At 38.9% G+C, this 65,054-nt stretch overlaps 6 protein-coding genes across 6 annotated transcripts; 3 read left to right on the top strand and 3 right to left on the bottom strand.

Moving 5' to 3' along the window:
* Positions 1–1,454: 1,454 nt before the first annotated feature.
* Positions 1,455–2,402, bottom strand: LOC110581597 (olfactory receptor 1L6). Its single transcript, XM_021691517.1, has one exon. The coding sequence runs from the start codon at positions 2,385–2,387 to the stop codon at positions 1,455–1,457; it is 933 nt and encodes a 310-aa protein (XP_021547192.1). The 5' UTR covers positions 2,388–2,402.
* A 931-nt stretch (positions 2,403–3,333) lies between these two features.
* On the top strand, positions 3,334–3,667 carry LOC110581666 (mitochondrial import inner membrane translocase subunit Tim9-like). The gene is made up of 2 exons (XM_021691581.1): positions 3,334–3,533; positions 3,618–3,667. Exons 1-2 carry the CDS (start codon positions 3,398–3,400, stop codon positions 3,665–3,667), a joined length of 186 nt encoding a protein of 61 aa, XP_021547256.1. The 5' UTR covers positions 3,334–3,397.
* A 16,785-nt stretch (positions 3,668–20,452) lies between these two features.
* Positions 20,453–21,420, bottom strand: LOC110581668 (olfactory receptor 1L3-like). The gene is given in 2 exon segments (XM_021691582.1): positions 20,453–20,898; positions 20,901–21,420. Coding segments are annotated over 2 exon segments (966 nt in total).
* Positions 21,421–41,672: 20,252 nt separating this feature from the next.
* LOC110581669 (olfactory receptor 1B1) lies at positions 41,673–42,626 on the top strand. Its single transcript, XM_021691583.1, has one exon. It carries the CDS (start codon positions 41,673–41,675, stop codon positions 42,624–42,626), a length of 954 nt encoding a protein of 317 aa, XP_021547258.1.
* An 8,002-nt stretch (positions 42,627–50,628) lies between these two features.
* LOC110581670 (olfactory receptor 50-like) lies at positions 50,629–51,577 on the top strand. The gene is given in 3 exon segments (XM_021691584.1): positions 50,629–50,866; positions 50,869–51,081; positions 51,084–51,577. Coding segments are annotated over 3 exon segments (945 nt in total).
* Positions 51,578–55,033: 3,456 nt separating this feature from the next.
* Positions 55,034–56,053, bottom strand: LOC110581671 (olfactory receptor 1Q1-like). The gene is given in 1 exon segment (XM_021691586.1): positions 55,034–56,053. A coding segment is annotated over 1 exon segment (1,020 nt).
* Between the last annotated feature and the right edge of the window lie 9,001 nt (positions 56,054–65,054).

The raw sequence follows: 65,054 nt of genomic DNA, 5'->3' as shown, positions 1-65,054 counted from the left end.
CTGAAGGGTGGCAGGCTATCTTGTGGAAAGTGCTGTCTGTTCTGACAGAGACAGCACTCGAGCTGTGACTGAGAAGGTTAGGACTAACCTGGGGGACAGATATGTAACACTTTCACCACAACGTATATCTCATGGTCCCTCTTTTTTCTTTTTTAAAAAATTTTGTTTATTAATTTAAGAGATAGAGAGCACAAGCAGGTGGAGGGGCAGAGGGAGGGGGAGAAGAAGACTCCCCACTGAGCAGGGAGCCCAATGTGGGGCTTGATACCTGGACTTGGAGATCATGACCTGAGCTAAAGGCAGACACTTAACCAACTGAGCCACCCAGGTGCCCCTCATTGTCTGTTGTTATCTAGAATTCCCTTTAGTGTGAACTTTAGGGAGGTTACTTGTTGACATAAGTTGTGGCCACAAGTGCTGTGAGTCACATCTAGACCATTGTATTAAATGCCAGTGCAAAATCTTCAAGAGGTTTCATCAGCTTCTGAGAGAGTGATGATTAGTGTTTACAATGGTGTCTGCTCCATCAGCTTTAGTCCCTGAGTGTTTCAAGTGAGTAGCACTCTATGCTTTTCAATGGTGAACATGCAGTGTCAATATGAAATAAATCTTCGGTTTCAAGGTCCAATGATTTTGACATTGTTTCCTCAGCACAACCTAGCTTATCCTGACTGACATGCATTGCTTTTTTCCAGGATATAAAGGGCATTTCAATGAGGGTCATGGCCATGTGGACAAAGGTAGAAGCAAGGGGGAAGGGAATAGAAGTCAAGTGCTGAGAATTCACTGTGATGACACCTTGGTGTTGGGGCGGGTACTACATCTGATTTGTAGATTCTTCCATCTTTCCAGCCTTATTGTCTCTGGTCTCAAACTGAACAAGCCTCATAGGACTCTCCATTGTCCCTCAAACACATTCCAGTGTTTCTTGCTTCTTCCTCTTTGTGTGGGTCCCACTATTTGGAATGTTCTGCCCATTTCCTGCTGTACTGAACTTTCGTCTGTCAAAATCAATCCATCCTTTAGGATAACCTTAGGTCATTATTCCAAGAAGTCTTTCCCAATTCCCTACTGAAGTCATGTAACTTCTTACACTCAAAACCAAGAAAGGACTTTGTACTTTCTTGAGTATTACCCAAAGTCAAACCCATGGAGGAGGTATTTGGAGATAGCTTTATTCCACTTCAGGATAGCTTTATTTATATAGGTGGCAGAAACAGTTTTCCTGAAATGTGGATTCCTAGCAGCACTTGGCCTGGGATTGTACATGTAATTGGTCAAGGTCACTGATAGAAACTAAGTGTTCTAGCTTCTAGGTCAGGGCTCTTATTGCTCTCCATCACTACCTTCTTCAACCTGTTTGGGCACCATGTAAAAAATGGGTAGGAGGGAAGGGTAATGTGATCACCTCTTAGGTCATCTCCCAATTAAGGTATTCCATCTGTATGTTCTTTCTATGAGTGAATTCTGTCCCTTAATTTTCTCAAACCCCTCTTCATATCTTTGTTCCTCAGGCTATAGATGAAGGGGTTCAGCATGGGTGTCACTACTGTGTACATGACTGTGGCTACCCGGTCCTTCACCACTGAGTACATGGACAGGGGCCTAAAATAGACATAGATGACACTCCCATAGAACAAGGCCACTACAGTGAGGTGGGAGCCACAGGTAGAGAAGGCCTTCCACTTGCCAGCTGTAGAGGGAATTCTGAGCACAGTGATGATGATTCGCAGGTAGGAGAAGAGGATGCACAGGAAGGGGGTCGCGATGACAGCCAGGGTCTCGGTCATGACCACTATCTGGCTGGAGGATGTGTCAGAGCAGGATAGTTTTAGCACAGGCTGGGTATCACAAAAGAAGTGCTTAATGACATGGGAGGCGCAGAAGGATAGGCGGGACATGAGTAGCACCCGGAGTAGGGAGTGCAGGTGGGAGATGGTGCAAGAACCCAGCAGCATGAGGAGGCAACGCCGTGGGTTCATGACCATATCATAGTGGAAAGGGTTGCAGATGGCTACCAGCCGGTCTATGGCCATAGAGGCCAGCAGGTAACTGTCAGTATTTGCAAAGGCCATGAAGAAGTACATCTGGACCAGGCATCCCACGAAGGAGATAGCCTTGGTCTCTGATGGTAAATTTGCCAGCATCTTGGGCACAATGACTGTTGTGAAGCAGATATCCATGAAGGACAGGTTGCTGAGGAAAAAGTACATAGGGGTATGGAGTCGGGAGTCAGAGTGGATGGCCAGGATGATGAGTATATTGCCCGTGACAGTGACCATGTACATGATGAGGAAGATGGCAAAGAGTGGTTTTTGTAGCTGAGGGTTGGAAGAGATGCCCAGGAGGATAAAGCCTGAGTTGCTGCTGTAGTTCTTTGCCTCCATGTCTGTGCCTTTGTGGGCAGGGTGTGGAGAAGCAGTTGGAGAGATGTGAAGGGCAATTTCATCAAGTCAGCTTCTTCCCTAATCTCCAGGTTATAAAAAAGCCCATTGATATTTCTTCTGATTTTAAAGAATATTTACTTCAAGACATTCTAGAAAAAGAGGGAGTAAAATCTGGTAAGAGAAAAATAAGAAAATTCCAAGATGCTTTCTACATGAAAAACTAGTATTTTCTCATGTGTCCTTAGGTAATTCTTTTTTTTTGGAAATTCTGTTAGTGTAATTTGAGTTTTCTCAATTCTCTTTCCAAATATTCTTTTTAGGTCATTCCTTGAGCAACTCCTTAGATTTTTTTTTTCTTCTTTGTCCAGGGGATGGCTTTATATACATGAGCTATTTTGACTAAAAAACTATGAAGCTCTCATTCTAAACATTTATATTTACCAGAATAGAAAACTTTGAATGTAAACATCCCATTCCACCAGTTAAGGAAAAGACAAGGCAAGGATGGCTTCTTTTACCACTATTAAACTATAGTGCTCAGATGGTAGTGTAAGCCAGTGAAAAAACAAAATTAATGAAATAGGCATAACATTTACCTTGTCATTATTTTTAATTGGCCTGTTTGGCTATCTAAAAAAAATCCAAGGTACTCATCTGAGAACTTTTAAACCTATAAAGATTTATCACAGTGGCCAGATAATAAGATACCATGCAAATATAAATATTATCCTGTAGTAGAAAAATGTAATGGAGTAAAAGGTTTCAATTGGCAATGGCAAGAAGGTCTAACCATCCGGTGACTGCAGCGCCTGCCCTGATCCAGACCCTCTGTCCCTACATCTACTGGTAGTACAGCCCCCCAGCCTCGCACTGGTGTAGGATGTGAGAGTCTATGCTCCAGTAAGAAATCAGGCCTCAGTGGAGACATTCAAGCAAAGGTTGGAGAACTAATTTTCCAGAACAACAAGGAAAGTTATGCATCAGGAAAGGTATAAACATACCAAAAGCATATGGCAGCACAAATACCAGAATCTGATCAGACCAAACAGTTCAAGGAATTTCTTGGAACCTACAGTCAACTTACAGAAACCTGCTACTTGAACTCTGTTAAAGACTTCACAACAAGAGAAGTAAAACCCGAGGAGACCACCTGTTCAGAACATCGCTGACAGAAATATTTAAAAATGACACAAAGTATATCCATGAGATTTCAGGAATATCAAACTTAGCTGAAGGAGGCCCTGGCAACCAAAGCAGGACCCCTTGGCCAATCAGGATAGAGAAATCCTGATGGATGGACTTTTGATGAAAGAATGCCAGCAGCTGTTGTGATGAAAAACAGGATTCATCTGCTAGATTCTTCCTCCTTCCCTCTCTGCCCCTCCCCACTTGTGCATTCTCTCTCTCTCTCAAATAAATAAAAATCTTAAAAAAACAAACAAATCATTGTTTCTTCCAAAAAAAAAAAGTCTAAAATCTACTTAGCAATAAATCTGATAGAAAAAAGTAAAAAGAGATGAGAATGATCTCTCTGAAGAAAGTGTAACAGAACACAAAAGGATGTCTGAATAAATGGAGATACTGTACTTCTATAAAGGGAAGATTCAATTTAAAAGTGCCAATTCTGAGATTGCACATTTAAGTGATATTATACAGTAGCTGTCTTTCTCTTGTCTGTTTAGCGTGATGCCCACAAGTTCCGTCCAAGTTGCAATTGGCAGGATTTCCTTCTTTTTATTGCTGAATCTAAAAAAGACAGTCATAGAAACAGAGAGTACAGTTGTGGTTGCCAGAGGCTAGGATGGGAGAAATGGGGACATGTCGAACAGAAGGTACACATTTCCATTTGTAAGGTCAGTAAGTTCTGGAAATCTAATGTAAAGTGTGGTGACAAAAGTTAGTAATATTGTTTTATATACTTGATATTTGCTAAGACAGTAGATATTTATTATTTATTTTAATTGAGATATAATTGATATATGACATTGTGTAAACTTAAGCTGTAAAATGTGTTCATTTGATGCATTTAAGTTACAGTATGATTACCAGCATAGCATTAGCTGTCACCTCTATCACACCATGTAATTGTCATTTCTTTTTTGTGATGGGAACAATTAAAATCTACCACTCTTAGAAACTGAGAGGTTTATATATAATTCATTATTGTTGTCTGTAATCATTATGCTGCATGTTAAATCTCCAGGATTTATTCATTTACTGGTTGCGAATTTGTACCTTTAAGCATCTCTCCGATTCCCCCACTCTCCCAGCCCCTCCTGACCAACATTCAGTTTGAGACAGTAGTTCTTAAATGTTCTTGTAAAAGAACCAGACATGGTAATTATGTGAGGTGAAGGAGATATTAACTAACCATACTGTGGGAATCATTGCACAACATGTATCAAATCATCATGTTGTAGACCTTTAACTAACACAGTGTTATATACGTCAATTATATCTCAATAAAGCTGTAAGAAAATTCTTCTGGAACTAATAAGATTTAATGCACCTATGATAATACCCCAAGAGCATTTCTTTACTCAAGGGCATTTTTTAAAAAGATTTTATTTATTTATTTGAGAGAGAGAGGCAGAGAGAGCGACAGAGATAGCAAGAGCACAAGCGGGGAGGAAAGGGAGAAACAGGCTACCTGCTGAGGAGGGAGCCCGACACTGGGCTCGATCCCAGGACTCTGGGATCATGACCCGAGCCAAAGGTAGACGCTTAACCGACTGAGCCACCCAGATGCCCTCCCAAGGACATTTTTAATAGGACTTGAGAAGGTCATTCTAAAATTCATCTAGAGGAATAAATAGCCTGGGAAAGACAATTTTGAAAAAAAAAATTAGAATGACAGTTTTTCTTTTCTTTAGAGAGCAAGAGAGAGTGGGGGAGGGGCAGAGGGAGAGGGAGAAAGAGAATCTTAAGCAGGCTCCATGCCCAGCACTAAGCCTGATGTAGGGCTCAATCTCATGACCCTGAGATCATGACATGAGCCAAAATCAAGAGTTGGATGCTCAATTGACTGAGCCACCCAGACGCCCCAACAGAGTTTTTCTAACCAAAAATCAAAGTATGTAATAATGAAAAAAAAATACGATAATCGTACACAGAGAGAAAAACCAATTAATGAACCAACATAAAGAATGCTATATGCCTATATTTATACATGTATATGGATCTTAATCAAAAGACATGCAAAACCTTTGTAAAAAATAAGGCTAGATTTTTTTCTAACCCACATAAAAACAAAATCCATATGAACAAACTAGAAGTAAAAAATCCAAATCATAAAGTATTAGCCAAAAATAAAGGGCATATTTATATGGTCTCGAGATGTGGATGCCATTCCAATTGAGAAAAAAATGTAGAGGCAAGAATGACAAAACACTGTACTCAAAAATGTGAAAATGACACCAAAAGAGATCATAAGTAAAACTAAAATATTAACTATGGACTCAAAGAAAATATCTACAATACATTTACCAAAGAAAACATACCAACCTAGTTGGTAATCAAAAAAATGTAAATTAGACTGAAACACAATTTTTACTCATCGGATTGTCAATAAATTTTTTTGGCAATATTCAAAAGGAAAAAGACCCTCATATACACTGGTAATGAGAGGATAATCAGTATAGGCTTTTTGGCAGTCTCTGTCAGAATAAAAAATCTGCATCTCTTTGTCCAGTAATTCCACTCATAAAAATCCATCCTTTAAAAATATTCATTTATGTGTAGCACAAAGATACATACACACATATTTGTAGCATTACTCGTAGTACCAGATTAAAAGAAAAGAACAAACAAAACCAACATAGGAAACAACCTAAATATCCACAAATTATTAAAACAATTAATAGTGCATTCTCATTACTCAATAGCACCCATCCTCTAACGAAATAAGATGGCTGACGATAGTCAACGTTTATTAGTACTCAGTATATTCCACCCTGAGGTAAGTGCTTTTCATGTATTTTATGATTTTATTTTCCCCAAATCCTAGGTAGGCACCATTATTATCCTTCTTTTCTTTTCATTTTTTATTAGTTTCAGAGGTAGAATTTAGTGATTCATCAGTTGCATATTAACACCGAGCACTCATTACATCAAGTGTCCTCCTTACTGGCCGTCACCCAGTTACCCCATACCCCATCTATCTCCCCTCCAGCAACCCTCAGTTCGTTTCCTAGAGTTCAGCATCTCTTATGGTTTGCCTTCCTCTCAATTTTAATCTTATTTTCTTTTTCCTTCCCTTCCCCTATGTTCAGCTGTTTTGTTTCTTAAATTCCACATACGAGTGAAATCATATCGTATTTGTCTTTCTCTCACTGACTTATTTTGCTTAGCATAATACCCTTATTTTCAATAAAAAAATATTTAGCAAAGTAATTTACCAGATCCCACAGTTAGTAAGTGGTAGAGTTGGGATTTTAATTCAAGCAGTCCGATGGCAGAGCAGAAGGTACTGATTGCTAAGCTATATTTTCAAGGTGATACTACTCTCCATGACATTTTGTTAAGTGATAAAAGCAAGTTGCAGAGCAATGCGTATAGAATAATTCCATTTTCTGCAAAGAAGTATATCTCCTTTATATTTGTGTTTGTTGTGGTGTGTGTGTGTTTATGTGTATGTAGTTGCCTTCTGAAGTGAGATTATAGGGATGGAGTGAGGAATTCCTTCCATATTTAACTTTGTATGTAGATACGTCCTCTTAGGGATCCCACAGGGCTCTTTCCTGGCGTGGTTCTTCTCTTTTCAGTTCTCCAAAATCTCTCCTTCATGCCTAGTGTTCACTCCTATATCAGATTAGAATTTTACCCAGCCATTTCCAGCTGTTAAATTCTAGATTCCAAGGCAAGTTGACATTGGAGATATGCCCCCTGGAATTCCTTTTTTGTAAATTATTGTCTTCTGTCCATTTCATTCCTATTTTGTAAATAGTTGTCTTTGGTATCCATATGATGGACCAGAAGTGCTTAGAGTGGGACTTTTGTGGAAACCCAGTCTCTTGTGTCCCTCTGCTGAGCTGGTAGTGCATCACCCAGATGTCTCCTGTGGGAGACACCTACTTCATTGCAGCCCTTCCCGGGGATATCCTCAGTCAGGATGGTAGTGTAATACAATACAATACAATAACAATGACACAGTGCTTATGTGTACCAGACACTGCTCTAGGAATTCTACGTACATTAAGTCCGTTAGTTCTTCACAATACCCCATTTTACAGATAGTGAAAGCGAGGCACAAGGAACTGAAGTGACTTGCCTAAGTCCACACAGCTAGAAGGTAGAGTCCAGCTTGAGAATATGTGCTCTTATCCCCTGCATTACGCTAGCTTTCTCGTTCCTTTGTCTCCTGTCTTTGAGATAGAGGAGAGAAGATAGGATAAGGAAAAGGGAGGAAGATCATATGAAGAGGTTGATCCAACCCAGTCTCTGTTCCCAAAGAGCCCTCAGCCTGCCTACCTGTGGGCCTGACAGAGGAGATTCCGGATCCTGACCAGGCTAGGGGGCCTGCCAGGGAGTTAAGATCAGGCTCTGAATCTGTGAGGGAGCAGGCCAGGGCAAGTGCAGATCTACTTTCAGAAAAGTGCTGTTTCTTCTTTTTACCTACAGTGGGTGTTGGTGATGGAAAGGGAGACCCAGGGACCTCTCCTCTGAATGCCAGAGCCCTGGGGGCATTGGCCCTGTGGTCTTCCCAGGAGAGAAGAACATTACTGATGTCCTCACTGAGCTCTGTGCTCTGAGCCTTGGGGAAACTGGGCTCTAGAGGTGTAGCCTCATATCCCCAGGAAGGGAATTAGGGCCATGCAGCAATAGGGGTGGAGGTTTTCATGCACATGTATGTGATGTATGTACATGAACATGTGAGTTCATGCATTCATGCATGCTCTCTGTTTATGCATGTGCTCCTTATGCATGTCTGTGTGTCGGCTTATGTGTGCCTACCTGGAAGGAGAGGTGATGGCGTCTGACATCTCTGAAGTTCTGTGTCTGCAGGCATGACTGTATCTAGGTGCAGGTGTAGCGTTCCGGGGAAAGGATTAAGATATGGGTTCTGGAGCCAGTTGGAATAGATTCAGATGCTGGCTCTGCCTCCTACAGGCTGTGTAGCTTTTGCAATACTTAACTTTTTTGAACCTCAGTGTGTGTGTGTGTGTGTGTGTGTGTGTGTGTGTGTGTGTGTGTGGTTTTTGTTTGCCTTTCTTAAACATTTTATTGCTTCAGTTTCTTAAAGCAGACATCCCAGTTTCACTAATTACTAAATGGGGGAACTTCGGCAAGTTGTTTAGCTTCACTAAACCACATTGTCCTCATCTATAAATGCTTAGCAATCACAACTTTATTTTCTTTATCTTTTCCCTTTAATAGTCTTGATTTTTTTTTTAGAGCAGTTATAAGTTCACAGCAAAATTGGTCACATGGTCCAGAGAGTTCCCACATAGCCACAGCCCCCACACATGCACGAACCCCCCCGATTATCAACATCCCCACTAGAATGCTACACTTGTCATAATTGATGAACCCCACTGACACATCATCATCACTCAAATCCATAGTTTACATTAGGGTTCACTCTTGGTGTTGTACGTTTTGACAAATGTCTATTGACAACATTATAGTATCATAGAGAATAATTTCACTGGCCCTACAGTCCTTGGTGTTCCACCTGTTCATCCCTCCCTCCCACCTATGCCCTGGTGTCCACTGATCTTTTACTGTCTCCATAGTTTTTCCTTTTCCAGAATGCCATGTATTGGAATCCTATAGCATGTAGCTTTTTTAGATTGGCTTCTTTCATTTAGTAATATGCATTTAAGTTTTCTCCATGTGTTTTCCAGTCTTAATAGCTCTTTTTTTTTTGTACTGAATAATATTTAATTGTCTGGATATATCACTGTTTATTTATCCACTCACTTACTGAAGGAAGGACAGTAGCAACATCATACTTGGTGCTTCCAAGTTTGGCAGTTGTGAATAAAGGTACTACCAGCATCCATAGATAGGGTTTTGTGTGGATATAAGTGTTCAACTCCTTTAGGTTAATTCCAAGGAGTGTGTTTGCTGGATCATATAGTAAGAATATGTTTAGTTCTGTAAGAAACTGCCAGACTGTCTGTACATTTTGAACTTCCACCAGTAATGAATGAGAATTCTTGTTGCTGTACATTTTTGTCAGCATTTGGTATTGTCAGTGTTTGAATTTTGGCCATTCTAATGGATGTGTTGTGGTATCATACTGTGGTTTTATTTTGCATTTCCCTGATGACATGTTTCCTTTGCTTATTTTCTATCTGTATCTTCTTTGGTGAGGTGACTTTAAAGTCCTTGTCTTATTTTATTAGGGTTATTTATTTTCTTATTGCCAAGTTTTTGAAAAAGAATCTTTTGATACATATCTCAGCCTCAGGGAGCACAGAGCAGGGTGGCCAAGGGTGGAGAGAAGGGTAAATGGACAAATGGAAGCTTTCCATCACAACCCCATCTGGCAACCAGAATGATCTATATAAATTAGGACCAACTTTGTAATTATTTGGTTACTTCTCTGATCTACATCCTTCAAAGGGTCCCCTTGGTGACAGCCCGTGTTTTTTAAGTGGTTTGTCATGATATGTAATTATACAGAATTAACATGGAGTAATGTCAATTTTACTCATTTTTTAAGAGGGAGAAGAACAGCATTGTTCTATATTTATGGCATGGAATGAGAGCTCTGCTTGAGTCTTAGCGATAGAACATATATAACCTGAATGTTTACAAGTTCTTCTTCATCCTTCAGGAGAGTTGCTTCTCCCTTGAAAACTCAGCTTTCACAGGGTGATACATGGAAGTGTTCAATTAGTCTATTGTACACCTGAAGCTAATATAACACTGTATTTAACTAACTGGAATCAAGATAAAAACTTAAAAAAAAGGAAAAGTCAGCTGTCCTGGGCCATGCCCCCATGCTCAAGACAGAATATCCTTGCTTGTCTTCCTGTGAGCTTATCTCTGCTACTGCTGTTTGCTCTGATTTGTTTCACCGCAAAGTTTGATTAGATCCTCTCTCATTATTTCTCAAAACACACAATGCTCAAGGCTGTGTCTACCAAGACTTGAAGCTAACACAGAGCGGTAACAGTGGAGAAAACTATAAAATTAGGTGGCTGATCTTACTGTCCCTAGATGCCATTGGCTGTGTACTCTTTTTTAAGGGGCTCCCCTTCTGATCTTTTCTTTCCTTATCCTGGCAGCATAATCTTATGGCAAATTTATCTCTCCCAGAGGAAAGTCCCCCTTTCTATGTTCTCATTTTCCCAAGTTCAAGTCCCTAACAACATACTTCTGGACACACCCGAGGACTGTAGGGCTGCCAGACTTAGCAACTCTATGAGGAACTAATATCAGTAATCTTCCCAGAGATGATACCATCCAATGAAGACAGTCATTTACCCTTGTAACAAAATGCATGCCATCCCAATCTGAAACTCTGCAATGATAATATCCTGGCTTAGGGCCTCCTCCAGAACAGTGAAAAGGTATTTTGTTTACAATTTTGTGATACAAAAAAATCTCACTAGGAATGATCTCTCCCCAAAGAAAACTGCCAGCAAAACCCCATAAGGAGTAGGTAGTAGAGGGTGACCAGTTGGTCACATTATCCATATTCCTGGATGGTAAGATAATGTAGTAAAAATGTCAGTTTCCCCAAATTAATACATATATTCAGTGGACTCACAAAATTCTAAAAGGGTTCTTTATAGAATATGTCAAGTCTGCTCTAAAACTTGTTAATGAAAGAAAATGTGTAAAAGTAACAATATAATTTTGAAAACAAAGCAAAATAATGATGATGGGTTTGTCTTCCCAGTTAGAAAAACATACAACAAAGCTTTGCTAGTTACAACAGCATAGTATTGGTGTAAGAATGTAAAATCCAGCTGATGGAGCAGAGTAGAATCCAGAAATAGACCTAACTAAAAAGGCACTTAGCCTTTTTGGATGTGGGAGGAAAGAAAATTGTGGGACAAATGTGTATTCAATTAAAAGATAAATTTAATAAATTTAGATCTTGACATTATACCATATGTGAAAATAAATTCCAAACAAAGAGGCAACCCACAGAATGGGAGAAGATATTTGCAAATGACACTACAGATAAAGGGCTGGTATCCAAGATCTATAAAGAACTTCTCAAACTCAACACCCAAAAAACAAATAATCAAGTCAAAAAATGGGCAGAAGACATGAACAGACACTTCTCCAAAGAAGACATACAAATGGCTAACAGACACATGAAAAAAATGTTCATCATCATTAGCCATCAGGGAAATTCAAATCAAAACGTGGAGGACATTAGGAGAAGGAAGGGAAAAATGGGCGGGGGGAATTGGAAGGAGAGATGAACCATGAGAGACTATGGACCTGAGAAACAAACAGGGTTTTGGAGGGGAGGGGGGAGGGGGGATTGGTTAGCCCGGTGATGGGTATTAAGGAGGGCACGTACTGCATGGAGCACTGGGTGTTATACGAAAACAATGGATCGTGGATCACCACCTCAAAAACCAATGACGTATTGTATAGTGATTAACATAACATATAAAATAAAATTTAAAAAAAAAGAAAAGAAATTCCAGATGTATTTGAAGATTTAAGAGTAAAAATCCCTAAAACTATAACATGGAAATACAGGAGAATATTTTTATAATTTTGTGGATGGAATAACCCTTCTCGGCAAAATATAAACCCTGAAGTTGTAAAGGAAAAGATGGGCAGATTTGACTATATAAAAGTGAAAACGTGTGTGTGACCAGTGATGTCATGAATGAAGTTAAAAGAGAGTCAAAGGATTTGGAGAAAATACTGATGATGTATATATATATATATATATATGTATGTATTCATATAATATAAAGGATTAGTGTTCATATAGTAGAAAGGATTCCAAAAAATTAATAAGAAAATGACACATATTCTAATTGTGATAGGAACAGTGATGTTTACCAAATATTCCATACAAAAACTAACATTTCCCACCCCTTGCAGTTTGTTATGAACACATGACAACTTCTGTCCAAAGAAATAGGAGTTTAAGTGATGTGTGTTATTTCTGGATTAAGGCAATGGAAAACCACGTGAAATTCTCCAATCTGTCTTTCCCTGCCAAGGAGGCCATAGGTTTTTGATAAGCTGTGGTGGACCTCTATCAGTGTGGTTTTCTCTGAATCACTATCCATCGAACAGCCCTGGTGACCTGTAATGGATGTATCGTGTGAGCAAGAAATAAAATTTTGCTGTGTGAAACTTTTGGGATTTGGGGATTAATTTACTGTTGCAATGTAGAAATCCATTCTGGCTAATACTTCAATAGAAAAATGAGAAAAGGATATAAACAAGCAATTCACAGTGGAAGAAATAGGAAGGACCAATAAACATATAAAAGACATAAAGTATTATTTATTTTGACCAGTAGACGTATCACCATAGAAGATGGTGATACTACATGGTATTGAATGTGTGAGGAGAAAGGTGCTTCATGTACTACAGATTGGCACAGAAATGCACTTTCTGTGCATTTGGCACAGCCATTTTGGAGAACAACTTGACAGTATCTCTCAAATTCCACTTTTATGTATATAAGGCATTTGAACAATGGATGTGTACACATTTGAACAATGTATGTATACAAGGTATTCATAGAAGTATTGTTTATAATAGATACAAGAGAAAATAGAAACAGTTTAAATGCTCAGGAATGAAGACATGGTTAAATTATGGTAGCTTCATATTATAAATTATTATTATTATTAAAATAATATGAACAAGTTAAAAACAATAGTATATTGTAGATAGTAGTGACTTGGAACCATCCTTAAGACATATTTTTAGATGAAGAGTCAAGTTCAAAGGTAATATATTTATGTAGTGTGATTTCAATCCTCTTAATTTTTTTTTCTATTTAAAGAGCCTTTATTTTTTTTTCTGCTTCAAGTAATTTATTTTAGGAAAATTGATACACCGAGATTTTGCAATCTTTTCCAAACACAATTCAAGGAAGAATTGCAATACATTTAAATAGAAATTAGAATAAACATGTCTTCCACTATAAAACACAAATTTCCTTAAAGAATTTTAGCAACCGAAACCAACATGGTTAATATTTTCCTATTTTACTTCATCCTTAATGTCCATAGTTCTTCATCTTTCTTTTTTTTTTTGAAGACTTTTATAGACCAATCTTTTAGATTCTCTACACATAATTATATTCGAATGAAATTGTCGGGGTTGTGGATTGGTCTATAAAAGTCTTAAAGAGCCTTTAAAAATTTTTTTAAATAAGTTTTAATTTAAATTCGAGTTATACACAACTAATGAATCTAATAATAATAAAAAGACTTAAAATAAAAAAATAAATTCAAGTTAGTTAATGTTAGTGTAATATTAGTTTCGAGTGTACAATACAGTGATTCAATAGTTCCAAACAACACCCGGTGCTCATCACAACAAATGCTTTTAATCTTTATATTTGCATGTGTAAAGATATCTTTCTCTATGTAACAGGTTTGTGGTGAAATTCAGGAGGGATTTTCAGTTTGTACATTATAACTTCTGTTTAATTTTCATAACTAGACTGTATTCATGTGTTATCTATATCCTCAGAAAGTAAAAAAAAAGGAAAGAAATGTGGAAGGTGAGAAAAATGGAATTAAAAAATATTTTTTAAAGATTTTATTTACTTATTTGACAGAGAGAGACACAGCGAGAGAGGGAACACAAGCAGGGGGAGTGGGAGAGGGAGAAGCAGGTTTCCCGCCTAACAGGGAGCCCGATGCAGGGCTCAATACCAGGACCCTGGGATCATGACCTGAGCCGAAGGCAGACACCTAACGACTGAGCCACCCAGGCGCCCTGAATTAAAATATTTTTTAACACAGTGCCTTCTTTGTGTCCTCTCTTAGCATCAAATATTGACACATAAAAATCTTAAATAAATACTTCATGATACATAAAAACATACCTAGGAGAGAGGGGAAGAAGGCTATTAATTTGCTAAACCTTAAAATCACAACAATGGCACTATCAAATTTCACAAGCCAACTGGGGTCCCCCAAAGAGATCAGTGGTTCACAACCTTGGCTGTTCATTGGAATTACCTGGGAGCTTTAAAACTACTGATACCTGGGTTACATCTTAGAGACTTTGATTTAATTGGTCTGGGGTGTGGTCCTGGGCATCCGGATCTTTTTGTAAGGTCCCCAGGTGATGCTACATGTGCAGAGGAGGCTGAGAACCACTGCTTTAGAGAAAATAGACACTATTGCAAAGGTCTTTAATTAGGAGACCAAAAGGAATGGGGGAGTTGATTTCTATGCCTCAAGGATAATGTTCTTCAAAGCATATAAGGGAAAAGGTTCTGGCTAGAACTGGTTTAAACATTATTTTCCTCTAAAATTGGTTACTCAGTAGCTCCCTCCAATGCTGCCCTTGCATGAATGGGCTCAGGTGGGAGGAGGCAAAGCCTTAGAGTTATGGCATCCTCAATTACCTTTCTAGAATCAGAGCAGAATATGGCCCCTTGATGGGAGCCCAGGGGGGAAAGCAGGAGAACTCACTAATGACATTGTGCCAGAAAAGTTTCTGAACAACTATCATGGTAGAAGCTGCCTCAGAGGGATGAGATCCAATCTCAGCTGTCTTAATGAGGCTCTGGGGAGATCTTGCTGGTGAACCTCTAGGATCCTTTACTTCGATGCTAATTAACCACTGAGGGTAGCTCCTTTTACATCCCAATTAAATCGAGTTCTGGGGTAAAGGTTTGTCTTCTTTTGAATGGTTACTTGGGAATTAAGCCTGGAGCCTCTCAGCACATCAAATCATTCTCAATGTAACCATGGCCACAACTGATCACAACACTGTCCCTAGTCAAAGAAACAGACTACCCAGGCACACCCATTTCATTGTGTAGTCAGAGAAGCATGCTGTACATTGAGAATAAAAGTGTTGATGTCCTGGTCAGAACATTAGTCATCGGGTTCAGAACTCTTCTGGAATAGGAGCCAAGAAAGGATTCTGGGGAAAGTTGTGGCTGTTCTTGAGGATATCCTCACACAAGTTAAGGTGGGGTCACAGATAGCACCCATTTCTACCCATGGTGTTTGGGTAGGCACTTGGGATGCAGAGTTAGTCAATTCTGAGTTTGAATTCTGTTTACCACTTAGTTGCTGGTGACTTTGGGCAAGTCACTTCACCTCTTTGAATTTCAGTTTCCTCTTCTTTAAAATGAGGTCATTAATTCCCATCAGTCAGAATTATAGGTGATTGATTTATGCTAGTTATCTTCACATTACCATGGTGACTTGGTGTACATTGGCTGGCATTTTTAAATTTATTAAAAATGTATGATAAAAGGTCAATGTTAGCTCACAAGATGATGGAAATTATGAAGGCATTATGGCCAGGGAACTCAAGAAAATTTGGGTCCCACTCTAAGACTCAGCTGCCTCTTTCTGTGAGGTTATTAATGAAAATGCTGCCCAAGGAAAAATGGCCAAATGGAAGTAGGAGACTTGAGGGGTAGTTGGTGGTAGTAGAGCTTGTGCTAGTTGCTTTCCAAAAGCCCTGATGGGTGGGGGTTAGCCTACCAGTGCTAGAACATTCTTTAGAATGTAGGGATTAGAGCCTTCATCCTTGGCTTTGGACCTTAGTTGCTATTCTGGCACAACAGATTAACTTCCCAGTGGAAATCCTGTTTCTAGGTGCACTTTGGCCAGCCTAGTATGGAGGAATTCCCATGGGCACTTCAGCCTCACAGTCCCCAGCCTCATCTCATCTCATGACTTCTTCCTTTCAAACTCATCAAGAATGTATTGGGGAAAACTTGGGGCCCCTGAAACACCTATAGTTTTTCTTTTGAGCAAAATGATCTTGTCTGAAATCTCCTGTAGAGAGAGGAACCCTAAGCAGATACTCATACATAACACTTATATTCCCTTTGTATGACATAAAGATGTCAGTACAGTAGTTAAACTGTTTGAAGAATGATTTGCTATTTCTTTATCTTTTTCAGTCTTGGTTGTACTTGGCTCCTTCTTTTTTTGTGGACCTAGCCGTGCATCTAAGGTCCTTATCTTTCTTTGTTTTTCTTATAAAGTGGTGGACTAATTATTTTTTCTTTTTTGAGAGTTTTTATTGAAATTCCAGTTAGTTAACATACAGTGTAATATTAGTTTGAGGTATACAATATAGTGATTCAACACTTGCATACAACACCTGGTCCTCATCACAAGTGCACTCTTTAATCCCTATCACTTGTTGAACCCATGACCCCACCCACCTCTCCTCTGGTAACTATCAGTTCTCTATAGTTGAGAGTTGGCTTCTAGTTATTAATGTTAGAAATAAATGGAAAACTAATGATGTAATGTATGGTGATTAATATAAAATAAAATAAATAAAATTAAAAAATAAGAAAAAAAGAAATAAATGGAAAAACAATTTAGTAAAATTCAAACCAGGTCAAGTAAAATCATACTATGGAGAACCTGGCTATTCAGCTTTGACCTCACCTGTGTTAGAAGGCAGGATAAGGAGCTGTCACAGGTTCTTCTCTTTCAGAGCTTAACAGGAAGGTAAGACCGTCTCAGATTTCCCACATAACTCATGAGACCAATGGCAGGGACATCTTCAAAGGTCCCGTGGTCATAGTAATTCTTTACCTAGTTGAGACTTCAGTTTAATCAGTGTTCCCTTGTCTTTTTGTTGTAATGTTGACTTTTTCACCCCCGTCTCTCGCTAGTTGAGATCTGGGTCTTAATTTCTAGGTGAGCTAGAGGTTATGGTAAGTTCCCAGTTTTATATTAGATATATAAAAGATATAAGAGATATATGAGATAATCGATGAATCAGAGACCTTCAGGTTTTGAAAACAGATTTCATTGCCAAAATGGAAGATTTATGGCAAGCAGATATTGTGAATTAAAAATTGGGGGGTATGGTGACATAACATAATAATAAAAAAAGTACCTATCCCTACACACTAAAAAAAAAAAAAATTGGGGGATAAAGCATTGCTTACTTTTCACTTTTTTTTTTAAAGAATTTATTTTTTTGAGAGAGAGAGAGTGCAAGCAGCGGGATGGGCAGAGGGAAAAGAAGAGAATCGTAAGCAGACCCCAAATTGAGCAAGGAGCCTGATATGGGGCTAAATCCCACAATCCTGAGATCATGACCTGAGCTGAAACCAAGAGTTGGATGCTTAACCAACTGAGCTGCCCAGACGCCCCAGTACTTTTCAGTTCTCTGCAGCAGAATTATCAAGTATATTGTATTAGTTTTCTGGGGCTGCCATAATAAAGTGCCATTGATTGGGTGACTTAAGCAATGGAAATTTATTTTCTCACAATTCTGGAAGCTGGAAGTCAGGGCAAGGTATTGGTAGGGTTGGTTTCTTCTGAGGACCTTCTTTTTGGCTTTGCAGTATCTTCACAAGATCTTACATCTGTGTATGTTTGTGTTTTAATCTTCTCTTCCTATAAGGACACCAGTCATCTTGGAATGGGGACCACCTGAAAGACATTTTAACTTAATTACCTCTTTAAAGACCCTATCCCCAAATAAGTCACATTCTGAGTTGAGGGGGTTAGGATGTCAACTTATGAAATCATGGGGAAACACAATTCCATCCAAAACCCCAACGTATTAAACACCAGATTCTTAGCTCTTTTTTTTTTTTTTAAAGATTTTTATTTATTTATTTGTCAGAGAGAGAGAGAGCGAGCACAAGCAGGGGATCATTACCTGAGCCGAAGGCAGACGCTTAACGACTGAGCCACCCAGGCGTCCCCAGATTCTTAGCTCTTAAGAATCATCACTTGGAATCCACATATATCCCAGGGAAGAGATGAAGGAGAAATCAAAGCAATGGGACACATTTAGATAACAGTAGAGAGTCTCTTGCAGGGTCCTTTAAGTCTGTGAATCTGACAGTGGATTGGACATGGGCCCTGTGCAATATGAGGACTATACTGGTGCTCCTTTTGCTCTTGAAATTAAAAAAAGCAATAGAAAATGGTGGCATTGTATTTGTAGACATCAGAGGACTGGATATTGCCCTAAGTATTTTCCTGGAGGTTACTTAAATGTTTTTTAAGGACCTAGAGTGGCTCATTCAAATAGATGAGTGATGGTCATTAAGGAGGGCACGTGATGTAATGAGCACTGGGTTTTATATACAACTGGTGAATCACTGAATTCTACCTCTGAAACTAATAATACACTATATGTTAATTAATTGAATGTAAATTTAAAAAAACCAAATAGATGAGTGAGAGAAGCCAGGTTGGTGGAGAGACTAGACCAACATCAAAGGGCTGTGGCAAGAACCCTTCATGTTGGCCAAGGCTGATATCACCATTGGATCATCATTACAGAGCATAAGAAGATATGTGGGCCAGTCATCAATCTCATAAGCATGGCCTAGTCATCACCCATGGTGACAAATGAATGGGAAAAGGTCAGATGTCAGCAACTGAATCAGCATAGTACCAAAGTACAGACTAATCTAAACAAAACAAAACAAAAAACAAACAAGAAAAATCCTGTTGGGTCTTTGAAGACATCAGGGGAAGTTGTGTAAGTCCTGAGAGTTTAGAAATGGGACTTGGAAGGAGCAATGATATCCATGAAAGGTGGGAAATGAATGGAGCTCAATTATAAATAAAAATAAACAACTAATGAATTGTTGAACACTATATCAAAAACCACACGTATTTTTATTTGTTTATTATGTTCAGTTAGCCAACATATAGTACATTGTTATTTTTTTTTTAAAAGAACCTCTTTTTTATGAGGCTTTGTAAACCAAAAGCTTCTTACTAATATTTACATCCACTGATTTTTCTTTTCTTTTTTTTTTATTATGTTCAATTAGCCAACATATAATACATACATCCATTGATTTTTGACTCTGTCTTCAGTGGCCATAGGAAGCATTTCTGATTACATAGAACAAATTTTCCTTCATTCTGAAAAAACTAACAAATAGAAAACACATGGAAATACAGGCATCTTTAGAGAGAGGAGCACATAGGCAAGGAGTTTCAGGAAGCGTTGTTTGATGAATGCAACCTGAGCTTATGAAAGGCAGGAAGAGTAGAGAACAGAACACTACAGAGGCATAGAGCTGGCTTACTAATAGTCAGTTATGTGATTGATGTTAGGTTTTGTGAATCTAATGACTCCAGAGCCCAGGATATCCAGCTGTTGGGAGAATGAATAAAAGAGACCCGAGTTATATCATGGCATGATCAGAAAACATTCTGATCTGCAGTTGGGAAGCTCCTAGTCCAATAAGGAGGTAACACACACACACACATTCACCCAACCACTTGCAAAAAAATCTTCTATTTCAGATAGAACAGAGTAGTTACAAATGCAAAACATTTTTTTGTTAAAGATTTTGTTTATGTGACAGAGAGATAGGGAGAGCAGGAACACAAGCAGGGGGAGTGGGAGAGAGACGAGCAGGCTCCTTGCTGAGCATGGAGCCCAGTGTAGGGCTTGATCCCAGGACCCTGGGATCATGACCTGAGCTGAAGGCAAATGCTTAATGACTGAGCCACCCAGGCGCCCCAATGCAAGACATTTTTGCACATATATAGATTTCTACATAAATGTACAAAAATTGTATGGTGACTAACATAACATAATAAAATTTAAAAAAATAAATGTACAAAGATTCTTTTGTAATTCAAGTGACCAAACTTGGATGAATTTATAAATGAAGGAAATATGGGAGGTTCCCTATAAATATGGAAGGGATAAAGGGAATGTGATTTTCTGGAATAGAGAGATATTGAGGTGATCTACATTGTAGCATAGGTACCAAGACATGGAAGGTACTGTCAACCATGGTATGACAGAGACCACAGGTTGGAAAACTACAGGGTGCAGCTACAATTGAGCAAAGAGTATATTTTTCCAAAAAAGTTTTTCTCACATGCTGACGTGTGTGTGTGCATGTGTGTGCACCTGTGAGTTTGTGCAGGTGTGTGTACATGAGCACCCACACCCACACTTTCATATCAGGATCCACGGATTTTGTTGGCTTGTGTAGTAGAAAGCATATCCATTTGAGCCTTAATCCTGCTTATCAGTTTCTCTAAGCCCTGTTTCATGTCTTTGTTTCTCAAACTGTAGATAAATGGATTCAACATAGATGTCAGTACAGTGTAGATGATTGTTGCTACTCGGTCTTTGACAGTATAGGTGGACAAAGGGTGGAAATAGACATAGCCAATACTCCCATAAAACAGAGTCACCACTGTGAGATGGGAGCTGCAGGTGGAGAAGGCTTTGCATTTTCCAGCCACTGAGGGAATATTGAAGACAGCAATGAGGATTCTCAGGTAAGAGATGACAGTGCAGATACATGGGGCCATCACAGAAGCCATCCCTTCTGTCATGGCCATGATTTCGTTGACAGAAGAGGAAGAACAGGCCAGTTTTAGAACAGGGTTGACATCACAGAAAAATGTTGGATAACGTTTGATGCACAGAAGGTGAGCCGATTCACCAGGAGGGCATGTAGAAGGGAGTGGAGGCAGGAGAAAGCTATGGAGAAGGCCACTAGCAGCATACAGTGTCTGTGGTTCATCACAGTGACATAATGGAAGGGGTTACAAATGGCTACATAGTGGTCAATGGCCATAGCTGCCAGGAGATAACTGTCTATGTTTGCGAAGACCAGGAAGAAATACATCTATGCCAGACATTCAGCATAGGAGATGGTTTTCGCCTCTGATAAGTTCACTAACATCTTGGGGACTATGACTGTTGTGTAGCAGATACCAGCAAAGGACAAGATGCTCAGGAAGAAACACATGGGGTTTTGGAGTTTAGGATCAGAGCGGATAGCCAAGATGATGAGCAGATTCCCCACCAAGGTGACCAGGTACATGATAAGAAAGAGGGCAAAGAGTGGCTTCTGGTCCTCAGGGTGAGAGGACGGTCCTACGAGGATGAATTCAGAGAGTCTTGTCAGGTTGGACATTCCCATGGACTTGTATGCACCTACAGATAAAAGGTCCTGTCAGTTAATGTTCTTATGTCATCTAGGACATGCATCTTTCCATCTGGTTCTTACAATGAGAACGAGCAGTTGTAAAAGGGCATTTACTCTAATGATTTTCTTCCTGAATATGAACAAATCAGAGCCAAAGGTGTATTTTCACTTGTTCTTTTAGAATCTTTGTGATAGAAATCTATAGAAAACAGATTGAAGGTGGGGGGCACCTGGATGACACAGTTGGTTGAGTCTGACTCTTAGTTTTGGCTCAGGTCATGATCTTGGGGTCATGACATCCAGCTCCACATTGGGCTCCATGCTAAGCCTAGAGTCGCTAAAGACTCTCTCTTCTCCCTCTGCCTCTCTGCACAGTGTGCTCTGTCTCTCTCTCTCTCAAATAAATAAATAAATCTTAAAAAAAAGAAAACAGATTGAAGGTGAGAGGGAGAAGGAGGAGGAGGCCTATAGAAGGCTTGATTCCCTTTTCCTCCTTGGTCTGTGGCTGATAATCACAGGAACCACAGATGCAGTCTATGAATCAGGTTCAGGTTAGCTTCTCATAAAGATTATCCTTGGCAAATGCACATCTATATAATCATGAAATAGCTATTTCACCTAGTTTGTGGTTGATGAAGAACCATCCTTTTAAAAATAAGATGAAAATAGGGAGGGAGGCAAACCATAAGAGATGCTGAACTCTAGGAAGCAAACAGAGTTGCTGGAGAGGAGGTGGGTGGGGGAAGGGATAATTGGGAGATGGGTATTAAGGAGGGCACTTGATGTAATGAACACTGGGTGTTGTATGCACCTGATGAATCACTAAATTCTACCCTTGAATCTAATAATACAGTGTATGTTAACTAAATTGAATTTAAATAAAGAATTTTAAAAAGAACCATTATTTTAAATCAAGATGCTTCTTTCCACATCATTTGCAGTGGAAGTACGGAAGACATACAAAACCGTTGAATTGAATGTAAATAGTTCTAGGGCAAAGAAAGATGGAGAAGGTAAAGTGAGAGAGAGGGAGTGAATTTTTTTGTTCTTTGGCTGATATTTCACATCCTGAGGTCAGGGGAATGTGACTCACAAGTAGACTGGGTAAAGAAGGATTCAACTGTAGAATGAATATATATATATTGATATATATATAGAATTGATATATATATATAGAATATATATATAGAATGAATATATATATATATAAATCTCAACATTTAGCTCAAAGATAAGTTAGCTCTCTTAGTGTCCAGTGATGACTAATTATCTGTCTGAGATCAGATATTCACACCTTCTGATCAGGCATTCTCAAAGTTCACTTCTTACCTGGGAAGGACATCAAAGTCTTGCCTCATCTATTCAGCTCCCTGGAATGATTAGTGAAAAAGAAGACAAACTGTGCCAAGAGACCACATACATAAAATGTGTCTGATTGTAGAAAATCTAATGCTTCTTAAATCTGAATGCTCCTTTGCATGGATTCTTACCATCCTTCCCAAGGTATAGATACTTACAGCCCTTGCTTCCCTCATGGGAGTATCCGCTGATGCTGTGTCACTAAATCTCTGGTGTTTGGTGGGGGAGAGAATAAGAAGAAGAACACATATTAACTTTGTGCAGGATTGTCTCCAAGGATCCAGAGGAATTACATAGGTTCTCCCTCCCCAAGTGGCCCCACATCCCTGTCTTCAACAGTCTGTGCATAGAGTAACATGTGCTTAGCCTGGTGAAGGCGTCATGATAGATAATAATTTTCTGTCCCTGGCTCTTGCAACCTCTCTGAGGGCTTACCTTGGTATGTCCCATGTAGCACTGAGGATGGAGTACCAGGCAGGGACATCTGGGCCTAGTTTCTTTCTTGAACTATGAAGCTTTGATTTGGACTTCCCCTTAGTGCCTTCATTTGTCTTAAGGACAACTATCTCAGAGCACCTCAACATCATGAATATCTTCTGCTCTCCCCTCCTCAAGTTTATTTTGATTTGTTATCAAAATATTGACATACAATAATATATTAATTTCAGTGCTAATACAGTGAACTGTTAATACAATGGACATAGTTTTTGAACATTTATATGCATTCCAAAGTGATCACCAGGATAAATCTAGCTACCATCTGTCACCATACAAAGTTGTTACAATATTGTTAACTATATTCCCTATTCTGTAACTTTCATCCCCTTTAATTATGTATTCTATAACTGGAAGTTTGAGCCTTTTAATCTTTTTCTCCTATTTCAACCAGTCCCCCTCCCTGCCCACCCTAATCGCCCCTGGGAACTATCTGATTGTTCTCTGTATCTATGATCCTGTTTGTGTTTTGTTTTGTTTGTTTTGTTTTTTAGATTCCATGTGTAAGTGAAATGATACAGTATTTGTGCCTCTGTGTCTGACTTATTTCACTTAGCACGGTCCTCTAGGTTTATCCATGTTGTTGCAAATGGCAAGATTTCAGTCTTTTTACTGGGTGAATAATATTTCATTATATATATCTTCTTTATTCATCTATTGATGGAGAGTTAGGTTGCTTCCATATCTTGGCTATTGTAAATAATGCTGCAAAGGTGCTTGTATCTTTTTCAAATTAGTGTTTTTATTGTCTTCTAATAAATACTCAGATGTAGAATTGCTGGATCTTATGGTAATTTTATTTTTAATTTTGGGGGGGAATCTCTATGCTGTGTTTCATAGTGGTTTTACCTTTTTGCATTTCCCCCAACAGTGCATGAGCATTTTCTCTTCTGCGTTCTTACAGGACTAGTTATAGCTTGTCTTTTTGATAATAGCCATTCTTACAGGTGTATTATTATGGGGGTTATTTTGTACATAACTAGGTTTTTTTTTTTCTCTTTCTGCTTCATCATTGACAGTTTGAGTATAATCAGTTTTGGTGCTGGTCTCTTTGGGTTCATCTTATCTGTGATTCTTTGTGCTCCCTGGACTTGTATGTCTTCACCAGGTTAGGAATGTTTTTAGCCATTATTTCTTCAAGGGGTTTTCTGTCCCTTTCTTTCTTTTTTCTCCTTCTGGGACCCCTATAATATGACTGTCAGTATGCTTGATGTTGTCTCAGAGGTCCCTTAAACTATTATTTTTAATATTGTTTTTCTTTTTGTTGTTCCAGCTGTGATTTCCACTGCTCTGTCTTCCAGATTGCTGATCCATTCTTCTGCATCATCTAATCTGCTATGATTTTTTCCTAGTGTATTTTTCATTTCAGTTATTGTGTTCTTCAGCTCTGATTTGCTATTTTTTATGTTTTCTATCTCTCTGTTGAATTTCTCACAGTGGCTCATCCATTTTCCTCCTGAGTTTGATAAGCATCATTATTACCATTACTTTGAACTCTTTATCTAGTAGATTTCTTATCTCTTTTGTTCAGTTCTTTTCTGTGGGTTTTTTGTTCTTCTATTTGGAACAGATTCTCTATGTCATCATTGTGCCTAACTCTCTGTGTTTGTTTCTATGCATTAGATATGTCAGTTATGTCTCCTGGTCCTAATGGAGTCACTTTATGTAGAAGGTGTCCTGTGGGGCCCCGTAGCACAAACACTCTTGGTCACCTGAGCCAAGTGCCTTCAGGGTATCCCCTATGAGGGATGCATGCACCCTCCTGTTGTGGTTGGGTCATGATTGGTGTGTATTTGCTGGTGTTTTGCTGGTGTGGGGGGCTATCCCCTGGCATAGCAGTCTGTAAGGCTTGGCTGCAATGTTTACAGGCATGCTGGTGAGTGGGGCTGGCTCCTGGTTTGTGTGGCTAAGAGGACTGGCCATGATTACTGTGGTGCATGGTAGGTGGGGCAGGCCTCTGGTGCAGCTGGCTGCAAGGTCTGGCTTTGACTGTTGTAAGCACTCTAGTGTGTGAGCCTGGCCCTCTGGGCTTTGTTGCCTGCCAAGGCTGCCCACTATGTGTGGTTGGGTCAGGGGCTTCTTTGCTTCTCTCAAATTTAAGTACAACTGCTAGTTTAGTAGCTGTGTCCTGTAAAGAATGGGAATGTCATAGACTTTTAACCCAACTTTAGGTCACCCTTCCCTTGTTAGCCAATTCTCAAGTCTGCTGCTCAGATATTTGGTTATGATCCTTTGCAACCACCACTCGGGAAAGCCACCAGTTTTAGATCTTTTACTATTCTGAATTCATGAAAGCACACAGAATCTATACATCAGAGTCCCAACATGCCAGACACATATTGCCCATTTCCTGTCACTTAACTGGTTTATTATCCCATCTTACAATTCAACTACCTCAATCTTTGATCTCCTTTCTCCTGGGTCTCTAGGTCCAAATGCAGCCCCCCTACAGGGAGCATTTCTTGATTATCTGATTGAAATGAAGTATCTGACTTCTCTATTCCCTTAGTACCCAAATTTCCATTAAACACAAATCATGTTCATTTTCATATAATTATCCAGTTAAAGGAAAGTAATTTGTATTTATGTACTTAGTAATTTATAGGCCTTTCTCATGTAAACCACAAAACAACCTCATAACATATGTACTTATTACCTTCATTTTATAATGACTTAGAAAAATAAGGTAACTGGTGAAATATAACTTGAACCAAGGGCTGTTTGAAGCCAAACCATGCAATCAATCCACTGCACAAAAAGGCCTCTCTGTTTTGCTTTGACAAAATTAAAAACATTTTAAAAATTGGTTTCAGAAGTAGAGTTCAGTGATTCATCAGTTGCATATAACACCCAGCGCTCGTTACATCAAGTGCCCTCCTTAATGCCCATCGCCCAGTTATCCCTTCCTCCTACTCCCTTCCCCTCCAGCAACCCTCAGTTTGTTTCCTAGAGTTCAGCAGCTCTTATGGTTTTCCTCCCTCTCAATTTTCATCTTATTTTATTTTTCCTTCCCTTCCCTATGTTCATCTCTTTTGTTTCTTAAATTCCATATATGAATGAAACCATATGATACTTATCTTTCTCTGACTGACTTATTTCGCTTAGCATAATACCCTCTAGTTCCATCTATATCATTGCAAATGGCAAGATTTCATTCTTTTTGATGGCTGAGTAATATTCCATTGTATATATTTTATGTTAGGAAACAGCTTTCAGATGACTAATGGATTCAAAATTTTGCCCTATTTTTTTCTTTGCCAGATTAAACTTGAAAGCAGAGACTTTCAGCATAAAGTCTACTATTCCTTGGTGCCCTGATTCAAATCTAGGCCTGTTTCTAGACACTGTGAGCTAAACTGTTCATGATCCAGCTACCACATTTTATGGATTATATGACCCATTTCCTTTTTTATTTTTACATTTTAACATCTCATATTGGGATGCATCTAAATCTATGGCATGTCACAAATAATTGGTGGCATTTTTTTTTCTCAACAGTACATTAAAATAATGTATCTTAGGGCGCCTGGGTGGCTCAGTTGGTTAAGCGACTGCCTTCGGCTCAGGTCATGATCCTGGAGTCCCTGGATCGAGTCCCGCATCGGGCTCCCTGCTCAGCAGGGAGTCTGCTTCTCCCTCTGACTCTCCCCCCTCTCATGTGCTCTCTCTCACTCAAATAAATAAATAAAAATCTAAAAATAAAATAAATAAAATAAAATAATGTATCTTACAAGTGATTTTAGATTCAGTTAAATACAATAATTTGGAATCAAGGAAGTCAAGAATAATGTTCCTTCATCTATGTTTGTCCCAGTCAGTTTATAAATATTTGTTATGTATTTCCCATGAGCTGCACTTTGTTATTCACTGGAGATATATAGCACTGAGGAAAAGAAATATTATTTTTCCCTTTGTATCTTACAGACTAGGTTTCCACAGCACTTAACACCCAGCCTTTACTGCAGAGGGTACTCAGGAAATATTTATGAAATTGACCTAACCATGGACAAAGGTAACTACCTAAGCAATATATTTTCAAATGTTAGAAGACAGTAACTATTATTCTATTAGTTCTCTGGTCCTACAGTTATTTCATCTATTTCTTACTCAGTTCTTTCCCATCATGAAATATCAATACTTATTCTTATAATATTAGAAAAAAACCATAAAATATTCATTTTAATCATGCTATTTGTATCAAAGAGGAGACATACTGAATGACAACCACCAGGTTATTGTAATTCACACTCATTCTGCTAGTCACTCTTTCTCCTGAGAACTCTATTATAATTAGAAGGAATAATTAGTAAGTTTTAATTCTAAAGAAAATATTTTGCTATTCTAGAGAAGAAACCAACTACCATGGAGGAAGTAGGTTTAACTTTTATCAAAATAATGTGCCTTTAGCTAATTACTGTTGCCATTAAAGACAATATTCTAAATACATTGCTATTTTTAAAATTTAATTTAATTTAATTATGTTATGTTAGTCACCATACATGATTAGATTTTGATGTAGTGATCCACGATTCACTGTTTTCTTATAACACCTGGTGCTCCATCACTAGGCTAACCCATCCTCCCATCCCCCTTCCCTCTAAAACCCTCAGTTTGTTACTCAGAGTCCATAGTCTCTCATGGTTCATCTCTCCCTCCAATTCCCCCCTCCCCATTTTCCCCTTCCTTCTCCTAATGTCCTCCCTGCTATTCCTTATGTTCCACAAATAAGTGAAACCATATGATAATTGACTTTCTCCGCTTGACTTCTTTCACTTAGCATAATCTCCTCCAGTCCCATCCATGTTGATGTAAAAGTTGGGTATTCATCCTTTCTGATGGCTGAGTAATATTCCATTGTATATATGGACCGTATCTTCTTTATCCAGTCATCTGTTGAAGGGCATCTCAGCTCTTTCCACAGTTTGGCTATTGCGGACATTGCTGCTATGAACATTGGGTGCATATGGCCCTTCTTTTCACTACATCTGTGTCTTTGGGGTAAATACCGAGTAGTGCAATTGCTGGGTCATAGGGTAGCTCTATTTTTAATTTTTTTTTTTAAGATTTTATTTATTTATTTGAGAGAGAGAATGAGATAGAGAGAGCATGAGAGCGGGGAGGGTCAGGGGGAGAAGCAGACCCCCTGCTGAGCAGGGAGCCCGATGTGGGACTCGATCCCAGGACTCCAGGATCATGACCTGAGCAGAAGGCAGTCGCTTAACCAACTGAGCCACCCAGGCACCCTATTTTTAATTTTTTGAGGCACCTCCACACTGTTTTCCAAAGTAGCTGTACCAACTTGCATTCCCACCAACAGGGTAAGAGGGTTCCCCTTTCTCCACAACCTCTCCAACACTTGTTGCTTCTTGCCTTGTCAATTTTTGCCATTCTAACTGGTATAAGGTGGTATCTCAGTGTGGTTTTGATTTGGATTTCCCTGATGGCTAATGATGATGAACATTTTTTCATGTGTCTGTTAGCCATTTGTATGTCTTCTTCAGAGAAGTGTCTGTTCATGTCTTCTGCCCATTTTTTTTTATTTGATTGTTTGTTTTTTGGGTGTTGAGTTTGAGAAGTTCTTTATAGATGTCGGATACCAGCCCTTTATCTGTAGTGTCATTTGCAAATATCTTCTCCCATTCTGTGGGTTGCCTCTTTGTTTTGTTGACTGTTTCCTTTGCTGTGCAGAAGCTTTTTATCTTGAGGAAGTCCCAAAAGTTCATTTTTGCTTTTGTTTCACTAGCCTTTGGAGATGTATCTTGAAAGAAGTTGCTGTGGCTGATGACAAAGAGGTTACTGCCTATGTTCTCCTCTAGGAGTTTGATGGATTCCTGTGTCACATTGAGGTCTTTCATCCATTTTGAGTTTATCTTTGTGTATGGTGTTAGAGAATGGTCGAGTTTCATTCTTCTGCATGTGGCTGTCCCATTTTCCCAGCACCATTTATTGAAGAGACTGTCTTTTTTCCATTGCATATTTTTTCCTGCTTTGTCGACGATTATTTGACCGTAGAGTTGAGAGTCCATATCTGGGCTCTCTGTTCTGTTGCATTGGTCTATATGTCTTTTTTTGTGCCAGTACCATGCTGTCTTGGTGATCACTGCTTTGTAATATAGCTTGAAATCAGGCAAGGTGATGCCCCCAGCTTTGTTTTTCTTTTTCAACATTTCCTTGGCAATCAGGGTCTTTTCTGATTCCATACAAATTTTAGGATTGTTTGTTCCAGCACTTTGAAAAACGTCATTGGAATGTTGATTGGGATGGCATTGAAGGTATAGATCACTCTGGGTAGCATAGACATTTTAACAATGTTTATTCTTCCGGTCCATGAGCATGGAATGTTTTTCCATCTTTTTGCTTCTTCTTCAATTTCTTTCATGAGTGTTCTATAGTTCCTAGAGTATAGACCCTTTACCTCTTTGGTTAGGTTTATTCTGAGGTATCTTATGGTTTTTGGTGCTATTGTAAATGGAATCATTTCTCTAATTTCTCTTTCTACAGTTGCATTATTAGTGTATAAGAAAGCAACTAATTTCTGTGCATTGATTTTGTATCCTGCCACATTACTGAATTTCTGTACGAGTTCTAGTAATTTGTCAATGGAGTCTACACACAAAGTATCATGTCATCTGTGAAGAGAGAGAGTTTGACTTCTTCTTTGCCAATTTGAATACCTTTTATTTCTTTTTGTTGTCTGATTGATGTTGCTAGGACTTCTAGTACTATGTTGAACAATAGTGGCAAGAGTGGGCATATTACTCAGCCATCAGAAAGGTTGAATACCGGGGCGCCTGGGTGGCTCAGTTGGTTAAGCGACTGCCTTCGGCTCAGGTCATGATCCTGGAGTCCTGGGATCGAGTCCCGCATCGGGCTCCCTGCTCGGCAGGGAGTCTGCTTCGTCCTCTGACCCTCCTCCCTCTCATGTGTTCTCTCTCTCTCATTCTCTCTCTCTCAAATAAATAAATAAAATCTTAAAAAAAAAAAAAGAAAGGTTGAATACCCAACTTTTACATCAACATGGATGGGACTGGAGGAGATTATGCTAAGTGAAAGAAGTCAAGCAGAGAAAGTCAATTATCATATGGTTTCACTTATTTGTGGAACATAAGGAATAGCAGGGAGGACATTAGGAGAAGGAAGGGGAAAATGAAGGGGGAGAGTCGGAGGGGGAGACGAACCACGAGAGACTATGGACTCTGAGAAACAAACTGAGGGTTTTAGAGGGGAGGCGGGGTGGGGAGCTGGGTTAGCCCAGTGGTGGGTATTAAGGAGGGCATGTACTGCATGGAGCACTGGGTATTATATGAAAACAATGAATCGTGGATCACTACATCAAAAACAAATGATGTATTGTATGGTGACTAACATAACATAATAAAATTAAATTAAAAAAAAAAGACACAAGCAAAAGTAAAAGAATGGAAAAGATATTCAGTGAAAGTAGTAACCAAGAGAGAGCTGTGTTAATATCAGACAAAACAGACTTTAAGTAAAAAAGTTGTTACAAGAGATAAAGAAGGACATTATATAATGATAAAAGAGTCAATACCTCAAGAAGATATAAATGCTGGGACAATACTCTTTTATCTATCGGAGTTTTTTTTTTTTAAGATTTTATTTATTTATTTGATTGAGTAAGCAAGAGAGCACAAGCAGGGGGAGTAGCAGAGGGAGAGGGAGAAGCAGGCTCCCTGCTGAGCAGGGAGCCCGACTCTGGGCTCAATCCCAGGACCCTGGGTTCATGACCTGAGCCGAAGGCAGATGCTTAAAACCGACTGAACCACCCAGGTGCACCCTTAAAGAAAAGGCGGAAAAAGTGTACAAAAATTCATAATGATTGCAATTGGACAAGTCATATTAAGACAAAGTAAAATATCAAAGGTAAAATATGGAATCATACTCATCTAAGGCTCCTCTTTGAGAATGAAAAAATAAAATCAGAAGAATTTTTCTGTAAAGAAATAATCAACTCTAATCAAAGGGAGAGAGATAATAAAACTTATCATTGCAATCTAAAAGAACTTTTTTTCAGGTGTTAGACTGCAAAATACCTTAGTCTACAATAAGAAAAAATAAAAACCAACGATCTTTTGCTAACCACCTAACCATATTGAAAACAAGGTCTTAATGTAAATTAAACTTAAATATGCTTGTCGTAAATTCAGGTTTGTTTTGTTTCATTTTCATTCCAGTTAATGTTAAAAATAACATTATTTTTGCTTTTAAATAATAACATTATTTTCTTTAAAAATAACATTATTCTTTTTGCTCTTAAATTGTTTTCTGTCTTGGGGCACCTGGGTGGCTCAGGCGTTAAGCGTCTGCCTTCGGCTCAGGTCATGATCCCATGGTCCTGGGATCGAGCCCTGCATCAGGCTCCCTGCTCAGCGGGAAGCCTGCTTCTCCTTCTCCCACTCCCCCTGCTTGTGTTCCCTCTCTCGCTGTGTCTCTGTCAAATAAATAAATAAAATCTTTAAGAAAAATAAATTGTTTTCTGTGAGACACCTAAAGTAAAAATTGGTCTTAGATAATCATAGAAAGCTGTAAAACATGACTAGGAAAGAAGATAATGATTGTTCATAAAGTGCATTTTTTGGGTTCATTGGTGACTATATATCTAAATCCAAGAGGAAGTCTTTGGTTTAAAATGTTTTTCTACTTTTCTGGATATTTCTTTCTCCAAAAATTATAAATGAGCAGAGCAGCTTTCAGTTTTGGAAAAGTACTGCAATAGTATTTCTTCTGATGATGTTAAAAAGGACACTTTGAATTAAATTGCTCTGTTTCTAAACCTGAACATGCCTTGGAGCTTTAAGTATGGTCCAGCAACTTGTATTTTCCTTTCCCTGGTCTCCTGGAAAGCTCGCGAGTTTGGAGGTAGCACATCTGTCTTTGACTCCCTGGTCCATACATCACAAACTCAGTGACATCAGCCCAGTCACTTTTTCTTATTTGAGTCTCAATATATTCATCTTGGGGAGCTTGAACTCATGACCCTGAGATCAAGACCTGAGCTGAGATCAAAAGTCAGCTGCTTAACTGACTGAGCCACCCAGGTGCCCCTCAATATATTCATCTTTTAAATAGGACTAATAAAGTCTACCTAATTGGGTTCTGAGCATTAGAGATCACATGGTAAAAGCAAAGCCTTGCTGATTTAGACATCCCCCAAGATTATTCCTTAATTCTTTTTAAAACATTCATTACACTTGTAATTACTTCTGTATCAGCTGGTCTGGGAGACACATGAGGGAAGAAATATATATTATCTTCTCTATTGTTGGGTCACCAGTGTCTAGGACAAGGACTGGTATTCAGTAGATTCTCAATGATATTTTTTTTAAAGATTTGATTTATATATTTGACGGAGAGAGACACAGCGAGAGAGGGAACACAAGCAGGGGGATTGGAGAGGGAGAAGCAGGCTTCCCTCTGAGCAGGGAGCCTGATGTGGGGCTCGATCCCAGGACCCTGGGATCATGACCTGAGCTGAAGGCAGACGCTTAACGACTGAGCCACCCAAGTGCCCCTAAATCAATTATTTTAAAAAAGAATTAGATATTATTATAATTTTATAGATAAGGAAGTAAAACCTCAGAGAGGCTAAATAATTTGCCAAATCCACAGAACTTGCAAGTGGTATGTCCCAGAATTATACTCAGTTGTTGTTTAGCTTCAGTGTTCTGGTCTTGGCCATTGCATAATACTTAATTATTATAGGGAAATAATAATATGATGATGGTGTAAATGACTGGGATAATGATACACAGTGTCTGCCATTTGGGGTTGCCTGGGCATAGACAATGACCTTACGTCTCCCATTTGGAAGAGTGGAGTGGAGTTGTCGGGAGGAGCTTACAGTGCTTTTAACTTTCTCTTGAGCTCGTGTCCACACTTTCTTGCTTTATGGGAGGCAGATGTTGTACTTGACCTTCCTCCAGGAGACTCTAGGGGAAAGGTCTCTGGGGCCCCACAACCTCTAAATCTCACCCAACCTCACCAGCCCTGACTTCAGGTCCCATTCACCGATCTGTCCTTCAGCACCATGGCCAGATCCCTGGGTCGGCCAGTAGGCTGGAGCCACAAAGTCCAGAATTAGAGCAGTTCTTTCTTGACAGGTGAGTGTGAGGGTAGAACTAGCCTTCATTCTCCATTTTGTCTCTCCTTGACCCATTCTTGTATTTCTCTGTCTTTTAGATATCTCTCACTCTGAACCCATTTTGTTTAACATCATCCTTTGTGCTTTGTATCTTCACAGCCATTACCCTCTCTCTCCATCCTGACAATCTTTTTTACCAGCTCGCCCTTCTGTTCCTATTCTTGATGTTCCATTTCTCATACTTGCCTTCACTTTCCCTTTATAGCCACCATTTCACGACACTCTCTATTCTTCTCTCCTTCTACCCTGTCCACATTATCACCCTCCTCTCACTCTTCATCCACATGCCTTTCTCCTTTCTTCTTAAAAAAAAAAAAATCTTATTTCTGCTCATTATCTATGCCCCAGTCATTAAAAAAATTCCCACCCTTGGGGCGCCTGGGTGGCTCAATCGTTAAGCGTCTGCCTTCAGCTCAGGTCATGATCCCAGGGTCCTGGGATTGAGCCCCGCATCGGGCTCCCTGCTCCGCGGGAGGCCTGCTTCTCCCTCTCCCACTCCCCCTGCTTGTGTTCCCTCTCTCGCTGTCTCTCTCTCTCTCTGTCAAATAAATAAAATCTTTAAAAATAAAATTCCCACCCTTAATTCTGCTCTTCTCACATCAAAATTCTTCCTATTTTTTCCTTATGTTTCTTTCATTCATCCATTCACTCTACTCCTTTTCCCATTGTGCGTTTCTCTTCTCTCTCTCTCCCCACCACTTTGCATTCTTTCTTCATTATCTCTTTCCATTTGTCCTTTCCTCCACCATCTCCATTTCCATGTTTCTGACTCTCACTGTTCTTCCCAGTCGTCTCTCTGTGACAGCACACAATTATTTTTAGAAGGCTGAAACTTTAGTAAGTAAAGTTTAGGAGAAACTCTCAACTGAGAGTAAATTTCTGCTTTTCAAGAATTATTTTCTGAATTTTTGTCAGATACTTACAGCTTATACACAACACACACACACGCACACACACAGTTATATAACATTCACATTATTCATTCAGAATACTAGCAGCTCTCTGAGTAAAATGGAGGGCACTTTTGGCGTCAGCGAAGAGAATTTTTATGTGTTTTTGCTATCTCCTGTGATTTTGCTATCTCCCAGAAACCTTTTCATGCCCTCAGCCCATCCCTGATCTCACCTAAGGCTGAGATGGAACATTCTCCAAATAAGCTCCACAAACTCCTTTGCATATATTATCATATCACTTACCACACTGTTTTTCTTTTTTTTTTTAATTTTAATTTTTATTTATTTGACAGAGACACAGCGAGTGAGGGAACACAACAGGGGGAGTGGGAGAGGGAGAAGCAGGCTTCCCACAGAGCAGGGAGCCTGATGCGGGGCTCCATCCCAGGACCCTGAGATCATGACCTGAGCCAAAGGCAGATGCTTAATGACTGAGCCCCCACACTGTTTTTCATCCACTGTTTATCTTCCCCTCTTTCTCCACTGTGGCTTCCTTATGGCAGAACCACTGTGTGGTTTGTCTTAATGTACCATCATAGGTAAGAAATCAATACTTGTAGAACTGATGAATTAATCAACAAATGGATGGATAAATAAATGAATGATCTTCTGGACTGTGTGATTACCTTCTGCAGTTGATCTAGCTAAAATTATTTTTGGGGAACCATAAGCAAACTCAGGTATTTAGATTAATTTTTAGAAACTTCATCCCTTCTGTTGTTTCCTGTCAGATATTTCCTGAGGCACAGATTTCAGGGTTGCTAATCCCTGCTTGGAGTAACAATTGTACTTTGAGAGCAAAATATTCTTTGGCAATTATTCTTATAAATTATTAAAAATCCCCAGTGTGAATGATTCATAGTGATTAGATCTACGTTTTGTTCCCCACTCCATACTCCGCTTCCTTTCCTGCTTCTCTTTTGAGTGTCCTTCCATCTCCTTTTCTCTTCCAGTCCTCATATTCTCTCTATATCCTTCACCTATATTGTTAACCCTCCCTGATATACTCTGATTCATTATGTGATTCATTTTTTACCAAAACTGTAAGATGAATCCTTCAGCCCTTTACTGTAGCAGTGAAGTTGGCCAGGTTTGAAGATGTTGATTTATGAATAATTAGCATTAAGTTGGTCAGTGAGGCTCTAGGACTGGATATGTTCTTCAGGTTTGCTCTTGAAGAGCCTGCACAGTGAAGGGAATGGGGGAAGAAGGGAGAAAAAAATATAGAAAAGAGCTAACCACTGAAAGGAGAATGAAATTCACAATTTACAGTATTCAGGAGATTGGAAAAAACCAAATATCAAGAATATGGGGGATAGTGATTAAGAATGCCATTGATAGAGAAGGAAAATCAAGGGTTGAAAGAAGCAGTGGCTGAGATGTTGACCATTCTCTGTGTTAAAATTCCAGTTCTGCCACTGACTTGCTGTGCAATATTAAGCAAGTTGCTTAATTTCTCTATGCCTCAGTTTCCCCATGTGTAAAATGAGAATAAAATAGTATTTACCTCATAGAGTACAGGTTTAATAAAATCATGCATGTAGAGTGTTTTGTACTATTTGTCATGTAGCAAGGGGTTCACAAATGTTACTTATTTTATTATTACTACTACTACTACTATTACTACCACCATTACAGGTCATTGTATATGATGAGGACTGTCTATTGATAACCTTGGAAGCAAAATTTGAATAAATTACTTTATAAGCAAACTATATTTAATTAAACTAACTATACAAGATGGAGCAAATGGTTAATAGATTATGAAATATGAAATATATATTTTTAAAATTTTGAATATTCATTTTATTTCTTTTCCTTGTCATTACTTCATTGGCTAAGACTTACAAAGCAATGTTGAATAAGAGCTTTTGATAGTAGTCATCCTTGGCTTGTTCCTAAACTTCAGTGAGATTATTTTAGAGATGCACCAAGTATGACTTTCACTGTAGGTTAATACTAGATGAACTTTATTGGGTTATTCTTTTTATTTCCAGTATGCTAAGAGATTTTGGTTATGAATGGGTATCAAATTCTCTCAAATGCACTTTCTTCATCTTTTGAGGTGATCACATTTTAAAAATTTTGTAAACAGTAATAGGCATTTTATTTAATTCTTCTAACAACTTTGCAAAAATAGCTTCTATGTCAATCTTAGAAATCCATGACTCAGACAAGTCAAGAAACTTGCGCATATGAGAGAGTTAGTAACTTGGAGCACAGAAATATAAACTATGTCTGCTTTGACCCATACCCTGTAGCAGGAATAACTAAGAAACACAAATACACATCACAGAGAATGGATAAATACATTGTGGTATATTCATACAAGGGACTATTATGTAGCAATGAAAAATAAATAAGCTGCAGCTGTACCCAATAATATCATTGAATCTAAGTAGTATAATATTCAGACATAAAATTGAGTAATCCCTAATTACTTAAATTTTATTACCCTTTTATAAATTTCAGATCATTTCAAACTTAACAATATTCTTCTTGGAATACCTATAGTAAATATATATCAAATATAAACATGTATTGATGAAAGAAAGGGAATGATTAATCCAAGATTCAAGGGACTGGTTACCTTAGGCAGGAAGTGTCAGGGTGAGCTGATGTATACATAGATATGAATTATAATCAGTGTTCTAGTTTCTGTGTTAAAATCAAGTTAATGGGTGTTTATAATAGTATTCAAAACTAAGGGAGCAAGCAAGCTGGTGATACTTGGACTGATGAATAGGGTGTAGCATGAGTGAGGGATTATGATTAATCTAGTCCTGGGCTCCTGAGGCTGGAGAAATGTAGGCAGTTATGAGCCCTCCACCTTTGTCTATTATAGTCTTGCTGATGATTTCTCCCTTCTATTCCAGAGTCCTGTCTAAACTTGTCCCTGGCTGTAGATTTCTAGAGTCAGTCCCAAATGAAAGAACTTCCATTAGAAACTTAATGTAGAATTTAATACAGCAAGACAGAGAAATACGAATGGTAACTGGAAACAGGGAACATGCCTGGAGTTAGGGGAAGACAATTTAGAGAAATGTCTAGGCTCATTGGCTCATTATAGTTCTGATAGTTAACATTTCACATGTATTTTGACATCTTCCTCTCTTCCACAAGATTTTAGAAAATTGTTTTGGAAATAAACCTCTGGTTCTCCCAGTTCTAAGATAGATAATACCTAATTCTGGATTCTCCATGAGTGTCCCAGTGTTGTGTGTGTACAGGGATTGAATTAACTGAGGTGGATGTTATTTTGAGCTAGAATGGTATACTTAGTCTTATGAAGGAATAAATAATGAAAATATAAGAAAATTAAAGCTTCTATGTTTTTGTTTCTAGTCTTACCTTTACTGTTTATATATTTTAGTAAGAAAAGTTTCACAATATAGAAAAATGTGTGGAAACCAAGACAATACATACAGTCAGCATCCAACTTTAAAAAATACTTAAGATTCACCTTTTTTGGTTTCAATTCTTTTTTTTTTCAATTCTTATTTTTAAAAAACTGGTTGGCTACAGATTCAGTTAAAACCCAAACTACTGGGTGCTTGGGTGGTTCAGTTGGTTAAACGTCTGCCTTCAGCTCAGGTCATGATCCCAGGGTCTTGGGATCAAGCCTGCATCAAGCTCACTGCGTAGCGGGGAGTCTGCTTCTCCCTCTGCCCCTATCCCCACTCGTGCTCTCTCTCTTTCTCTCTGTCTCTCTCTCTCTCTCAAATAAATAAATAAAATCTTAAAAAAAAACCCAGACTACTTCTCTCTCCTATCCTCTATCCTTTCCTCCTTCCCCAAAGGTAACCACTATCTCAAATAAAGCATTCATTATCCTATGCATGGTTTTAGAATACATATATGTATATATATGTATTCACACACACATACACTATACAGTATAGTAGCTATACATACACTATACTATACATATACTATATATGGGGTTATATGTATATATTATACATATACTATATGTATGTATATACTATACATATACTGTATATATACTATACATATATATGTATATATACTACACAATATTTTTACGTGCTTTAAATCTTCATATATGTCATATTTTCCTGTCATTCTGAACTGGTATTTTTAAAGTTAATATTATGTTTTGGAGACTTATATTTATTGATGCATGTGGCTCTGCTTTCTACTGATGTATACTATGAGTAAACCACAAGTTACAATAGGTATATGCAGTTGTGGTAGTACATTTGACTGAATAACCTCTCCTTCAAACACTGAGAAGGTCATCTCTATCATATATCGCAGTTTCTAGACATTGTGAGTTTGCTTTGGGGCTGCCATTTTCTGTATTCCACAGGCTCACTTAACCACAGAGTGAGTCTCAAGAAGCTTGAGAACCAATCTCATACAGATTTCATTGTCAGGACATGATGTTTTTAAATTGGAACTCAAAATGAAAAGATAGTTTAAGAAAACATGTAACAAAATTACAACTCTAAGTATTATGTCAAGAAAATTTGAGTAAGGGAGCATGTGCATGGAGGACAATTGGAGAAGGCTGCCTCTACAGAACCCATTGGGATAAAGATGTATGAGGCCTTCTAGAGTCTATTGTTGCTGAGAAGTCTTCTGTCAGAAAGTCTAATCTTTCCTTTGTAGGTAATCTTTCCTTTCTTTCTGCTTGGTTTTAATATTTTATCTTTGTATGTAAGTGATGAATCACTAAATCCTACACTTTGATATTACACTGTAGGTTAACTAACTGGAATTTAAATAAAACTTGGAAAAAAGAAAATAAAATAATCAGTAAGGTAAAAAAATATTTTATCTTTTTATTTGCTCTATAGCAATTTCTCTAATGTAGTGTCTATGCAAGGATTTTAAAAAATTTATCTTGTTTGGGAGTCATTGTGATTCTTCAATCTGAGGCCTCATTTCTTTAATTAAGTCTGGAAAATTCTCAGTTTGTTTCTTCAATATTTCCTTTCCTCTATTTTCTCATTGATTTTTTTCTTGGATTTATTCAGTGTATAGTGGATCTCCTTATTTTTTTCCCCCCAAAAGTCTTGACTCCTCTCCCCACATCTTGGTCACTTTGTACTGTCTTCTGGGTATTTTCCTCAGAACTTGCCACTCTCTTCAGTCATTGTCCAAGCCATCCACTGAGTTTTTATTTTGAATGTGAATATTGTATTTTCTAGTAATTCATTTTTGGTCTTTTCCAAATCTGTTGTATTTTACTTTTATAAAATCTTATTTCTTACAGTCTTTATTCCTTCTTTTAGATACAGAGTATTTTAAACATAAATTATAATTCCTAACAGATTATTTAATTTTATGATATTTAGGGGGAGGTAATTCTATCACTTGTTGATTGCTGATTATCTTCATAATAAATAGGTTTTGTGTTTGTTTAGTAATTTTGAATTGTGAGCTCATCTTTTTGGTTGGTTTTTATTTGTGGGATTCCTATACAGTCTGGAGTCTGCAACTCCTTGTGGAGAAGTTTTATATTTGCTTCTAAAAGGTATCCCAAGGCTTTTACCAGTCTGGGAATGATTTTTATGTTAGTTTTTCAGTTTGAGGGTCTAGGATCATATGTGTCTTATAATTAAGCTTATCCATTCCATGTGCTGTACAGACCGATAACTGCATTCCCATGGAAGACATTCCCTCTCCAGGAAGTACAGGATGAGAGATACGAGTTTTCTTTGGGTGTCCTGTAGACACTGATATATATACATTTTCCTGTTTGTGTATATTCTTTCATTGAAGGCTTACCCTTTAGAATGTCCTGAATTAATGTGGTGGTGTCTACCTTTTGCCTCACACAGGCCTTCACTCTCACATCCTGTTCCACCATCGGGGTTATTTGTCTAGCTTCTGGACAATGAAGACTAATGGTATACCCCTCACACCTACCTGTTACCACCACCACTATGCCATTGTGGACAGTTTATTGTATTTTATTTTTTGTTATGTTCAGTTAGCCAGCATATAGTACATCATTAGTTTTTGATGTAGTGTTCAATGATTCATTAGTTGTGTATAACACCCAGTGCTCATCACAACACATGCCCTCCTTGTGGACAGTTTAGAGATTAGTTTTTCATATCCCTCCTTGATTATCAACCCTTGTATTTCCTTTACATTCTTAAACACTCAGTTATGAATTTAAAAGGATGATTGTTATATTTTCTCAAAATTTATACCTATGTTAAGTGAGAAGGTGCTTAGTACCTCATATTTCAGCAAGCTGAAGCTTTCAAAATAACATGTGAAGATCTACAGAAATGTGAGAGCTTACCATGTTCAGAAAACTAAAAAAGAACTGTCTAGTTTTAAACATACTGGGTAGATGTCTCAGCACGAACTTGGTTAAGACAGGTTAGTTATTGACAACAAAAGTCCTTTAAAAGCCAGATGAAGCTATTTGGATTCTATTCTGAAGGCCCTGACTCGTTAAATAGGGAATCACATGTTGAAAGTTTTCTTCTGGCATCGGTATGGAAGATCTATCAGGGGAGTAAGTAGAGAAACTAGTCATGAGGCTATGAAGTTAGCACTGGTAGGAGATGCTGAAGCTTAAACAGTGTGAGTGGATTAAGGACAAAGGATGAACGTAAGGATAAATGTGGAAGTCAAGGAGTGATTGAATATGAGGAGATGAGAGAGAGATTCCTCCAGCTTTTGCTTTGGACAACCAGATGGATGATTATGGTGATGCCATTAACCAACAAAATGGAATCAAGAGTAAAAACAAGTTACTTTATGACAACCTGAAGCAATTTCACTATAAAAATCAACTATTTATAATAAACCATTTCTTTATATGTTACATATTAAATGATACATTATGTTCCTTACAGGTTCGGAGAGAAGAAATCACGAGGATTACAGTGGGATGAAGTGTGAATTGAAGATGAAGAGTTAGAGCCAGTGAGTATAGGAATTTTTTCATGAAGTTTGCCATTGGAAGGAGATAAGCAGCAGTAGGATGAAAAGACACTATTGAATGAAGGGTTTATAACTGGCTGAGGGACTTTGTCAAGGTTTATAGATTATAGAAAATGAGCCACTAGAGTGGATGAAAAGGAAGTAGGAAAAAATGCTTTAATAAGTTACAGGAGTGAAGTCATAGACCTAGCAGAAGGGCCATGTGGTCAGTTGAATTTAAGTCATTAAGGAGCTTGAATAACATAAATAAAACAACTAGAGCTATTATGATCCCCAGCCTACTACCTATGACTTGCTCTTTGATTCAAACTCTCTTTCAGGCAGGCTCATTGTCACTCATCATGGGCTGCACCCCTAATGCTTCACATTCTCCAGTCTTCTTGCTCCTTGGGTTCTCAAAAGCTAGAGTCTCCCCAGGTCTCCTTTTCTTCCTGTTCCTGGCTATTTACCTGGTCACCATAATAGGGAACATGACTCTAATGCTGCTTATCTCCAGGGACTCCAGGCTCCACTCACCTATGTATTATCTGCTCCGTGGTCTCTCCATGATAGACATGGGGCTGTCCACAGTCACCCTGCCCCAGTTGTTGGCCCATCTGGTCTCTAATTACCCAGCCATTTCTGCTGCCCGCTGCTTGGCCCAGTTCTTTTTCTTCTATGCATTTGGAGTTACGGACACACTTGTTATTTCTGTCATGGCTCTAGATCGTTACGTGGCCATCTGTAATCCCCTACACTACCATTCAGTGATGAATCGCCAACTCTGTGCCTTCTTACTGGCCTTGAGCTGGGTGGTGTCTATAGTGCATACCATGCTGCATGTGGGACTTCTCTTGCCTCTTTACTGGGCTGGGGATGCTGAGGGCAATGTTAAACTTCCCCATTTCTTTTGTGACCACCGACCACTTCTGCGAGCCTCTTGCTCTGACATACGTTCCAATGAGCTGGCCATATTCTTGGAGGGTGGCTTCCTCATGCTAGGTCCCTGTGCCCTCATTGTACTCTCCTATGCTCGTATTGGGGCCACCATCCTACGTTTGCCTTCAGCTGCTGGTCGCCACCATGCAGTCTCCACCTGTGGATCCCACCTCACCATGGTTGGCTTCCTCTATGGCACCATCATTTGGGTCTACTTCCAGCCTCCTTCCCAGAACTCTCAGGAAAAGGACATGGTGGCTGCTGTGATGTACACTGCCATTACACCTTTGGCCAACCCTTTTGTGTACAGCCTCCGCAACAAGGATGTCAAGAGTGCACTTCACAGGCTGCTTGGACGGGGGAGGGCGGACTTCTGATAAGCCTGCTGAAGAGCCATTTTGGTTCGTTAAGGAAAGCAGTGGGAAGGTTTGAGCATGGCTGGTTTTGGAGAGACGAGGGAAGGATGGCCTGGCTAACTTATGGAACTCCAGATTCAGCTCGTGATGTGGTGATCTGACAGAGCGGTGAACACATGCCACACATGCTCAGGGCTCCTCATCAGCCTGCCTCGGGAACCCCTTCCCCAGACCGTTTATCTTCAGTTATCAAAGTGGATAATAATGAGTCACTAGGCCACAGTTTTGAAGAAATATGAGAATATTACTCTGAAATCTGAACTGAAGCAGAGACAGTGAAGTTAATTAGGTCACATCTAACTTGATGTGCTTGCTTGTGGGAAGTGTGCTGGTGTATATCAGAAAGTTAGGGGAAGGGAACAGTTTAGGTAAATAGGGATGGCAATTTTACACCTGTTCCACTCAGCGAATATTGGCCCAAAAGTGAGCATGAAAAGGGCCATGATTCTGCTATTCCACATCTTAGCCTCAGTTTCTATGGGCTTGTCATAGTGTGAGCATCTTATTCTGATGTGTGTAAATTCTATTTCATATATTTTAAATTAATTTTATTTACATTTTCCATAAGATATACAAAGAAAATGCAAAGCTAAGTACTCTGCTGCATAAGGAACTATAAAACAAGGAACAGTGAACTATTTCAACAATGAAGAAAACAAATTGGCTGTGCTTATTAGCTTCTTGGGAGCTGGACATTGACTTCTATTTTGCTAGCTCTTATGAGATTTACAGTGATAATTAAAAATACTTCTTGAGCTCCTTTTTTATTGAAGTATAATTGACACACAGTGTTACATTAGTTTGAGGTGTACAACGTAGTGGTTTGATAACTATATGTTATGCTGTGCTCACACAAGTGTAGCTACCGGGCGCCTGGGTGGCTCAGTCGTTAAGCGTCTGCCTTTGGCTCAGATCATGATCCCAGGGTCCTGGGATCGAGTCCCGCATTGGGCTCCCTGCTCGGCAGGAAGGCTGCTTCTCCCTCTCCCACTCCCCCTGCTTGTGTTCCTGCTCTCGCTATCTCTTTCTCTGTCAAATAAATAAATAAAATCTTTAAAAAAAAAAAGTGTAGCTACCATCTGTCACCATACAACACTGATAGTACCATTAACTTTTTTTTTTACTAAGATATAAGTGAAATATAACATTGCAGGTTTAAGGTGTACAATATGTTGATTTGATACATTTATGTGTTGCAATATTACAGTAGTTCCCTTTACCCTTGGGGGTTATGTTCCAAAATCCCCAGTGGCTGCATGAAACAGCAGATAGTACTAAACCCTATATATACTATGTTTTTCCTATACATACGTAACTATGATAAAGTTTAATTTATAAATTAGGCAGAGTAAGAGATTAACAGTAATAAACAATAACAAAACAGAGAACAATTATAACAATATGCTGTTATAAAAGTTATGTGAATATAGTCTGTCTCTCTGAAAATATCTTTTGTACAGTACTCACCCTTCTTCTTGTGATGATGTGAGGTGATGAAATGCTTATGTGGTGAGATGAAGTGAGGTTAATGACGTAGACATTGTGATACAGGATTAGGCTGCTGTTGACCTTCTGATAATACATCAGGAGGAGGATCATCTGCTTCTGGAATGCAGTTGACCACAGGTAGCTGAAACTGCAGAAAAGGAAACCACAGATAAGAGGGGACTGCTGTACCACCAAAGTGTGAGCTAACACTTCTACCAAGTCATGTAATTTTCATCTTTTTTGTGGTGGGAAAAATGAAGATCTAGTCTCTTAGCAATTTTGAAGTTTATAATACAGTATTGTATTTTGTATTATATTATATATATAATAGATATATATTATTTATATATATAAATCTCACATCTTTTTAATCCATTTTTTCTGTTGACGGACACTTAGGTTGTTTCCATATCTTGGCTATTGTGAATAATGCTATAAGCTTTTGCTGTGCAGAAGCTTTTTAGTTTGATATAGTCTCACTTGATTATGCTTTTGTTGTTTGTGTTTTTGGTGTCATAGCCAGAAAATCATTGCCCAGACCAATGTGAAAGAACTTCTTCCCCATTTTCTTCCAGACGTTTTACATTATCAGGCCTTATGTTTCTGTCTTTAATCCATTTTGAACTAATTTTTGTGTATGGTATAAGATAGGGGTTCAGTTTCATTTTTCTCTATGTGGCTGTCCAGTTTCACCAACACCATTTGTTGAGGAGATTCTTCTTTCTTCATTGAGCATTCTTCATTTCCTTGTCAAAAGTCAATTGACAAAGTTAAATGGGTTTATTTCTGGACTCTCAGTTATATTGCATTGATCTATATATCTCTCCTTTTGCAAGTACCACATTCTTTTGACTCCTGTAGCTTTTCTTAAATGGTTTTCTTTTTTTTAAATTTATTATTATTTTTTATTTTTTTATTATTATGTTCAATTAGCCGGCATATTGTACATAATTAGTTTTTGATGTAGTGTTCAACGATTCATTAGTTGCCTATAACACCCAGTGCTGATCACCACATGTGCCCTCCTTAATACCCATCACCTGGTTACCCCATCGTCCCACACCCCTTCTTTCTGTAACCCTCAGTTTTTTTCATGGAGTCCAGAGTCTTTCATGTAAATGATTCTTTTAATTTCAGGTGTAGAACTTAGGGAGTCATCATTTACGACACCTAGTGCTTATCACAAGTGCCCTCCTTAATACTCATGAAAAAGAAAAAATAAATAAATTTAAGTTTCATACTAAAACAAATTATTTTAGGGCACCTGGGTGGCTCAGATGGTTAAACGTCTGCCTTTGGCTCAGGTCATGATCCCAGGATCCTGGGATCGAGCCCCGCATCAGGCTCCCTGCTCAGCAGGGAACCTGCTTCTCTCCCTCTCCCTCTACTGCTCCCCCTGCTCGTGCTCTCTTGCTCTGTCAAGTGAATAAATAAAATCTTTAAAAAGAAACAAATTATTTTAATACTATCAAATGGCCAGTCAGTGTTGAAATTTCCAGTTGTTTCATAAATATAATAAAATGTTTTTATAGTTTTTAAGAATTAGGACCCAAATAAGGTTTACATATTGTGACTGGTTATTTGGTCTTTTCAGTCTCTTTCTTCTCTCTTTCTTTCCTCCCTTCCCTTTTTTTTCCTCTTTCCCCTGCTGTCCTCTATCTCTGGCAATTTACTTGTAGACGATATCATGTAATTTTCCTGTGGAATTCCCTATAGTCTGGATTTGTGTGAGTTCATCATTATATTGCAGTTTAATGTGTTCCTCTGTGCTCTGTATTTTCCATAAGTTGGAAGTTGGATGTAGAAGCTTTATCAGATTCATGTTTGACTTTTGGAAAGGAGAGATTACTCCATAGGTGGTGTGGGAGATGTAATGTCTGGTTAGGTCACTTTTTGGTGAAATTAGCTATTCAATGTCTAGATCTACTCATTAGAGCAATAATTAAAGCAGAGGTATATGTGTATGGAAGGGGTAAGAAATCAGGTGGAAGGAGGAAAGAACAGTCTAAAATCCAGACTGTCTGCTCAGAATGAGACTGATAGAAATGAATCACATCCATTTGACAATGCCATCAGCCTGTATCCACTGGGGAAATAAGTCACTTTCCCAAAGTAAGGAGGGCTTTTAGAAAGTCAAATAGATCCTCTGCAAACAAAAATAAATATATTACATTTTTTGAGGAAATTAATATTATTTTGATTGAGTAAAATCTCTTTGTTTCCACTGAATTCTGATCATATTTGTCAGTTAATAATTTGGTTTTCTAGTTTGTAACTAAGCTTCTTCTGTGCAGGTTAATGGTGGACAGTACTGGTATGTATCCAATTTATAGTCATTTCCACAATATCTAATCTATATCAATAAGCCATATGTTGTTATTACTTTATAGTAGGACAAAGAATATCCAATTGGCATATAATGTCAGATTTTTCAGGGTGGTGCTCCACTTCCTGCTGCTGCTTTTATACTCAAAGGCTTGTTCAAATCAGGTATTCTGTGGATGATAGTTCTAAAACAGATAAGCAAAATGGGTAGATGAAATTCAGCAAAGGATGCAATTGGATGAGGACAGGAAATGCGGAAGTCATTGGAGAGTAGAATAGAAACGTAGCATTGGTCAGAGTTGTCCCACTGGTATTTCATAAAGCCTCATGCCTTGCAGCTAATTCAGCTGGGTTAAGCTGTTTGGATTAGTAACAAACACTCAATAACAGGAAGGATAGATTGGGAAAACTGGCTTCTTGAAATGATGAAATAGGAATCAATTTCCTCTTGGGGTTTTTTCTTGCTCAACTGTTGACATTATGCAAGGAAGGCTATGGTGTCCCTCAAAGGGTAGACCTTCCCTATAGACACAATTGTTTTCAGAAGCTCTATGGTGAGATCTAGGTATAAGGAAGGAGAAGGAGCAGACTCTGGAGCTATAGTCCCAGCTGATGGAGGAAGGTAGATGGGCTCAGCCCCTTGAATTAATATTTCATCTGAACACAGTTGGAGGCTCTTGGGGTTGGTAGAATGAGTCCGTGTAAGTGATGCTGCTTCTTTGGGATGAGCTACCATATAGGAAGGCTTTTACAGAAAATGATGAAAAGGGAATCCTTAATTTTGTAAGAACGTGGTGAAGGAGCACAGCTCTATTCATACTTTCTATCTTGAGTGTATGGTGTTAGATACAGAGAAAAGGTGAGAATAAGGTTATACTCTGCCCTCATAGTAAACAGAAAGGGCACAGAAAATAATCATAATCCTCTTTTAGAAAATGGTGTGATATTGGTGCCAAGAAGATCAAAGGATAGAATGAAGTACAAATATTATAGTCAAGGGAAGCAATGGGATAGAAGCATTGTCAGTTATAACACAGAAAAAAATAGGATTTTAAGTGAAAATATGAAGGCTTAGATGGAGAATATAGTCATGAAATCAGAGAGGGAATGGAAAGACATTTCACAGTTCTCTGGTGCAAGAAATGTGTGACAGAGGACCGAATTTATTTTGTGATAATTTGGAACATACATTTCTGAGACAGAGAAAAGGAGGTTCTGATTTATGCATCTCAGATTCAAACTTTATGATTCATCAACACAGGGGAACAGACTAGAAATAGAATTTAGACCAAGAAGCATTTAATAGAGCATATTCCTAATATTTAGATATTGATAAAGCAGTGAATGATCTCATGTCTTTTGGTTCTTCCATCACGGAAGAAAGATGAGAATAAGCAGGATTAAGGCTTGACACCCTAGCTCTGTTCCTTCTCCATGATTTTAAATGTCCCCGAAGAACCAGGTGGAAATGAGGAAACCTGAGATCCTTTTCTGTTTCATTCCAGGGATTCTTACTTTTTTTTCTCTCTCTCCAATTTCAATTTAGTTTACTGTCTTAAGGTGTTCAAATCTGTATATGTGTATATCTTCATACCTTTCCTAAATGGACTACTCCTTTCTCTATCTCCCCCTAGCATCAGCATCCTTGATCCCTCAAAGTTGTCTAAACAGGACCTCCAGAACTTAGACTCTGATGAGACTATTGTTGAGATATTGGGAAATAGAAAGTATACAGAAATGAGTCTTTTTTTTTTCCTTTTTTATGAAGATTTTATTTATTTATTTATTTATTTATTTATTTATTTATATTATTGAAATGAGTCTTGAAGAAATCAGCCAACAAGAGCACTACCACTGCTTATTACTCTTTTTGCATATAATTAGTTTACAAATGCAGTTTTGCTTTTTTGGGAAGAAAATGGACTCTATGTTATTACATTCTTCCCATAATGGATAAATCTATACCCTTTGCTACTTTTTCCTTCTTGGAGATCTTTTTCTTTCACCCTTTACCCGTGAAGGGACTTATCCCATCTCTCTTCCTTCCCATCCTTTCTGTTCACCTTCATTTATATCTCCCTGTGGAAGTCTTTGTATGGCTGCTGCCTTGAATGAGTAATAGGATTGCAAGAGGGTATAGCTTGATCTATATCCACAGACATAGAGAAGGATACAGGAAGAAATAAATACTAAAAGGAAAATATAAGTTTTTGTTACCTTTTAAGCTCCTGTTTCATGATCTTTAGAGTAAAGAAAATCACCAAGAGAGATGTCCTTAAAATAGTTTTGATTCTTTATCTGAATATTAGGAATACTCTCCTTTAGTGGGGTATAACACTGAATTCATCAAAGAATAAATGCAACTGTAGCACATCATTTGGCTCTGCGTGAAAAATATTTATGTAGTTTAAACTAATGTAAATGTGGTCTACTAATTTTTAGCTTTTACCTGGAAAGTTAACTGTGGTTACAACTCAACTTATATGTCTTCAATTTTGACAATGTACAAGTCAAGATACAGCTTTCTAAAGGTTGAAGGGTACAGGGATGAGGAAGAGAAGTGGAGTCTGAAGTTGATGGAATAAGAAATATAGATTTAAGTATACCATTTAAAAGCAGAAAAGCAACTAATTTAAGAACTAAAATAATCATCAAAAATTGGGGAAAGGATGAGAGAAGAATGGGGACAATGTAAACAAGGTAAAACTTCATCTTTCATAATAGAGAGCCAGAAGATAAATTGATAAAACTGGTACATAGATGCGTAAACAAGTGGTTTATGATTTAGAGGCATAGAGGTGTGAACCACTGGAAGAGATAAAACTAAACATGAAGTAAAGTTAGGGTTAGAGACTCTGCTTTTTATTGTATATTCTTTTTTTTTAAAAGATTTTATTTATTTATTTGAGACAGAGAGAATGAGAGACAGAGAGCATGAGAGGGAGGAGGGTCAGAGGGAGAAGCAGACTCCCCGCCGAGCAGGGAGCCCGATGCGGGACTCGATCCCGGGACTCCAGGATCATGACCTGAGCTGAAGGCAGTCGCTTAACCAACTGAGCCACGCAGGCGCCCCTGTATATTCTTTTTACTTTACTATTTTAACAATTTTTCTCTCATTCATGAAAAAAATATAGCATTTCACTGAAATATCCTTATCCATATAGTGGCCTCAAAATGTTACCTCTTTGGTGTACCATGTACATCTGCCTATAGGGAAAACCTGAGCTGAAAGGAAACAAGACTCCCATCCATTGGCAGATTACATTATTTATTGAAAATTAATCATTGCAATGAGCACTGGGTATTATACACAAACAATGAATCATGGAACACTACATCAAAAACTAATGAAGTACTGTATGGTGACTAACATAACATAATAAAAAAAGAAAAAAAGAAAATTGATCATTAATAAAATCAGTGATGATGTTAATCATTTCTACTCTCATCCCAGGTAAGTTTAGTTGACTTAATGGAACAAGAATTCCCCTACCAAAAGAACAGTAGCTTCTGGACATACAAAGTTAGGACCAGATCTTCACTCCAGTGCTCCATCAAAGATATAGAGACTTGGACATCTGCCTGGAGCCTTGACATAGTTCCCTTTTCTTTACAACTCTGACAATCAGCAAAATGTGGTGCTTATGTCTAATAAAACTATACAGGGTTGAGTCCAGGTTTTGCCTCTCAGAGCCAATAAGACCTTGAACAAAGTAGTCTCTTTGCTTTAGCTCTCTCATCTGTAATATAAAAGTAGTTTGTACCATATGGTATTGTTGTGACAATTAAATGTATGATATTTGGTATGCTTTTCAGCGCATAGCAAACAACAAAGAAATTCTGTATTTAATGATGCCTTCTTTGTTATACAGGGACCATGTGTGATTTATCATACTGCCCTTAATATATATCACATCAAGAGATTGTAAGTGGTCAATAAATGAGCCTGGAATAAACTAAAGAGTGTGGGTGGGTACTTGAGTGGATGGATAGAAAGATAATGACAAAGGAAAGAGATGAAAGAAAAAGCTCTTTTGGAAACTAGGGGCATCCATGCAAAAAAAGATGTTTCCTAAAGCTATCCTAGAGTAAACTTGAGCATTATTTGATCCTAACACTTGCTGTTTGCGGGTGATATTGATCATGTGTTATGGCCACTAGAAACAGGACAGAAGTAACTGAATTTGTCTTATTGGGCCTGTCCAGCTGGCCAGAGATGCAGCCAGTTATTTTTGGGATTTTCCTTGCCATGTACCTGGTAGCACTTCTGGGCAATGCCCTATTAGTAATTGTTGCCCTCACAGACCCCAAGCTTCAGACACCAATGTATTTCCTGTTCAGTCAGCTTTCCTCTATTGATATGTTTCTGACAACCATCACTGTTCCCCAACACAGCACACACTGTCTGTAAACAGAACCATCTCCTTTGATTGCTGCATGATCCAGCTGTTCTTTTTTATGGCTGTGGGCAGCATGGAAGGTCACTTGCTGGCTGCCATGGCCTATGACTGCTATGTTGCCATCTGTGACCCCTTAAGATACTCTGCCATCATCAGCCATCACCTCTGTCTACGCATAACCTTGACCTCATGGGTGGTCATCAGCCTAACAACCTCCTTTATAGTGTGTTGGTCACCCGCTTACCTTTTTGTGACAACCAAGTCACCCACTTCTTCTGTGACATCACACCCTTGCTGAAGTTCTCCTGCACCCAACCAGTGGTCAATGAAATGCTAATATGTACTGAGGGTGTAGCTGTGGTGGTCAGCCCCTTCTTCTTCATTTTAGGCTCCCATGCCTGCATTGGCGTTGCCATAGCCCACATGCACTCAGTTGCTGCCCTGTGCAAAGCCCTGTCCACATGTAGCTCCCACATTCTGGTTGTGCTGCTCCTGTATGGCTCTGTGATCGGCATGTACCTCCGGCCATCTTCCAGCTATGACTTGGACCAGGATCGCCAAGTTGCCGTCTTTTACACAGTAGTTACCCCTATGCTAAACCCACTGATCTATAGCTTGAGGAACCAGGAAGTTAAGAGAGCTCTGCGAAGGCTTTTCAGGAAACTCTGCATCTCAGGAAACTTCCAACGTGGTTCCTAGGTAAACGGGATGGCAGCACATCTCCTGAGCCCAAGGAGTTAAGATCTAACTTGAAAATGCCTCATATAGATGGGTTACATTCCTAATAACTGGTATGGTTCACATTCCTGTGGAATAATTTTCCTTGTTGGCTCCCTCTTTTTTGGATTCGGGAAGAAGTGAGTTCATGAATAAATAGTTCTGGTCCCCATTGACTGACCTAGAATCTCATCATATTGGAACTGAACAGATGTTTTTATTGATTTATTTTTTAAAAAGATTTTATTTATTTATTAGAGAGAGAGAGAATGGGGGAGGGGCACAAGGAGGGAAAGAGAGAGAATCTCAAGCAAACTCCATGCTGAGCACAGAGCCTGACGTGGGGCTCCATCTCATGACCCTGAGATCATGACCTGAGCCGAAATCAAGAGTCAGATACTTAACCAACTGACCCACCTAGGCACCCCCTGGACAGATGTTTTTAGATCACCAAACCTGAACCTCTCATCTTTCAAAACTAATATGGGGCATAGGGGATTACTAAGCCAAATTATTATACATCAGTAAGGCCTGCAGAACTTTGATCATCTTAGTGATATTGTGGCGTTCTGACAGGTGTAAGGTGATATCTCATTGTAGTTTTGATTTGCATTTCTCTGATGATAAGTGGGGGATGATGAGTATCTTTTCATGTGTCTGTTGGCCATCTGTAGGTCTTTGGATAAATGTCTGTTCATGTCTTCTGCCCATTTTTAATTGGATTATTTGTGGGTTTTTGGTGTTGAGTTGTGTAAGTTATTTATATATTTGGGATACTAAGCCCTTATCAGATATAACATTGGCAAATATCTTCTCCCATTTAGTAGGTTGTCTTTTTGTTTCATTGAGTGTTTCCTTTGCTGTGCAGAAGCTTTTTATTTTGATGTAGTTTCAATAGTTTATTTTTGTTTTTATTATTCCATCTGAACTTTTATGTCACTCCATAAAAGACAGTATAGGTCACTGGTAATAGAGACTGGGAGAGAGAGTCTTCACAGTGGCTCTAACACCAGAAGTAGGTGGTCCCATTTGGGACATATGGCAAGTAGAGCTCTTTAAGCACACTGATAGACTTGATGTAATATGTAAGGGGAAAAGAAGAATCAAGGATGGACTATGGAAATGGGTGGAACTGTTTATTTATATGTGACATTCTCTGTATTGTTGGTGTAAAGAAACATACCTTTGAGAGATAAAGGGGGCAGTATAATTATAATTACACTGAAACAATAGAAGTAAGTAGCTCTTTGGTGCAAACATGATTTTCCAGAAATTATTCTCCTTGAAGAGGTCAGAATGAAATAGAGTTCAGAAACCCAAGGGAAAATGCTAAGGGGTTTTGTTGAAGGCGGTGTAGGGTCATGTTCAGGGGGATGGACTCTGGAGCCAGATAACACAAATTAGAAACCCACTATTGTCATTACTTGCCATGTGGTTTTTTTCTCAGGCTATTGGTAACCAGAGTTGTACCTGCACCTGCCCTTATAGTTATTATGATTTCAAGATAACCTCAGTGATAATCAAGAAACTTTGAAAAAAACAAGTTTTATTACTCTCAGGTCCTGGAAAGCATATTGCACACCTGGGGCCACACAGTGAGGTCACAGGTAGAGAGAAAGCATGGGAGAGCATGGGCTTGGTGTTCTGTTTTTATTGAGGTTGAGGGAAGGGGCCTTGGGTTTCACAGGTTGATTCTATGGGTGGACTTAAAACATAAGAGCAGGAATTTAAAGTGTGGGAAGAGAAAAAACAAATAGTCCGTTAATATAAATCAACCAAGATTTCTGAAACAAATGAGGAGGGGGGCAGTGGCATAGGAGGTTGGAAGGTTCTGGCTCTTTACTAGTCATTGTGGCTGGCAATGTATTTATTGAGATAGCCTTTTGATGCGGAACCCAAAATCAACCTCCAAAATCAAAGCTAAGTCAAGTACTTGGTCTACAAAAAGTAAAACCAACTGTAGGACTTACACTATAGTGATCTTTGACAATGATCAGTTATCCATCTGTAAAGAAGAGAGAAACAGTATCTATAATTTAGGATTGTCAAAAGGATTTTATGAATAAAATCTATGTAAAGCACTCATAATAATAGACCAGCTCATGAGTACCATGATGCAGCCAAAAACTTAAGGAGTGTAGCTCCTCAAACCAGTTTTGATGGTGACCAAGGCTTACATATAGGTCTCAAGAAACCCTTCTTCTAGCTCATTACACAGATTTGCCACAGTTTTAGCTTCTTCTCAGTTCAGTGCCATTAACTGCTTATATCCTATAAAAGAAACTTTCTACTGTCAAATGGCCTATAAATCAGCCTGCACTTGCAACTTCTGCCCCATGTCCAGGGAGGTCCTTCTCACCTTTTCCTTTTGAAAAGGAAACTGGAAACACCCATGAAACTAAAGAATTGACATTTTAGTAGACATTTTGGCTCTTGGACCTATTTCTCATTTCCAGAACTGATCGATCAGCAGGCAAATACCCAGTGAAATAGTCGGGTTCCACATATCAGCTACAGAGAAGATTAGGAGCATGCCGAGATAAAAGGAGTTAAGTTATCCTTGAATGGTGCAGCTAATGAAGGTTAGGAAAATGCAAGTTGGAGAGCCCTTTACATTATTTCACTGATACTGACTACTAAATTAACTCATACAAGTACAATAGATGCACAAGAATGACAGTGCTTAATTCTGCAACATCTGTAACTTCTGACCCTATACAGTAAACATTTGTCATCATGTCCCTCTTCCCATACTGGAGTAGTTCCACCATTTCATTTGTCTTGGTGGGAGGCAGAACCTCTCTCCCACTTAGAGAAAATAAAAGCAGCAGTATTGCTTGCTCAGTTTTCCTGGGAACTAGAGCAGGGACATGTGACCAAGTCTTGGCCAGCCGCATGGATCACCTTATTTTGAATCTAGATATATTGGTGTAAAGAACAAGAAGTGGGCAATTTTTTTCTGGAGGTGGTCACATCTAGTTTTCAGGCCTCTGGGGGCTATGCGCAGTGACTATTGCTGATAGTATTGGTGGCAGTATAAGTGAAAAGAGTTTAGTGTCTACAGCAGTGACCTCATCAGACAATTCTGGGATATGATTTTGACTGTGGTTCTGACTATATGACCTTTCTTAGTCTTGTCCATTTTATTGAGCCTGGTTGCTTAGCCTTTGTGGAAATTCAGGAGTTCCACATACACTTTCAATAAACTTATTTCCCTCTATGAATCAACCAGAATTATTTTCTGTTGCCTATATCTAAGTATGTTACAACCCTGTTGTTTAATGGCAGGCCCAGAGAACACTCAATTATAATTAAAGTCATGCTAGTGGCTTACGCTAAATACATGGTCTCATGTGCTTTGGTTTAAGGGATAGGTCAGGACAATATTCAATGGGAAAATCCATAATATGTAACTAATTTAGGTATTTCTGGGAAGTTCTAAAGGAAACAGATGTGTAAGGGACAAAACTGTTTTCCCAGAATCACTGGGAAAACTAGGAACTGTGTTTTGGGGTTTTGTCTAAAGAAAGAAGTCCATATTCTGCTCACCCATTTTCTGAAGGCTCCCTTGACATCCCCATTCCTCAGGCTATAAATGAAGGGATTCAGCATGGGGGTTACCACCGTGTACATGACTGTCAGGATGCGACCCTCAGTCACTGAATAGCTGGTAAGGGGCCTGAAGTAGACCCATGTGAGTGTGCCATAGAAGATAGCCACCACAGTGAGGTGGGAGCCACAGGTAGAAAAGGCTCTCCACTTGCTCTTGGCTGAGGGGCTCCGGAGGACCACTGAGATGATGTGGGCATAGGAGGTAATGATGAAGGCCAGAGCACCATTGATGACAATAACACCCTCTGTGTGAATCATCAGGGTGTTGAGGTAGGGGCTGGAGCAGGAAATCTTCATCAGAGGGTAGAGGTCACAGAAGAAATGGGGGATCTTGTTATCTGCACAGAAGATCAATCAGCCCACGAGAAAGGTGTGCAGCAGGGCATGAAGATGGGAGAGGATATGGCACAGAGCCACCATCTGTGAACACAGCGTTCTGGTCAGGATCATAGGGTAGCGGAAAGGGTAGCAGTTGGCGATGTATCTGTCATAGGCCATCACAGCCAGAAGGAAGTTTTCCATGGCTGCAAAGCAAATGAAGAAATAAGTCTGGGCTAAGCATCCCATGTAGGAAATAGCCTTTGTAGGAGAGAAAATGTTCTGCAGCATCTTGGGGACTGTGGTAGAAGTGAAGCAGACATCTGCCAAAGCCAAGTTACTGAGGAAGATGTACATGGGGGTGTGGAGGCGTGGAGTATAGATAATCAGTGTGATGATGGCAAAGTTCCCAGAAATGTTGATTGCATACATCAGTAGAAAAAGAAGGAAGAGTGGAATCTGCTCTGGGTGGGTAGAAATGCCCAAGAAAACAAAATGGGATACACTGGTCCAGTTGGTATTGACCATCTGTTGCCATAAGAATAAACAGGATTATCACTTTTTGTTGAGGTATATAATTGCCATATAACATTATATTAGTTTCAAGTGTACACCATAATGATTCGATATTTGTATATATTGCAAAATGATCGCCACATTAACTCTAGCTAACATCCATCTCCATACATAATTACAAATTTTTTTCTTGTGATGAAGACTTTTAAGATATACTCTCTTAGCAACTTTTAAATATGTGATGCAGTATTATTAAGTATATTCACCATGGTATACATTATATTCTCATGACTTATTTTATAACTGGAAGTTTGTACCTTTGAACTCCCTTCACCCATTTCACCACTCCCTGCCCTCTGCCTCTGGCAACCATCAATCTGTTCTCTGCATCTATGAGTTTGTTTGTTTTTTTTAAGAGAGAGAGAGAGAGAGAGAGTGTGCATGAGCAGCAGGGTAGGGACAAAGGGAGAGGGAGAGAGAAAGAATCTTAAGCAGGCTTCACACCCAGCACAGAGCCCAATGTGGGGCTTGATCCCACGACCCTGAGATCGTGACCTGAGCTGAAATCAAGAGTTGGATGCTTAATTGACTGAGCCACCCAGGTGCCCCAGAGCCTTTTTTCCCCTTTAAATTCCTCATATAAGTGAGATCATGTGGTATTTGTTTTTCTCTGATTTATTTCACTTAGCATAATGCCCTCAAGGTCCATTCGTGTTGTTGTAGATGGCAAGATTCCATTTTTTAAAATGGCTGGATGGTATTCCATTGTATATATATACTACATCTTCTTTATCCATTCATCCATAGTTGAACAGTTAGGTTGTTTCCATGTCGTGGCTATTGCAAATAATGCTGCAGTGAACATAAGTGAACATATATCTTTTTGAATTAGTGTTTTTGCTTTCTGTGAATAAATACCCAGAAGTGGAATTGCTGGATCATATGGTAGTTGTAGTTTTATTTTTTTTGAGGTAACTCCATTGGACATCTGAGCAGGCTGTTTGATTTCTATCACTTTTGTCCTCCGATATAAACTGCACACAGTGTTGATAATGGGATCAAGTACTTAATTATTTTCCAAAATAGTGAGGTATGGATTTTTCATTATCAACAACATCATCACTATTACAAATTGTACAGATGTACCAGTATTATAAATTAGAAAACTAAGGCATGGAAAGCTTAACCTTTTTTTGCCCATGAAGGGCAAAATCTGATCTTAAAGTCATGCTTATCAGGTTCCAAAGTCTATGCTAGTGACACTATATAGCATGACTCCTCAAATAAAACCAAGGCACCTTATTCATGGTAATAAGACCTCTTGATGGGCTATATAACCAGGTAATCTGCCTACTAAAAGGGATTTCAGAGGTTATTTGGTCCAACAATTTCTATTTTGGGGAGTGCATACTCCTGGTGGTACCCAAAGACTTCTCAAAGAGTATACAGACACATCTTAGGAGAAACCGTTTCCAGATTCTCAGCTTCTATATTTCTCTTTTCTGAAATCATTTTGTCTTCAAGATATTGTGAACCTTATGCATTATTCTGTCTTCTGCTTAGCAAATGAAAGACATACTTTCATCCAGGGGCACCTGGGTGGCTCAGTTGGTTAAGCAGCTGCCTTCAGCTCAGGTCATGATCCCAGGGTCCTGGGATCGAGCCCCGCATCGGGCTCCCTGCTCGGCGGGGAGCCTGCTTCTCCCTCTCCCTCTGCCTGCCTCTCTGCCTACTTGTTCTCTCTCTCTCTATCTCGCTGTCAAATAAATAAATAAAATCTTAAAAAAAAAAAAGACATACTTTCATCCATCCAAAATCTTACTAGATGTACTGGCTCAGGATAGAAAAACCTCAAAGGAATCTAATGAATGGACAATCAGAACATGAATAAAATGGATGACTTTAATAACCAATAATAAGTCCTTTTTTAGATAAGGGGTTTCCAATCTTTTGTTCTCAAAAAAGCCTTGGTTTCCTTATCTCTAAAATGGGGGAATATTAATAACACATCACTCATGAAGTTGGTATGAGAATGAAACAAGAGTTCCTGGTCCATGGCAAGTGCTCAGTAAATGCTGGAAGTTATGCCTATCAGTTTTTCAGTCCTGTTCTACTCTTCTCCAGGTTTTTCTGGGAGTAAGTGTTTCTGCTATCCAGGTCTCTCTACAGTGAATCTGCTCCGCATTGTCACTGTCTTAATCTGAAACAAATAATACATTATATGTTAAAAAAAAAAAAGAAGAAGATAGTAGGAAGGGAAAAACGGAAGGGGGAGAAATCGGAGGGAGAGACGAACCATGAGAGACTATGGACTTTGAGAAACAAACTGAGGGTTCTAGAGGGGAGGGGGTGGGGGGATGGGTTAGCCTGGTGATGGGTATTAAAGAGGGCACGTATTGAATGGAGCACTGGGTGTTATATGCAAACAATGAATCATGGAACACTACATCAAAAACTAATGATGTAATGTATGGTGATTAACATAACATAATTTTAAAAAAAGTAAAAAAAAAATGTGGTTCCCAAGAACTAAGCAAAGTTCTGTGAGTCCGGTCTTTCGTCACAGGGTCATAATGATCTGGGCTGGTCATAAATCATAGCCTTTTGGGGGAAATGAGAGTTGGCTGTGTCCATGGCTAACCCAGGATTTCTTTTTTTAAAAGATTTTACTTATTTATTTGAAAAAGAGAGAGAGCACAAGCAGGGGGAGCAGCAGACAGAGGGGGAGGGAGAAGCAGGCTCACTGAGCAGGGAGCCCAATGAGGGGCTCAATCCCAGGACCCTGGGATCATGACCTGAGCTGAAGGCAGACGCTTAATGACTGAGCCACCCAGGCGCCCCTAACCCAAGATTTCTTAAACTTTACAATTAGATCATTGGGGAAAAAAGTGTGAACAATTAAGAACAGCCTCTCTGTAAGGCACTTGCACATGCATTATCTCATATAATCATCAGCAATCCTGAAGACACTTCCAGCAGCCACAGTCACTCACTATTCTCATCTTCCAGATGAGGAACCAAAGCTTTGGGACGTGAAGTGATTTGCTCAGCATAACTCAATGGCAAGTGGTCTGGCTGGGCTTCACCTTACAGCTGGATACCTTGAGTTCTCTACATGGGCTACATCACACTGCCCATTTAGTTTACTTAGTTCTTTCCCCATGGAAATGGATTTATCCATCACTGCTGGACTGTCTGCTTTTATATTTCAAACTAAAGGATGTCACCATGATACAACTCAAGAGAGTGAACATGAGACTTTTCAATTACAAAGATCTGGAAATTTATAGTATGCTATTGAACTATTGATTTCAATGTGGTATGATAATGAATGAGATCTAAAAGTTGTAGCCACTCTTTTAATGAGCACTTTCTGTAAACCAGGAATTGTTCTAAGAGCTTTACCTATATGATTTTTATTTGGTGACCACAGAAATTATGTGACATAGGTATTATTATCTCTGTTTTATAGGTGAAGAAATTGAAGCTCAGAGGGGTTCTGTGACATGCTCAAAGTCACAGAGTTAGTAAGTAGTAGAACTAGAATTTGCATTCAGTTTCATTTAAGCCCAGAGTCTATGCTTTTTTTTTTAAAGATTTATTTATTTGAGAGAGAGAGTGTGTGTGTGTGTGCAAGAGTGAGAGAGAATGGAGGGAGGGGCAGAGGGAGAGAATCTTTAAGCAGACTCCCCATTGAGCGTAGAGCCTGACATGGGGCTCAGTCTCATGACCCATGAGATCATGACCCTGAGCCAAAACCAAGAGTCACAGGGAAAGGGAGGGAAAACTGAATGGGAAGAAATCAGAGAGGGAGACAAACCATGAGAGACTGGACTCCGGGAAACGAACTGAGGGTTACAGAAGGAGGGGGGTGGAGGGATGGGGTAGCCGGATGATGAGTACTAAGGAAGGCATGTGTTGTGATGAGCACTGGGTGTTATATGCAACTAATGTATCACTGAACACTACGTCAGAAACTAATGACGCACTATATGTTGGCTAACCGAACATAAAAGAACTAACAAACAAACCAAGAGTCAGATGCTCAACTGACTGAGCCACCCAGACGCTCCTCAATGTCTATGTTCTTAACCAGTGGACTATGCCATGCCTTAAGCATTCCCTAACTATTCCAGTTCCTGCTTTACTCTATGTTTCTTGTTTTCCACTGTGCTATCTTGTGCCTTTGGCCAGTGATATGTATCTATCACGTTTTTTCCTACTTTAATTCTCATTATAGAATTAGAGAGTAGATATTATCATTCCCATTTTCAGATTATTAAATTGAGAATCAGAGGGATGGATTAACTTCCCCAGAGGGATGGATTAACTTCCCCGCAGAGCATAGGGTTGGATCATAGAGCTAACTCAGAAGTGATGCTCCTTCTGTCCCAGCTCATCCATTTAGCACCTAATGTTTTATTCTTGTCCTGTGCTTCCTTCCCCTTACTAGTCTGTCATTGTAATTGGAGCCTCCAAATCAGAGCAGGGGTCCCTGAGTTTATTTAGAAAACATGAGATGTCTCCCCTCAGTTCTTAGGGTAGTTGTAAAAAGTTCTAAGAAGGGAATGTGTGTTATGGTGAGCCCTGTGAATTGTTTAAGACTGACGAATCACAGACCTGTACCCCTGGAACAAATAATACATTATATGTTAATAAAAAAAAAAAGAAGTGAATGACCTCTACCAGATAGTTTGCAGGCTATGCCTGCTCCCTGGGGCAATGCCCATCAAGCTTCTGTGACAAAGCTGCTCATAAGACTGGAGAAAGCCCCAGAAGTGGTTGGAGGGCGGGCTGCCTGGAACCTTGGAGTCCTCCTCATCTCCCTCATAGCTGCTGGAGATTACCCTACCTGACGCATAGGGCAGCATATCAGCTCCTTGTGGGTAAAGGAGAATAATGTGGTATGGGGCAAGGGCTGGGAAGCCAGGAATGGGGAACTACTAGAGAAGAGTCTTTATATAAGAATGTGGACAGAGAAAAAGTAGTGTGTTGTGTGAGAATAGTTTTAATCCAAGAATGGTAAGATTTGGGCTTTGGTCTCAGATTGCCACGAAACTTTTCTTGGGGGCCTTAGGAAAATCTCTTCATTCTTGGGAGCCTCAGTTTCTTCTTTTGGGAAATGGGAAGAAGAACCCCTGCTTTCAATACAAGAGGCTTTGTAAAAAACAAAAACAAAACCCAAAAAATCCAAAAAGAGACTGTGGACTTAAAGGCCCTGTAACAAGTCTGTGAAACAGTGCAGGGTTGTTTGTTTTAAATTCCTGTAGGAACTTGGCTTCCCTATCACAGAATAGGTCCCCACAACTCCTGGCAGTCAGAGCCACAGACTTCCCTGATAACAGAGTTGCCTCTCTTTCCAAAATGACCTTGATAAATAGAAGAGGCACTTGGATAACACGACTTAGTCTATTCTCTGGGTTTATCAGTTTGATCACTAATTCCTAGAAGTGGAAAGAAAAGTCTGGGTCAGTTTTTAAGAAAGATGAAGTTGACAACTATGTCCAGGGGTTCATTTTAGAATCATCCAATCCTGATTACCCATGATACCTCCCCAAGTGATTAAAGCTTTCTGGGATTCCATCAGATATTTTCTCTTTAACTCAGGAAAATTTCCCTGAAAGGAAACACTCTTGACTGTTTAAATCATTCAGTTTGTTTGTTTTTGGTTTTTGGTTTTGTGTGTGTGTGTGTGTGTGTGGCTAGGTTTTAATAAAGGGAGGGGAGAGTCCATGAAGACATAGCATGTCTGAGGGTGGCATAAGGAAGAGGCACTACGAAGGGAAAGAAAAGGAAAAAAAAAAAGAAGAAAACTTAGGGAGTCAAAGACAAACTTCACAAAATGCACAATACTGTGCAAAGGATCCAATTTGAGAAAGATGGTTATCCCTCTGGAAGTTGCAGAGAGCAATTCTTGCGGGGGAATTACCTGACTGGCTCAGCAACTGCAGTGTGCTTGTGAAGCCCTGAGTGCAGAGACTCACCTTATTGTGGGCCTCCAACTGGACTGGAACAGGCTGGGCTGGGTACTTCCTCCCTCAGGCAGCATGTGTCATCATGTCTTCTTTTAACAGTAGCATAGAGCCAACCACTCTGGGAGGACAGAGGAAGTGGCCCAGCATCGCGGAAAGGAAGGCATCAGGAAGGAGTTAAAGGGAAAGGGCAGCCAGCCTCATGGGGGGAGGGGGTGTGGGGCTTCTGCTGGTCAGGGGCAGGAAGGCATGGCTGGGAAAGGCACTGGGAGATTTTATCACATGCTTCTGCATGATTCCATGGTTCTCACTAGCACAGAGCCCCAAGCGTGTCATTGTCCAAATCTGAGGCTGTCCCTGGGGGGTGGGGCCCAAGAGGCAGAGCTTCCAATATTAACATTAGTGACTGCCTGTGGCTTGGCAGGTGATCCCGGGAATGGTCAGGACCTGGGAGATCGGCCTGGACATGGATTCTCTGACATGGGCTCCAAAATTTGACTCTGAGAGGTCCTTGAAGATTCGCCTCTTATTTTTACATTTCACTTAAGTTATACACCCTTATTTAAAAATACTTAGCAGTGAAACATGTATCAAGTGAAAAGTGAGAGTCTTGTTTCCCACCTTCCCCATTCCTCTCCAGGAGTAATTGCTGTTAACGTTTTGACATGTACTTACCCAGACACTTTTCTATGCATATATGTATATGTATAATTTTGTTTTTACAAAAAAATGGAGTCATTTCTTCTGGAGCTTTCTTTGTTTCTCTCATCCATATATCACAGATCTCCTACGTCACAATCAGACCTACCTCGTTATTTTAAAAGTAATGATTATCGGATGTTCTACAAATTATAGAGATTCCTTCCTCAGGCCATGTATCTCCTTTTTTGGGGGGCTATCTACAAAAGCAATGCTACATGGATATTCTTTTTACAGATGTCTTTGTGTATATATATATTTTCTAGAAATGGAAATGCTATATGAAAGTATATGTGCATTTTTAATTTCAGTTGGCACCACCAGATTATCCTCCAAAAAACTGGAGTCAATTTATACAGCATCCAAGAGCATATAAGAGTGTCCTTTTCCACACGTCCTAACAGCACTGTTTGCAAACTCTTTTCTTTTTTTTTTTTGCAAACTCTTCTCTATCTCTCAGTCTGATGATGGAAAAAGAAACTATACTTTATTACAGTTTTACTTTTTTTCCTAGTTGCTGGGGGAATTTTTTTGTATTTTTGACCATTTTAGTGTTTCCCTTCTTTGAATTTTCCAGCTAAATCCTTCCCCATTTTTTCTCTGTGGTTGCTCTGTTTTTATTATTACTTTGCAAGGGTTATAATGTGCTTAAGAAATATTCTGTTATGTTTTCCTTCTTGATCTGACTGATAACTCTCTGTTCTCAGTATGCAGCTTGAATAGATGTTTTCCCTTTTACTTATGCTCGCTTCATTCTGGGAACACAAATCATTCATCTCCCTAGAAAGAGAAATGGAACATTCTTATCAGCTCTCATGTCAATCTGCTCCCAAACATCTGAAACTTACATGGACACAGATGTCATGGAATGCACGTAGTTGGCAATCATAATAGGTTACATAAGTTGAGTGTTTACTATGCGTCAGGCCTTCTGTTTAAAGTGCTCAGATGCTTTCGTGTCATTTAATCCTCCCAGTGACCATATGAGCTACCCCCACGTTCATTGCAGCATTAGTCACCGTAGCCAAGATATGCAAACAACCTAAGTGCTGCTGACAGATGAATGGGTAAAAAAATGTGATAGACACCCAATGGAATATTACTCAGCCATACAAAAGAAGGAAATCCTTCCATTTGTGACAACATGGATGAAGCTTGAGACTATTATGCTGAGTAAACAAAGTCAGATAGAGAACACAAATACTATATGATCTCGTTTATATGTGGAATCTAAAAAAGCCAAACTCATAGAAACCAAGAGTAGATGGTGGTTTCCAGGGGCTGGGGCAGGAAGTGGGTGAATGGAGAGAGCTTGGTCAAAAGTATGTCCTTCAACTGTTATTAAGATGAGTAAGTTCTAGGGATGTAATGTACAGCATGGTGAGTGTAGCTAACATTACTGTTGTATATTTTAAAGTTGCTAAGAGCATAGATCTTAAATGTTCTCACCACACACACACACACACACACACAGTAACTATGAGATAATGGATGTGTAAACTAACTTTACCGTGGTAGTCATTCCACAGTATATATGTCTACCGAGCCATCAAGTTCTACACCTTAAACTTACACAGTGTTACAGGTCCATTGTATCTCAGTAAAGCTGGAAAAAACAAACAGTAAAAAATTTTAAATGGGAAAAATTAAATTATACTGTTTGGGCACAGATGTGTATGTGGTAAAATTAAAAGGGAAATCAAAGAAGTGATTAACATAAAACATAGAATAGTGGTACTTTCATGGGGGAGAGGGGAGTTGCAATTTGACAGAGGCACAAAGGCAGGTTCTGGGAAGCTGGCAATGATCTATTTCCTAAACAGGTGGTAGATGCATAAGGTTTGCCTTGGGAGAAATCATCAAACCATAAAAACAAAAATTAGAAATTAAAATACATTTTTAAAAATTTCAAAAAAATTTAAATAAATATTCCAAATAAAACTCACTCACTTATTCATTGATTTCTATATTGATTTCTTTATTCTTTTATTTAGCTAGATCTTCTGGGATATGGTAGTGGATAAGACAGAGCTCCTCCTTTCATAGAACTTAAAATAAAGCATAAGAGATGTTATACACTAGACTACAAGCTCCATGAAGTCAGGGGCAAGGTGTATTTTGTTCTTCATGGTAGCCCCAGTATCGAGTGTCAGGCACCTAATAGGAACTTAGTACATATTTGTAGAATGAATGGAAGAATAAGTAAAGTAGTTTCTTAGGCAGTTACTTGTTAAAATATCATTGAGATAAGTGCATTGAAAGAGAAACACAGGGAGTTTGGAAAATGTGAATCACAAAGATCTAACCTAACCTCCCTGAGGAAATGCTGCTTCAGCTGAGAT

Source organism: Neomonachus schauinslandi, chromosome 13, assembly GCF_002201575.2.
Source record: "Neomonachus schauinslandi chromosome 13, ASM220157v2, whole genome shotgun sequence".
Lineage (NCBI taxonomy): Eukaryota > Metazoa > Chordata > Mammalia > Carnivora > Phocidae > Neomonachus > Neomonachus schauinslandi.
The sequence above is the reverse complement of the archived record's forward strand: the minus strand, read 5'-3'. Positions and strand labels throughout refer to the sequence as shown.

Excerpts from the sequence above, each read along its gene's own strand:
- LOC110581597 (XM_021691517.1), bottom strand. The coding sequence starts at position 2,387 with ATGGAGGCAAAGAACTACAGCAGCAACTCAGGCTTTATCCTCCTGGGC.
- LOC110581666 (XM_021691581.1), top strand. The coding sequence starts at position 3,398 with ATGGCAGCACAAATACCAGAATCTGATCAGACCAAACAGTTCAAGGAA. Across the intron at positions 3,534-3,617 it reads AGAAGTAAAACCCGAGGAGA|TGAAGGAGGCCCTGGCAACC; the intron begins CCACCTGTTCAG and ends ATCAAACTTAGC.
- LOC110581669 (XM_021691583.1), top strand. The coding sequence starts at position 41,673 with ATGGGCTGCACCCCTAATGCTTCACATTCTCCAGTCTTCTTGCTCCTT.